The 60,958-nt window shown below is 43.2% G+C and overlaps 2 protein-coding genes and 1 long non-coding RNA gene across 5 annotated transcripts in view; 2 read left to right on the plus strand and 1 right to left on the minus strand.

The window, feature by feature from the left end:
• Positions 1–25,058, plus strand: part of IFNGR2 (interferon gamma receptor 2) — a 35,243-nt gene extending 10,185 nt beyond the window's left edge. For 2 of the 3 annotated variants that reach the window (XM_034751988.1, XM_034751980.1), the window contains exons 2-7: positions 3,943–4,069; positions 6,373–6,548; positions 10,878–11,014; positions 14,148–14,298; positions 17,354–17,511; positions 23,203–25,058. In XM_034751988.1, the coding sequence (XP_034607879.1) occupies positions 6,374–6,548; positions 10,878–11,014; positions 14,148–14,298; positions 17,354–17,511; positions 23,203–23,370 (789 nt within the window). In that variant the 5' untranslated portion in view covers positions 3,943–4,069; position 6,373 and the 3' untranslated portion in view covers positions 23,371–25,058. Of the gene's footprint in view, positions 1–3,942; positions 4,070–4,896; positions 4,960–6,372; positions 6,549–10,877; positions 11,015–14,147; positions 14,299–17,353; positions 17,512–23,202 lie in introns of all 3 variants that reach the window. The other variant, XM_034751972.1, reaches the window with a different exon arrangement.
• A 4,225-nt stretch (positions 25,059–29,283) lies between these two features.
• Positions 29,284–50,828, minus strand: TMEM50B (transmembrane protein 50B). The gene is made up of 7 exons (XM_034751999.1): positions 50,750–50,828; positions 38,573–38,739; positions 36,984–37,096; positions 35,931–35,998; positions 34,481–34,573; positions 33,392–33,449; positions 29,284–30,947 (listed from the first exon to the last, which is right to left on the minus strand). Exons 2-7 carry the CDS (start codon positions 38,669–38,671, stop codon positions 30,902–30,904), a joined length of 477 nt encoding a protein of 158 aa, XP_034607890.1. The 5' UTR covers positions 38,672–38,739; positions 50,750–50,828; the 3' UTR covers positions 29,284–30,901.
• A 209-nt stretch (positions 50,829–51,037) lies between these two features.
• Positions 51,038–56,786, plus strand: LOC117867180. The gene is made up of 3 exons (XR_004643324.1): positions 51,038–51,123; positions 52,494–52,669; positions 55,431–56,786. It is a non-coding gene; the product is annotated as an uncharacterized LOC117867180 (long non-coding RNA).
• The last annotated feature ends 4,172 nt before the right edge of the window (positions 56,787–60,958 follow it).

Here is a 60,958-nt window from a genome sequence, read left to right on the forward strand (position 1 = left end):
CCCCCCCCCCCCCCCCCCCCCCCCCCCCCCCCCCCCCCCCCCCCCCCCCCGGCTGCTGCTGCGCTGGGGAAGTTGCTTCAGATACTGCCACAGTGGAGAGCGGCGGGAGCCGGGAAAGTTGCAGCCCGGGGAGGAGGCGGTCCCCTTACCACGCCTCCCTATTTTCTCGGACACATTCGGCTTTTTGGAAATTCTTCCCGGACGGGGATTTGAGGACCAAAAAGCCGGACATGTCTGGGGAAAATCCGGAAGTATGGTAACCCCACCTCTGACACTCACCTCTGCCTCCACTGAAGGGACTCCCCTGTCCATACCTGTCCCGGGGCCTTCCTTTAAAGGGGCATCCCCATATCAGCGGGTCTACTTGGAAAAGATAATATTTACTCCCTTGTGTGGCTGAGCTGGGCTGTGACAATCCAACCCATCATGCGTACTGTGAGATATGGGGCACAACACTAACCAAGGCAGTGTCATTTCAGGGACTGTATGGGCCTCGAAGTTCAAACAGACAAGCTATATAAAGTCCTTTTCTTTACTGGGAAGCCAAATGGAAGTTTTTCTAGAAGGGTATTTTTAGAAATCTCAGTATAATGACAAATTTCAAACTCAATTAATTAACTTTTTTGTGAAATGATGCAGAGCACAATTAGTAGAGACATGAATAGTGAGAGATCCAAGCTGGTTTGCCTGATATTGTGTAAAAATGTGTGTAACTTTGATATAGAAGGCCTTGCCAAACTAATTATCGAAGCATATGCAACCATCATCGTAGACGATGACTTGTTTATACTGCTGTATATACTATATCAGTGTTTCTCAATCTGGGAGTTGTGATTTATTTGATAATTTATATGGTAAAAATGAGAAAATAAGCAATTTTTCAGTAATACTGTGCTGTGATATTTGTATTTTTATGTCTGATTTTGTAAGCAAGTAGTTTTTAAGTGAGGGGTACTCAAGACAAATCAGCCTCCTGAAGGAGGTACAGTAGTCTGGAAACATTGACAACCACTGCTCTAATTGACCTGGATCAAGAATGTCTTTGTTTGTTTTACTTTCTATTTCTATCGTAAGGCTATTGGGATCTCAGCATTAAAATACAATCTCAGAAGGATTTTTTGAATCATGTTTTAAAGAAATTTCATAAATGGACCACTGCACTTCCCCCAAATTAATGAGTCTGATGTTTCATTTTTTAAGACCATAGGTCCCTGCATCTTCCAAGTATTAGAGTGAGTTGTTTTCCAGAAACCCAAAGGCGGAAGTTCATTAGCAATCTATTTGTGTGTAATACATTTTATAGTAACAAATAAAAAGGAAGTCACAACTGGTCTAGTCAAATTTGCTTCCTGCCCTCTAGTCAGGACACATCTCCCTGCTGTCAACAATTCTCTCTGGAAACAGCAAAAGAAAGATCCCAGATCAATCTATGAAACTGAAAAGGGTATTCCCAGAAATACTGAGAAAATGAATGCCAAGGGCATTTTGTTACACGTTACCAGGTAGATCAGGAGTGAATGCACCAAACCGAAAACTCACTGCTGCGGAAATAAACACTCAGGGCTAGACTCTGCTTGGAGACAGCAGAACCTGCTACCATTTGCTGCTCTGAGGTGTACAGTGCCTCACAGAGCTGGGGAAAGGAGGCAAGACCGTGGCTGGCAGTGCAGGAGAGAGTAAGGTGCATCACTGGCCTCCCCTCTGCGCTGCTATGGGGCCGAGCACCCCCCTCGCTGGGTCCCCCAGACGGGGGGTGAGGTGACACCCCCACGTGCCCCAGGCCGGGCCAACCCAAGGTAGGGTCCCTGTCCCTTTAAGAGCAGAGCTGGGCTGAGCCGAGCTGGCAGGGGGTGGCTCCGCTCCCGGCTGCAGGCTGATGCCGGAGCCTGTGCTGAGAGCCCCGCTCGTCTCCTGCACCAGCTCCGGGTGAGGCTTTGCTGCGACTCCCCCAGTCCCCCCAGCCGGGCTGCTGCACGGTAGGGGCGGGTTGCATGAGGCAGGGCAGGACCCGGTGGGGCTGAGGGCTGAACAGGCCTGGCAGGGGGCTGCTGGAGGGGGGAAGCTGGGGAAGGGGTGGCATGGCCTCAACCCCCTGGGGCTGCCTGCCCCGCGGAGGAGGCAGAGGGGCGCAAGCCGCAGCAGGATCCCAGCCCCCTGGGGGAGGGGATCTGGGCCAGCCCAGGGAGGCAGGAGCAGCCCCGGGGGTGCTGGGCACGTGCAGGGCAGAGCCCTGGGAGAGCCCTAGCCCCGCGGCGGGCAGTGCTGCAGAGGAGGAGCCCGCGCCCCCCCGGTGGGCGAGGGGAACCCCAGGCAGGGGGAGCCGGGCCGCCCGCACCCACCTCTTGCGGCCGCTCCATGCTGCTCCCAGTACCGCTTTCCGCCGGCGGAGTACTTGGTGTCCAAAGCACTTCACCCACTGACATCAGTTCGCAGCTGTGAGTGCTCAGCACTTTTGCAGCTCAGACCCTAGTCTCAAGTTGGGCACCCAGAAAAGGAGCAACACACAATTAGTGACCACCTGTGAAAAGTTTAGATGAAGTGATTTGCCCAGCATCACTCGGGAACTCAGAGGCAGGGACAAAATCCTGTTCTCCAGAGCACCATTCAACTGCCTTAACTATGAAACTGCCCTTTCTCCTCCTCCCAATCCCGTGCCTCATTTATCACACTTTCAACTTCTGCAGCAAATGAAGAAAGGGTTCCACAGATAATAGCCACCTTCACTACACAACCCTGATTCATCCATTGAGCAGGTCTATCTTGTGCACTGAATGAGGGTGACCTGCCTGGTGCATGGGCACTGACTGAGGCAGGGTCCTTTGGAAAATGTGATCATATAATTAAATACTGTATTGTAAATGCACAAGGGATTGCACAAGCAACCTTATGTCTGCCATTTTCTAACTTTTGAATGCTTGAGTTTACAACCTTAATGTTCTTTTAATGTTAGGGTGGTGGTTATTTTTCTTTCGTGTAACATCCAGTTTTTTTTTTTTAAAAGCAAACTGAAAAAACAAATTAAGCATTGGAATAAATTGCCTTGGGAGATTGTGGAATCTCCATCCTTGGAGATTTTTAAAAGCAGGTTAGACAACCACCTGTCAGGAATGGTCTAGATAATATTTAGTTCTGCCATGAGTGCAGGGGACTGACCTCTCAAGGTCCATTCCAGTCCTATGATTCTGTGATTTTTAGCTCCAGAACTCTAATAGGTCTGCTGAGCATGTGGACACTGAGGTGGTTCAAAGGGTCGTAATTTAGCTAAATTTGGGCATTTTTTTCATGAGAATGGCAAAAGAACATCACCTGTCAAATTTCAAGTTCCTCTGCTCCAAAGCATGGAGGTACTCGAGCTTCTCAATAAAATGGCTGCATGAATTTTTCCTAACTTGTTTTTGAAAATGGCTGAACCATTTTGCCTGAAACTTTCCAACAGATTCAGCTTGAGCCAGACACCCAGCATGGAAAATTTCAGCCCAAACAATTAAAATTTGGCAAAGTTATAAACAACTGGTTCAGGGTTCTATAACTGGAAGTGTTGGGTAACCTGTGTATCAGAGTGGTGCTGTCAGTTAAATCACTTAATTTTTATTATAGGTGAAATTTTTTCCCCTATAGTTTCCTCTCCCAAATCCTTCCTTCAGGATATTGGATTTATTGCAAACTGTAGTTTGTATCTACTATTAAGCAATAGTGCAGAAAACAATAATAGTGGGTAATAGAGATGTAAGGGCATTGGTGCATAGTACACTTGGAAACAGAGGGTGGGGAGGTCTCTTGTTCTACAGAGTTGGGGGAAAAAGGGGCAAGTTTGTGGCAAAGCTATATAAATACGTGTCCATGAATTTTGGAGACGAGGAAAGGTGATTTCAAATCTGTAGTTACTGTGTGTTGAAAGTTTTATTTACTGTTTTGTTGTTTTTCTCTCTCTCTCTATTTTAGAATCTCCACTCCAGTTACCAGCACCACAGAATGTGACAATTTACTCATATGATTATCAGAATTTATTGAGATGGGCTCCTGTTAAAGTGGACAATGGCTCAGTGTTATATACGGTCCAGTATAGTACGTAAGTAAATAGTTGCAGTATACTAAATTGGCTTCATTCTAATAGAGAAGTATAAGCTTATATGTACAAAGTGAAGTTTTTAATAGAAAGGTTTTCAGGTACATGTGAAAACAATAGGGAAAGCAAAGTTCTTGGACTGAATTATTTCCACTAAACAAGGAAAAGAATGAAATCCTTCGTTTTTCCCAATTTTTTTTTTTCACTCTTGTTCCAAACCAGCTTTGCTAATATTCTTCTTGAATCCCATGGTTATTTATACTCAGGACGTTCTTATTTTAAACATCAGTATAGATAATAAGACAGAAAATATCATATTGTCTCTATATAAATGCATGGTACGCTCACATCTTGAATACTGTGTGCAGCTATGGTCGCCCCTATCTAAAAAAAATATATATTGGAATTGGAAAAGGTATAGAAAGGGGCAACAAAAATGATTAGGGGTATGGAACAGCTTCCATATGAGGAGAGATTAATAAGACTGGGACTTTTCAGCTCGGAAAAGAGACGACTAAGGGGGGATATGATAGAGGTCTATAAAGTCATGACTGGTGTGGAGAAAGTAAATAAGGAAATGTTATTTATCCCTTCACTTACACAAGAACTAGGGGGTCACCAAGTGAAATTAATAGGCAGCAGGTTTAAAACAAACAAAAGGAAGTATTTCTTCGTACAACGCAGTCAACCTGTGGAACTTTGTCGGAGGATGTTGTGAAGGCCAAGACTAGAACAGGGTTTAAAAAAGATAAATTCAAAGAGGCTAGGTCAAGGAATGGGTGACAAGATGGATCACTCAATGATTATCTGTTCTGTTCATTCCCATCTAGCCCAGTATCCTGTCTTTCGACAGTGACCAATGTCCGGTGTCCCAGAGGGAATGAAGAGAACAGGTAATCATCAAGTGATCCATCCCCTGTTGCCCATTCCCAGTTTCTGGCAAACAGAGGCGAAGGGACACCATCCCTGTCCATCCTGGCTAATAGCAATTGATGGACCTATCCTCCATGAATTTATCTAGTTCTTTTTTTGAACGCTGTTATAGTCTTGGCCTTCACAACATCCTCTGGCAAGGAGTTCCACGGGTTGACTGTGCGTTTTATGAAAAAAATACTTCCTTTTCTTTGTTTTAAATCTTCTGCCTATTAATTTCATTTGGTGATCCCTAGGTCTTGTGTTATGAGAAGGAGTAAATAACACTTCCTTATTTACTTTCTCCATACCAGTCATGATTTTATAGACCTCTATCATATCCCCCCTTAGTTGTCTCTTTTCCAAGCTGAAAAGTCAATGTTATTAATCTCTCCTCATACGGAAGCTGTTGCATACCCCTAATCATTTTTGTTGCCCTTTTCCAATTCCAATATATCTTTTTTGATATGGGGTGACCACATCTGCACGGAGTGTTCAAGATCTGGGCGTACCAGGATTTATATAGAGGCAATATGATATTTTCTGTCTTATTATCTATTCTTTTCTTAATGTTTCCCAACATTCTGTTTGCTTTTTTGACTGCTGCTGCACATTTGAGTGGATGTTTTCAGAGAACTATCCACAATGACTCCCAAGGTCTCTTTCTTGAGTGGTAACAGCTAATTTAGACTCCCATCATTTTATATTTGGGATTATGTTTGCCAATGTGCCTTACTTTGCTTTTATCAACATTGAATTTCATCTGCCATTTTGTTGGCTAGTCACCTAGTTTTGAGAGATACTTTTGTACCTCTTAACAGTCTGCTTGGAACTTAACTACCTTGAGTAGTTTTGTATCATCTGCAAATTTTGCCACCTCGCTGTTTACCCCTTTTTCCAGATCATGTATGAATATGTTGAATATGACCAGTCCCAGTACAAATCCCTAGGGGACACCACTATTTACCTCTCTCCATTCTGAAAACTGACCATTTATCCCTACCCTTTGTTTCCTATCTTTTAATCAGTTAGTTGTTTCCCATCTTTTAACCAATTAGTGATCCCATGACAGTTTGCCCGGTACTGAAGTCAGGCTTACCGGCCTGTAATAGTTGAAGGTATTCAGCCTCTGGGCTTACAGAATGTCCCCTGCCTATCTCATTAAATTTTTAATTGGTTACATTTTGAAAAGAGTTTCAGATGCTTTGAGAGAAGGCGTTGCATGGTTATAGAGTAAAACTGCTTGAAAGTTGTACTTTTATATCAAATGTTGATTCTTTAGAAACTGGCTAGGTGTAAAGAAAGAAAACTCTCTCTGAAATATCAATCAGTTGTGCTAGATGCAGCAGCGAGGTGATTCCACTGACTTATTCTTTCTTTATTTTGTATTGCAGAATGTCCTGTGAGTGTTGGGAAGAAATTAACTGCACAAACATTACAAAGACTGAATGCAATTTCACACATCCAAAGATCAAAAGCTTTTGGACAATTACTTTACGTGTTAGGGCTGAGCTAGGACAAGTGAAATCTGACTGGGTGGAAACAAATAAATTTTTTGCAGACCAAAACAGTAAGTCTTTTATGATCTCAACCTCTCACCCCCTTACAGAAAATATTTCTGGTAATTGTTATTATATTGTGTCTTAGTTTTCTTCACTTTGTATAATATATGAGAGGACTCATAAGAGAGGTGATGGGACCTGCTGTGTTAAGAATCTGTTTTTAAAGTCTATTTCAGTTTACATTGCTATGCCAGTGGTATAGATGCAGAGACCTAGTAGAAACTGGTATCTGTCAACTTTTCTGTAATGATATTAAAACAAGTTTCTCATCTACACTTAGCACCTGAGCTCTTTTCAGCACCAGTTGATGGGGGAATCTGTGGATGACAACTAATTTTCCTAGATTGAACAGAGCCCAGGAGAGCAATAACTTAACTTTTTTATTTTCCTGTAGATTTCGGGCTTTTTTGCGCACCTAATTTTGTGATGACTCCTAAACACATTGTAGCACCAAACACACACAATTTCAAAAGTACCTACATTATGCTCTAGTTCTGTAGTATAAAGGGGTCAGGGATATACAGGGAGTACTAATACACTATACTCCCGTTTTATCCAAAACCCTATTAGCTGAACTTCCGCGTTATCCGAATCCCTTTCTTGTCCCCCAGCATGAGATGCCTGACCTCTGCAGCCTGTATCTCATGCTGGGGGACAAGGCAGAGATTCAGATAATAGAGCAGACATCCCCTGCCAGGGCTGTGAGGAGGAGGACGAGCCCCTGGCCATGGCTCCTGCCCTTTTAATTATCTAAACAAAATCAGTGTCCCCTGTGCTAGTCAGATAACGGGGAGTATACCATACTGACAAAATAGAGCTTAATGTGGTGGCTGTGTGAACACATTTAATGTTAACTTTTAGAAGTATCCACGAGTTCCCTTGTTATGGTTGGTTTCTGGGCTAGGAGGAGGCTCAGTTGTGGGTTTTCTTTGTTCAAAAGTTAAGTCTGAAATAATGTTTAGAGCAGAAGAGGTTCATTCATTATTCCCTCTTATTTCCCAACCCGGGGAATGGATCCTGTGGGTGTGGGCCTCTGGCTAGCTTAAAGGGAGCGCAAAGCGAAGGGGCGGGGACTGCATGATTCCACACCTATCCCTTCCCTGCTGGTGTATCCAGTGCTCTGAGTAGTTTCAATTGGCCCCTTGAAAGCCAGCAGCCTTCTCTGCCTTCTCATGTGGCACCTCCATGTAGCCAATCCTAAAATCAATTCCTGTAAACTTAGATGTTAGCCTTCTAGCTTGTGTGTATTTTTCCCTATGACATTCAAATCAGCCATGTAGATCACACCCCAGATCATGTTTCACACTCTGAGCGATGAGAGAGAGAATGTACGAGGGGAGAGAGTTACCTGCCAAGTGAAACTTACAAGCAAAATGTACAGAAGAGAGGACACATTAAAGGAGAGACAGCAGTTGCAACTGTAGTAGGGCATGATGCAAGAAGAAACTAAAAAGTTCATGATCCAAGGTATTAACAAGAGGGCCAACTTTCCCCAAAATAATTTTGAGCAGAGCAGAACCATTTGAATGAAGCAGGGTAAAGTTTATTATTTTTGTTTGTCTGTTACCATAGCATGGATGACGTTTATATTCATTATGTTGCAACATGTCCTGCCATTATAAGTTAAAATAATAAGCAGAGGTTACAGGAAAGGATCAGATTTCTCTTGTGTTATGCTAGGCTTTCTGACTTTTTTTTCTGGTCTTTTAACATTTGTTTTTTATATATTTGTAAAATGACAGTGTGTAGAGCTTAGAACCCCAGTGTATTAGGCACTGTAATACAAATTAAGAGTCCAGGGCAACTCACCTTTTTTTCTTTATGCCATGCTATAACAATAATTAGGGATAAACTAATTGCTTGGTAGTCTTGTATTTATACTGGAAGGTACGTTTTAGCAGTTCACTTCCAAACTTTGGTGACCAACAAAATGTTCAATGGGAAGATTAAAATATAACATATGAGCATAAGTGTGACGGGTTCGGTCACTGGGACCCCCTTGGGACTGCAACCTGATGTGCTGAGACTACCTCTGAGCCTGGCAGCTTGGGACTTCAGTACTCTGTCTTGTTGAGCCAGACACGCTAGCCTGCTACAAACACAGACGCCGCTCTGAACCATGTCCCCCACAAGCTGCAGACTTAACTGAAAACAGCTTAAGAAGTGCTCCTGTCTCTAGCACCGAGACACCCAGTTTCCAATGGGATCCAAACTCCAAATAGATCCATTTTACTCTGTATAAAGTTTATACAGGGTAAACTCATAACTTGTTCGCCCTCTATAACACTGATAGAGATGCACAGCTGTTTGCTCCCCCAGGTATTAATTACTTGCTCTGGGTTAATTAATAAGTAAAAAGTGATTTTATTAAATATAAAATGTAGGATTTAAGTGGTTCCAAGTAATAACAGACAGAACAAAGTAAGTTACCAAGCAAAATAAAACAAAAATACCCAAGTCTAAGCCTAATACAGTAAGAAACTGATTACAGATGAAACCTCACCCTCAGAGACATTCCAATAAGCTTCTTTCACAGACTAGACTCCTCTCTAGTCTGGGCCCAATCCTTTCCTGGGTATAGTCCTTGTTCCAGCTCAGGTGGTAGCTAGCAGATTTCTCATGACTGCAGCCCCCTTTGTTCTGTTCCAACCCCATATATACCTTTGGCACAAGGCAGGAATCTTTTGTCTCTTTGGGTTCCCACCCCTACTTCTAAATGGAAAAACACCCGGTTTAAGATGGATTCCAGTACCAGGTGACATGTTCACATATCCTGTGAGACCCAAACTGTCATTCTTCCTGGCCTCACTCACAGGAAGGCTTGCAAGTAAACAGAACCATCTACAGGCAATTGTTCTAATTGATGGGAACCATCAAGATTCTAAACCACCATTAATGGCCCACACTTTGCATAAGTATATAGAACTGCAGAGTTATATTTTATATTTCTAGTTTCAGATACAAGAATTATACATTTATACAAACTGGATGACCACACTCAAAAGATTATGACCTTTGTAATGATACCTTACAAGAGACCTTTTGCATGAAGCATATTCCAGTTACATTATATTCACACTCATTAGAATATTTTCATAAAATCATATGGAGTGCAACGTCACAATAAGATCCACTTCTTTTCCTTTTCTTTAAGCCTTGGCTACACTGAGAGTTTGCTCCAATCCCAGCCATTGGAGACTAGTCACTGATGTAGCTGGAGCAGTGCAAACTCCTAATGTAGGCAGGCATAGCTGCTATTCACACTGGTGGGGCCTAGCCTTGCTTGAAATAAAGGTAACCAGCGGTAGTGCAAATAGCAGCTTTGCCTGCCTATACCAGAGGTGGTACCAATGTAGCTACACCTGTGGCTAGAAACAGGATAGATCTCTAGCAGTAGACAAAGCCTTGATTCTCCTTTCACCATGTTGCATGCATATAACTTCTCCTTGCTTGCATCAGTCTTCTCATCCTTCTTCCTCTAGAATCTTTTGCTTTCTTTTTCTCTTCTTAGCAACTGCAGCATATAACAGTAGTGCCATGATTAAAATACAGGAGCACTTCACAGATGCAGCTGGCTGTGAATTGAAACTGAAACCCCCCAAACACCTTCACCCCCCTTCCTGGGGAGGCTTGAGAATAATATACTAACCAATTGCCTTAGCAATGTGAGCACCGATCAGACCCTTTGTCTTCAGGACACTGAAATCAGTCAGGTTCTTAAAAGAAGAACTTTATTTATAAAGAAAAAAAATAAGAATCACACCTGCAAAATCAGGATGGAAGGTACTTTACAGGGTAATAAAAAGATTTAAAACACAGATGATTCCCCTCTGGGCTCAGCTTCATAGTTACAAAAACAGGAATAAAACTACCTCTGTAGCATAGGAAAAGTCACAAGCCAAAACAAAAGATAACCTAACGCATAACCAATCTCTGTGGTTTTAGATGGATTATTCCAGGTATATTTTCAGGAAATGTTGTACCTGGTTGACTTCTCCCCCCATCCAGAGAGGGAACAACAAAAGAGAACAACAAACAAATCCTTCCCCCCCCATATTTGAAAGGATCTTCTTTTCTCATTGGTCCTTCTGGTCAGGTGCTAACTAAGTTATTTGAACTGCTTAACCCTTTCCTCTATATTCATGACACAGCCAATATTTAGTGCTATGAAGCTATTTGAAATAATTAAGGAGTAAATGTATTTGAACACTTTATATCTCTTCCAGATAACAGGCTGTTGTATTGTAGTTTATTTTGTATCAGATCAAAACTAGTAGGAAATGTGCTCATTTTTTCAAATTCCAAATGTTCATCTATTTTTTTTTGTTCATTTTCAGCTACTATAGGGCCTCCTGTTATAGTAAATGTGGATTCAACACCTGATTCACTTTTCCTTAACTTCTCGCCCAATGTAAAAGAAGATAATTTACAATATCTTGTGCGCTACTGGGAGAAATCAACAAATGAACGACATGTAAGCATTCTTCTTATCTCCCATTTTTAAAAGTGATTTGGGCTCCTAAACACCTTCGTCACTTCTGAAAATTTTACCTAGGACCTCTGAGACTTTTCTCTCTATCTCAGGTCTTGTTTGCACTGGGAATTTCAGCCACTTGTGTCCAGTTACTGGAGTAGCTATGCTGGTTCAAATCAAAGCCTTAATGTAGACAGGTGCAAAACTGCTACAAGACCTGATTTGTGCATTATCAAATAAGGTGAGCTGTGCCAGTTCACATCATGGCCTATAGATAGGGCCCTACCAAATTCACAGTCCATTTTGGTCAATTTCATGGCCATAGGATTTTAAAAATTGTAAATTTCATGATTTCAGCTATTTAAATCTGAAATGTCATGGTGTTGTAATTATAAGGGTCCTGACCCAAAACGGAGTTGTGGGGGGATCGCAAGGTTATTGTGTGTGGGGAGGAGGGAGACGGGGAGTGGAGGGGGAGATGGTTTGTGGTACTGCTACCCTTACTTCTGCGCTCTGTTGATGGCGGCATAGGAGCCCAGCTCTGAAGGCAGCAGTGCAGAAGTAAGGGTGGCAATACCGCGACCCCCTAAAATAACCTTGTGACCCCCTCCCCATTCCTTTTTTTGGTTAGGACCACCAATTTGAGAAACACTGGTGTCTTCTGTTAAATCTGTATAGTATAAGGTAAAAGCACACAAAAAAACAGATTTCACGGGAGAGACCATATTTCATGGTCCTTGATGCTTTTTCATGGCCATGAATTTGGTAGGGCTCTACCTATAAAAGTTTTGCAAACATATGGTGTACTCCAAGTTACTAGTGTAGTTATACTTTTGTTTGGACTACCATTGGCTATAAGCAGGGCAAATTCACAGTCTAGACAGGTTGGCTTTGGGGTGAATAAACTGCCCACAAATGAGGAATCTTTGTTTTAAAGACATAGACTGACCCATTTTTTTTCATTTAAGAAATTATCTGCCTCTGGCCAGAGCCATCCCATCCACAGCGCAGACCAGGGCAACTGCCCCGGACCGCGTGCTTCAGGGGAATGGGGGGGGGGGGGGAGGGGCGCCTGGTGCTGGCAGCAGAGATCAGGCCCATGCCCCGCACTCACCGGCCGAGGTGTTTGTTTCTTTTTCTTTCCTGCTGCCCCCTGGGCTCAGTTTCTGTGGCAGCAGCGAGTGACCCTGCCTCAGCCCGCTCCGCCGGCTCCCGGTGTCACCTGCTGCCGCAGGGTCCTAGCGTCCCCACCACTAGTGCCTGGCAGGCTGACTCTGACCCTTCCCTTTTCCAGCGGGATCCTCACCAGCGCAGGGGGTTCCCTAGCACAGGTGAGTGCCAGCCAGTAGTCTCCATCGTCTATCACCAAGCACAGGTGTCCACCCAGTGCCCCACACTTCCCCCCCTTCCACTGCCCTTTCTCCCCTCTCCCAGCACTGTGTGGGGTCCGCCAGGGCCAGCCTTTATCACTCCCCTGCCTCAGGGTCCTCCTTGCCTTTCATCTCTCCAGCTTTGGGGTTCCCCTCCCTGCAGTACCAGGACCTGGGGTCCCACAACTCTGCGCTCTCCACCACCACCCAGGACTGGGCTCCTCCATCCATCTGCCTTTCCATCTCCCCTCCCAGCCCTCAGAGAAAACAGATCTTAGAGCCCCTCCTCCATGCTAGAGCATCCTGAGGTCCCCCAGCACCAGGGCATATATAGGCCCTCCAAGAGCCACCCAGTTCCCGAGACATGAGCTCTCAGTGTTGCGAATGCATAATTACATTTAAAAAAAAAAAATCCACCGAGGGTAGCAAGACCATATGCACTTTGCTGTGAGGAAGTCAGGGAAGGTGGATTTCAGAATGTAAGTGGCATGATGCCGATCGTGATCAGTGAGGTACGTTTGTTTTTTAATTATATGAACTTCATTATAATTATATTGTAGTTCTTTTTTATAACAACATTATAATTATACAGCTGGGCGCTATCAATATTTAACCTGCGGCCAGCAGCTGCCCTTGAAGTTCACTGTAACTAGATTACATCTGTATAAAAAATGTTAAGGTGACCCCAGACATGCTGATTTGCCCTGGGCCCTGCACCCCTCTAGGGACGGCCCTGCCTCTGGCTTTCCAACTACTTACCTGTTTCATTTCAGTTAAACTTCGCTGAGCATTTAAAAAAAAAAAAAAGACAGTGCCGAGGTTAATGCACCTCCTTCCTTTCCCAGAAAAATTGAGTTTTCTGACACACTTTTAACATACTCCTCTTCCTCTAGCTGACATACAGATGAAACAGAACCCAGACCCTCATGTCATAGCTTTTAGCTTTGACATTAAGAATTAATCAAGTTCTTAACTGAGCTACCCAGCACTGAAAAAGGCAAACTGCTAGCTTTGTTAGGACTGTGGACATAAAAATGCATCTAGCGTTGCCCTACAGTTCTCCCTGCTAGCTCCATTCTTGTGAGTAGGCAAAGAGATAAATTGAAAGTCATGATCTTCACTGGACAGAACTTCGTCTAATTCAGTTCTTGCTGTCTGGGGCCAGTGGCTCTAGTGTCAAGAGTAGAGGGTTGATGCAAAACTTGAACACCATACTTGCATCTGTCTTTAATCCCTAGATAATGGTTCTGGGCATCCTAGCCTAGAAGCTGGTATTTTAAAGCAGCAGATTTGTTTTTGACGATATTTTTGTTTTGTTGTTTCTCCAACTCCTCCTCCTTCTGCCAAATCACCTTTAACTGCAGGAATTGACACACAAATACTGCAGACTTTCAGAGGTTCTAAAGGTGTTTTGTGTACAGTGAAATTTTACATTAACCTACATGCATTCACAAAATAATCATGTCCATGGTAGATGGGGAGCGTAAATAGCCAGATTTTGTTTCATTGAAGCAGAACACCTCTATTTAATAAAATTTGCATTTAAAATGCACTGCAATAAGAAGCTCATACTGTTACACTACTTCTTTTGCATACTGTATAAATGTTAGTTATGCAAAATAATGTTGTGAAGCTTTTGAATGGAAACTCATGATTTCAAGTTGACTGTATTGAAGAAAACTCTTAATAGAAATCTGTTTTTTGTAATATTACTTGCACTAACAAAGAACTTAATTTTTTTTTTTTTTTTTTTTTTTAAACAGGAAACAGAATGGACCAAGAATACCCGAATCGGACTTCTGAATCTAAAGCAACTGACAGTGTATTGTTTTCAAATACAAGCAAAACTCCACTTATTAAATGACAACATTGGACCATTCAGCAAAACATATTGTCACAAAACTGCAGCTAGTGGTATAAATCTTATTTCATGAACACCTGTTTTATCTCTTGTGTAATGAAACTGGTATAAAACTTGAGTCTCAAATGGCTGGCTGTTTGAATTTACTGCATCACACAACCAGTACCTGTCTTCAGTTCTAAAGGGCAGTGTTTTTAGTAGTTCAAGGGCATATTCTCGTTCATTTTCACATAATGAGTTTTTCAGCAGCTCAATAAATCAGAGAAAGTAAAACAGAGCATCTGCCTCCCTTTCCTCACCCCTCCTAGATAGATTTTTTTTTTTTTTTTTTTTGACGGCGCTATTAAGGTACAAGTACAAATATATATTGGTATTCTAAGGGAAAATTACTTACTGGTAATTCCTTTTCTCACCTGGGGTCAAATTTGTTTGAGGGAAAATGATGGTACTCTCCCAAATTCACCATGTCCCTCTCTGCCCTATCCCATTCACCTGATCACCTGCTCTGCCATTGTGTGGAGAACCGGGGCAGGAGAGAGAGAGATCGGAGGGGAGGGGTGAGACAAGGTTGGGGAGGGCAAGGACAATTCAGAAACTGGTAAAGTTTGGTCCCATCTATACTGTTGGCCAAAATGTTAGAATCCGGTCTGTCTATATCTGAGCTTAAGCCTGGTTTTAAACTCTGTTGTAAGGCCTGTGTAGACTTAGGCCCTCATGTTACGTCTCATACTCTAACCTGGAGGAATTACCTCTAGGCATGAGAAGGCAGTATAGGCTCCATGCTCACGTACTCCTTTTTCTCTCCTCTCCTTACACAAATGTGTCAAACAAGGTGCCGCTTTAGGGCGTGATCCTGCAAAATGCTGAGCACTCTGTCTCTAACCTAGCAAAGCTCTTAAAATACAGTAACTCCTCACTTAACATCGTCCCGATTAACGTTGTTTTCGTTGCTGATCAATTAGAGAACGTGCTTGTTTAAAGTTGCCCAATGCTCCCTTAGAACATTGTTTGGCAGCTGCCTGCTTTGTCCACTGCTTGCAGAAAGAGCAGCCCATTGGAGCTAACTGGTGGGGGCTTGGAACCAGGGTGGACCAGCAGCCCCCCATCAGCTCCCCTAAGTCCCCTGTGTGGCAGCCGCCCAGCAGGCTATCAGTTGCCGACAGTTCAGCTGTCCCTTCCCCACTGCCATGTGCTGCTCCAAGGCAGAGGGCAGGAGCTGCTCCCGGGAGCCTCCTGCTTGCTGGGGGGGGGCGGTTGCGGAAGAGGGGTGCTAATGTCAGGGTGTCCCCCTCTCCCCGCTACTGTACCCCATCTCCTTAAGGCAGGGGGGACATGACAGGGCTCAGGACAGAGGAAGCTTGCTGGCAGCAGCTGCTGTCTGAACTTGCTGATCTACTTAAAAGGGCAGCTTACTTGGAGTGGGGTCAGCATGCTTAAAGGTGCAATGCGCATCTCTCTCTCTCACACACGCACGCACGCATGTTGTGTCTGTCTCTCTCTGCCATGCTGTCTCCCCTCCCTCCATTTGTGCTGCCTTGTAGAGTGTGTGGCTACATTAACAACAGGGATCAGCTGAATGCTAGTTCAGCATTTAGCAATAAGGCATTCTCTGGGAAATATCCCACCCTCTTCCACCCACTGACTTCACCATCTCAACCAAGCTTCACAATCATCATTGCAGTGTACAGTATTAAATTGTTTGTTTAAAACTTATACTGTGTGTGTGTGTGTGTGTGTGTATATATATATATATGTGTGTGTATATATATATTTTGTCTGGCAAAAAAAATTTCCCTGGAACCTAACCCCCCCATTTACATTAATTCTTACAGGGAAATTGGATTTGCTTAACATCATTTCGCTTAAAGTAGCATTTTTCAGGAACATCACTACAGCATTAAGCGAGGAGTTACAGTATGTCCTTAATCTTAAGCACATATGCACACCACTGGAACTTCTCATATGTTAAGTACATGCTTCAGTGTGAGAGTGCATTAGGAGGGCAAGGTGGATCAATTTAAATAAGAGTTAAGCCTCTGGGTCTGCCATTCTGGTACCTCACACTGAATCATTGTTTAATAGAACAATGCAAATTATCCAGGGCAAATACACTAATATTAATATTTCTTCTGCTTAATGGGATTTGGATCTTAGCCTGTGAATTTCTACGTTGTTTGGTTTAAGATTGCAGTGTTCATTTTAAACAAAATTTTGAGAAGTATGTGTATGTCTACACTATGAAATTACTCCGATTTTACAGAAGTTGATTTTTGAGAATAGATTGTATAAAGTCGAGTGCATGCATCCACACTAAGCACATTAATTTGGTGGTGTGCATCCATAGTACCGTGGCAAGCGTCGACATTCTGAGCGATGCACTGTGGTAGCTTTCCCGCAGTCCCCGCTGCCCATTGGAATTCTGGGTTGAGCTCCCAATGCCTGATGGGGCCAAAAATTTGTTGCGGGTGGTTATGGGTAAATGTTGTCAGTCAACCCTCCCTCTCTGAAAGCAATGGCAGATGATCATTTTGCACCCTTTTCCCTGGATTGCCCGAGCAGACGCCATAGCACGGCAAGCATGGAGCCTGTTGAGCTCACCGCAGCAGTTATGAGCATTGTAAACACCTCGCGCATTATGTACTTGCTATTGATGTATTTCTCCTCCTTTTCCCAACAATTTTGGATAAAGTTTGTGTTTCCCATAGCTCTTTTACTCCCGTGTTAAAGCTGGAGAGTATCATTTTGTCTTGTGTTTTGATAGTGTCCGTCACTGTCATGTCTAAGCCTTGATTCTAGGAAAAGAGTTACATGTGCCTTAAATACACTTTTACCAACTCTGGCAGAAGCTACGTATGACATAAGTTATGCAGTTATAATGCAATGCACAATAGGTGAGGCTTCTGTATCATTGTTTTTAAACAAAGGAAGTCTGTAAAAGCCTCCTGCTTATTATGATGCAATTTAAATTCTTATTCAAGACAATTGATTAGTTTTCACATTAAAGTTATCAAGACATGTTGATAAACTTGACACTAGTGGAGTAAAAAGAAAAAGCTTTTGATATATATTACATAGTGATGCTACTTTTTTTTTTTTTTCTCTTTTCAGATGCAACCAGAGCTGGATTTGTAGTAATAATATTTGTTGCAGCCACAGTTACTGTGGTGATCTTAGCAATTGTCTGTTTCCTTTTTATTCAGAAATTTCATCAAGTCATTAAATATTGGTTTCAACCGCCTTTTAAAATTCCACTGCATATTGAAGAGGTATGTATTTTTTATCTTTCTGTTTAGCAAAAGAGGTGGTGGTGTGACTGGAATGAACTGGTTAGGTTAGTTGAGGTCACGTAGAAGCTACAAAATATTAAACTCTCTTGCCTTTCTGAGTTTACATCCAAATTCCATTAATGAGTATAGCTTGTTGTTTTTTATAGGTAGTGTGGCTGTAATGTTACTCCAATTTATGCCATTTTACTTAGCTGGAATCCCTTGCTCACTCTGTACTTAAGTACAGATATTGTGGTGTTCCTTTGTGTGAAACTGTCGTAATATGAAAAAAGACTCAATTTTTTGTTTTAAAATAAAAATAATATTGATTAATCAGGGTTGACGCAGACCAATTCTTCACTACAGAACTGAGACCAAATTGCAGGTGGTACTGTATTAATAGTTTCTTTGGGGGTTAAGTAGACTTTTTAAGGATCAGTTACTGAATTACAGGTGAGCACTTGCCATTGTGGAGACCAAATATCAGAATCTCTGAGGGCCTGGGGAGATGGAAGGTATTGGGTGTGGGGGTTTGGTCTTTTTTTTTCTTTATGGTTTCTTGCAATTCACAGATGAATGATGAAAGATGCATGTAACTTTTTTTTCTGGCAGGTCATGTGTCTCTGTACTGAAGAACATTTCGGCTCTGTTCATCTTCCTCTTTTTATGTTTTAAACAGGAAATGTTTTTCCATTGATCATGAATTAAAAGTTATGGCTTGAGACATCTTCCACATCATGGGCGGCGCTTGGGGTGGGGGCAGCGTAGAAACATTTCTACTATCAAACACAATCCTTTGAGCTAGAGTGCTTTTGTGATTAAGGAACTGGATCAGGACTTCAGGATCTGGGTTCAGTTTCCAAGTCTGCTATAGATTTTCTGCATGACCTTGAGCAAGTCACTTAATCTGTGTCTGCCTCAGTTCCTATCTGTAAAATGAAGATGATGATTTCCCACCTCAAAAGGGTTTTGTGAGGATAAGTTTAATAATTTTATGCAATTAGATATTATTATGATGGGCGGAGGGGCACATAAGTACCTAAATATGTTCACTTTTTAAAAATACACAGTATATTATGGAAAGGACGGTAAGAGTTAATCTGTTTTCTAATGCTTACTCTCCATCAGAATTTATAACCCTCAGTTGGCGTGGAGGTCATTAAGATTTCAACTGGATAGTAAGCAGCAGAAATCAGGCGAATGCTTCAGCAACAGTGAACCTGTTTTCAGGCAAATAACACTGATAATGATACATATTTAGAAATGATTCTGCTTGTATTATTTGTTTTCCAAGAGGGTTTAGCTGGCCTAGTGGTTTTCTTCTTCTTACAGCAGGGGTGGGCAAACTACGGCCCAGGGGCCGCATCCAGCCTTCCAGACGTTTTAATCTGGCCCTCGAGCTCCCGCCAGGGAGCAGGGCCCAGGGCTTGCCCTGCTCTAGCCAGGGAGTGGGGTCGGGGGCTTGCCCCGTTACGTGCGGCTCCTGGAAGCAGCAACATGTCCCTCCTCTGGCTCCTACGCATAGGGGCCGCCAGGGGGCTCTGCAGGCTGCCTCCACCCCAAGCGCTGCCCCCGCAGCTCCCATTGGCCGGGAACTGCGGCCAATGGGAGCTGCAGGGGTGGTGCCTACAGATGGGGCAGCGCACAGAGGTGTCTGGCTGTGCTGCCGCATAGGAGCTGGATGGGGGACATGCTGCTACTTCTGGGAGCTACTTGAGGTAAGTGCCACCCGGAACCTGCCCCAGCCCTGATCCCCCTCGCATCCTTCAAACCCCTCGGTCCCAGCCCGCACCCCCTGCTGGAGCCCTAATCCCGTGCCGCATCCCAACCCCCAATTTTGTGAGCATTCATGGCCCACCATACAATTTCCATACCCAGATGTGGCCCTCGGGCCAAAAAGTTTGCCCACACCTGTCTTACAGCTATGGATATGTGAAAAGATTGTCATTAGAACAAGTTACCATAGTTAATATTTGGCAGTGGCTTCTGTTTCATATGTATTTTTTTAGCATTTCAGAAAGTGTCACAGTTCCTCCTTTAGAGCAAATTTCAGGCTTTCAACATCTGAGTTACAGGAAACAGATTTGATATTGTCCCACTCCTCAGGTGTAGCAAAAAAAAATCAAAAACTGATTATTTCTTGAATTCATTAAAATGTACTTATTTGCTCTGTCTTTAAAATCTACCTATAAAAAATAATTTGAATCCGATTAATGCCAGAGATAAGTGTCATGATAAAATAACTTTAAATTGTTCCTTGTCCCTGCCCTGTCACCTGTATCTATAATTAAAACTATGTTAATATAGAAGCCAACTAAAATGCTATGCCATGTTGTAGCTTGTAACATTATGAAAGTTTTCGGCTTCTAGGCTTTCTTACTAGCCCTGCAATAACTCCTCAACAATAACAATTTTTGTATTCAGCTGTCTGAGGTGCTGAGCGTCCTCTGTTTGCACTGAAATGTATTCAAAGACACAGGATCAGATTTCTAAGGGAAAAAAGATCTTTCTCAGATCTAATTAATTAATCAGTGTAAAGCAGTGGTGTAGCCATGGATGGGCCTGAGTGGGCCGCAGCCAACCCACTTAGCTTCCAGGCCCATCCACGGAGCCCCCCGAATCCACAGGTTGGGACTCCCGATCCCAGCTCGGTGTCCGACTGCATCCCTCTCCTGCCGGCGCCATGCACTGCCGCCCTGGTCTACAGTCCCAGAGTTAGCCCTGTGGGGGGGGAGGAGTGAGGGTGCCTTGTGTGTGGAGGTAGGGGCGGGGGGGGGGGGCCTAGTGCTGGGGCCAAGACCTGGGCAGCAGTGTGCGTCGCCAGCAGGTAGGGGATGCAGCCCGTCTGACAGACACCAACCCAGGTTGGGAGGGGTGGATGGAGCTCGAGCCCCATGGGTGTGCCCTGCAGCCTGTGTGCCCCAGGTGCCGGCTAAGTGGTAAGGGGTGATGTGGGGGAGGTGGGCCCCCCATTCCTCCTGCTCCCCCTCTGCAGGGCCCCCATCCTTCCTGCTCCCCCACCCCCTGTCTGGGCATTGCCTGCCTACATGCCCAAAAGCTAGGACCCAGCCAGTTTTCCTGTCCTAGCTATACCACTGATGTAAAGTGCATGAAACTTTTGTTTGCTCCACATCCAGAAGTGAATTTCTGGTGGCAGGCACGCAGCCTGATGGCAGTTCTATAGTGCTTTATACTGTGTATAAAATATAGTAGGTATATTACAGCCCAGTTCCTGTACTTGACCACCCAGTCTTAACATTTGAGATGTCAGCCAACTTGAACACCTACCTGTGAAATTAGATAACTCTAGCTAATAGAATGCTGTGATTAATCAACATGTAATGTACTCTATTGACTTGCATTATATTGATGAAGAATGTATCACTGGATACTTTGACTAATTCAGCAACTAAAAGTTTCCAACTTAGAGCTGTAACACTTAAATTTTGTTGGTAATGTCAGAGCTCTATTTGTAGGTGACAGGCTATCAAATGGTTAATTTGTGGTGTGTTTTGCTTTTAAAAGATAGTTGGAGTAGGTCATGTTTGAAAGTTGTTTCATGACAAGTGTCTCTAAGATGGGAAATAGGCTTTTAAAACATTTAATGCTGTGTATTGATGAAACTGGTTGTCATAATGGAAACCTTTTAAACCAATTAGAACACTGTGTTTTGTGGAAAATGACTTAACAGTCAAGTCTGAGCTAATCAGGTTAGGAAAAAAACACGTTAGTTTGCTGTACTGTTAGTTTAAAACCTATTTGACCTTTGATTTAGGGTTGTCTTTTTTTTTTTTTTTTTTTTTTTTTTTTTTATTTTTAAAGCTCTTTGCATTTATTTCAACATTGCACTAGTACTGTGTTTCTATCAAGTGAGTCACAGGTGTGCACCTATGCTCACAAGTGCAGAGTCTGATTACTGTGTACATGTGATTATGCAGCCTCAAGTTCTGTGTGATGGACACATTTTTGAAAGGACTATTGATAGTAGCTTTGGTTTTTGTAATGTGACCTCTAAATACAGCCAACTTTTAAGATCACCCTCTCCAAATTATTGCACTAAAAATTGCTCCATAGATACTGTAAACACAGTACAGTTGTGAAATGTATGTTAACTATGTAGGTAGAGTGAAAGTAAGTTCGGATGCTTCTATATTAAAGTGATATTTTAACATGGAGAAATTCCTACTCTGGGTAGATAAAGTGGTAAGAAACTACAGAATGCTCCTGATGCATACGTGGCTAAAATTACGAAGTAGTTAGAGGCTGGAAAATCCCTACTAAATTTACTTTCATTTTGCCTTGCCAAGTTTTCTCAGCTGATATCAACAGATGATAAGAAATAGAATGGAAATTCCCCAGTTCAGTATGAAATGAAAGATGCTTCAGGTTTTTTCTGCTGTCTTCCAGTAACCAACAGAATCCCAGTAAATTTAACAGAAAAGTACATTGGGACATTTGTGGTCATTTAAAAATGATTAATCGTATATCAGATTAACTTCTCAGAGTTATTCCTGTCATCAAAAGTAGGAATGATTCTAACACGAAAATACTTGAAGGCCAAATTCTGCAGTCCTAATTCAGGCAAAATTCTTAGTGACTTCAGTGGAAAGTCAGTGACTAAGGACTGCAGGGTTTGCTCTTTAGTTTGTGGGGATTTGTTTGCATAAAAAAAAATCTACATTGCAAAAAACATTATTAATATTGCAAAGTCAAGCACTTAGAATTTGGGAACTACCCAAAATAAGGTTGCTGCTGCAACTTTAATTAAACTCCCATGTATGTATGATCAAACATGACTTTTTCCACAGAATCTCTCTCATTCAATGAGTGGGTTATTCAATATTTCTTTTTATCCCCCTCATTCTGTGTGTGGCCCCACGCACTTCATTTACTGCACACCCTTCAAACTCTGCTTTCCCCATACCATCTTTAGTGCTTCACAAATGTCAATGAATTTATCTTCACAACACACCTGAGATGGGTGGGTAATATCCCCATTTTATGGCTGGAGAGCTGAGGTACAGAGAGAGTAAGGCCAAAATTACCAAGTATCCACTAATTTTGGGTGCCTAACTGAAGACATCTGGGGGCCTGATTTTGATATTTTTATAGCATGTTATGTGTTGGAAGTCAATGGGAGCTGTGCTCTCAATTGCTGGTGTGAATGCTTAGCGCTTCTGCACATCTGGTGCCAAGTGGCTCATTTCAGGCATCCAGAACAGGAACACAGAGGCTTGGTCTCCATTACCAACTTATGTTGGTATAACTGTTACACCTGGGGGAATTCTGTGCATGCGCAGTGGCACAGAATTCCCCCAGGTGTAACAGTTATACCAACATGTCTCCCACAGATTTCTTTGCTTCCCTGCAGAAAAATGACTTTCTGACAGGGAAGCAAAGGATTGCTTTTGTTGCTTTCAAGTGACCCTCCCCAGTAGTTACATTTTGGGTGCCCAGGGCAGCCGACAGAGAGGTAAATCACTGTGAGGCAGAAGGAGAGACTGGGGAAGACCCAGCTGGTGGCTCCTACCCCGCGCCAGGCTCAGCTGCTAGTCCCAGCAGAGTTGGGTGGCATATCAGCTCCTCAGATAATTACACATGTTCCTAAACCATATAGCATGAGGTTGATCTGTTATAGCATTTGTTCTGCAGAGTGAATTATAACTAATTACTGTTTTTTGCTTTTTTTAGTATTTAAAGGATCCTGAAATGCCTGGTTTAGAAGAATTGCAGAATAATTGTGCTGAGGAAGATCCCGGGGACTCCTTGTCAGTTGTTTCCAATGCAGAAGGAAGTCAAGCCCTTCTGAACACAAATGTTCAGTCAGACAGCAGATCCATTGAAAGTGAAAAAACTTAATTACATTGTGGTAGAAATACCTGTACCAGTGGTATTGCCTTGATGCTCTAGAAAGATGATAGTGTCACTGTCGACAAACCAAGTTGTGGGAGTCTTGACTTCCTGAGAACATTGTGTAACCTTGAGTGAGGTTTTTTAATGGTTTCTACTGCACTTCACCATATGAAGTGCCTTCTCCAGGAGAGACTTTTTAAAAACAGATTTGAATGTGAACTGGAAATGAACACTAAAAGAGCAAGAAAAGGACAACAACATGATTGGAGTTAAATGGCTGCATTTGAACATCTTTGCAGAAATGACTGCACTATTACTATGAACATTGTTGTTGGTTATTAGGTTTGTCTAGGTTCTAACAAATCTTAGTGGACCGTAGCACTTTATGGTAGGATATGGTACTAGAAAAGATTTAATTTAGTGGATTATTGCACCATGAATGACTATTGGTCTTGGCCCATCAGTATGTTTATATAAAGTCTGTCCCTTAACACACAGCAAGTTAGCACTCAGAAAATGACACTTAAACTTTTACATATGTGAAAAATTGCTCTGTGTCTGGTGCTCTATATCTGAAGGAAATAGTATGTTTTCAGGAGTCCATTTTAAGTGTGCGCCCCCCCCCCTTTTTTTACAAAAAAGTTGTTCCAGTAAAAAATGAGATTTATATGAGCTGAAGAGAAACCAGGACATAATCACTCCCAGTTAGGGAACCATCATGGAAGGAGTACTTGCAGGGACAGACCGGTTGGATCGCTTCTCCCCTGAGCCTTCTGATGCTTGCACAACAATGGCATTAATTTCTTCTAGGACTGCTGTTTGGAGACCCTCTTTCTGTAGGCATCACATCCTTTACGATGAAATGAAATCCTAAAGCTTGTATCAGACACTAAAATATAGTATGTTTGGCTACCTGGAGAGCCCTTTCTAAAGTCATTCAACTGAACTTGTCAGGTTTTGATGCACATGAACCAAACCTTCCTGTGTATTCAGAGTACACATGGGCAAGATGTGTCAAAGATAGGGTTTACCCACAACTAGTAGACACTAAGAACAAAGCCATGGGTCCCTCACCTGCTCAAGCAAGTTGTGACTGCTAGTGAAGACAAGACCCGGGATGTGGAGTGTGGCTGTTTGGGAAATGAAGCATCCGGAAATTCTTTACACGACTTTATTGTATACGTGAAAATCTTGCTGTTAAAAATCCTACAGTGTGTATTGGAATATTATTTGGATTGATAATTAATAGAAATAATTTAAATATGGAAAAAGTAGTTTAATGTGTTTTGTTTCCATATGATTTTTTTGCTTCAAATTCCATGTGGTCATTTGTGTTCATTTAGAATCTAATCAGTGCCTAAATTAGGAAGAAAGGACTTCTTTTATCTGACTGTTATGAAGAGCAGAGCTTTATGGGCGGAGATGTGGTAAATTAGCATTATAGAATGCCCTTTCAGTGCCTCTCTTCTTCATTTTCCAGATTGACCCTTTATTCCTATGAAAATAAGCTTCAGTTCTGGTTCTTGACAGAATTTAAAAATAAGCACAGTGGCAGTCTGCTCCTGGCTGGGAGGGGGAGAAGTGCTTCTGGGGCTCCAAACTAAAATTCCGTTCACTTTAAACAATGTATATGATCAAATGTGACTCATCACTTTCAAATTCAGTTACTTCATAAAACATTTTCCAAATATTCACCTCATGTGTTTTAACTTATTGCTTTCAACAAGATAGTGTTTTTTTCCAGTTCTGGTAATGTGGTCTATGTTAAAGTTATCCACATGATTAAGGCTAAGATTTAGTCAGGGGTATTTTTGGTCATGTCAGGTCACGGGCAATAAATAAAAATTCACGGCCGTGACCTGTCCATGACTTTTCTCAAAAATACGCCTGGCTAAATCTCTACTTCTGAGGCCTTGATTTTCAGGGGGGGACCTGGCTGGGGGGAGGGGCTGCTCCAGTGCTGGGGGTTGACTGCCCCCCAGCTGCCACTCTCCAAACACCCTCCAGGCGCCCCTGGGGCTGCTGCTCCAGCCGCCCTGAGACTGCTGCTGCTCGGGCGGTCACCAAGGCACTCCTCAGAGCCAGCCACACCGGCCGCTGTTCTGGCGTCCCTGGAACCAGCTGCTTGGGGCCGCCCAAGCAGCGGCCAGTGCAGCTGGCCCCGGGGCAGCCTCTGGGACTACCTGGGGCCGCCCCCAGAACTGCTGCTTGGGCAGTCCCCGGGACCAGCTGCTGCTCACGTGGTCCCTGTAGCCAGTTGCCCAGAGCCTCCTGAGCAACAGCCAGTGTGGCTGGGGCCAGCTGCTTGGGAGGCCTTGAAGTCAGCTGCACCAGCAGTCATGGAAAGTCATGGGATCCGTGCCGTCTGCGACCTTGTGTAAGAATCACAGCCTTAGTCATGATCCTTATTAATAGCTGATCATGTTAAGTTTCTTAATGAATTGGGTGGAGAGGAGCTCAGCTATTTTATTTATAAAACCATCCAGCTGTGGTAGTACTGGTAATTCATAGTTCATTACAGTACTAAAAGGGAAATGTAAACAACCCTACACAATCCAAACATTTCACCTAAATACATTCAATTCTATATAGGTTTTTAAACCACACTCACCACTGTATTCTCTCAGCACCTACCAATCATGCATTAAGCAATGTGACTACACATCCGTCACAGACTGGTTGGTCTCTTGTCCTTTTCCCAGAGGAAGAAGCATGTGCAGTAATATCTTGTTCTGCTGGGATTTTTTGTTTTTAAAGTATCTTATGTGCTTGAGAGAAGATTAAGGCAAAGAAATGCACTTTGCATGTGAGCAGAAAGGTTTGTGATGATCCTTTGCAGGGAATTTATTCCAGGGTGTTGGACCAGCCTCTGAGAAAGTTCTGTCACCCACACAGACAAGGTTTAGTCTTAATGTAGATGTAGAGAGTTCTGTTGTGCAAAAGAACATAGTTGTCCAAGATCTTTGTCTCAGAGCTTTCAGTGGTCTTGTATATTGTGGGAGCATGCTATGAAGCACTTTGAGGATAAGGACCAAGATCTTGAACTTGCTTTGAAATTCTATGGGAAGCCAGTGCAGAGGACAGTTGTAATGAAAGGAGAATATGACAAGGTGAAGATGAAACTGACTGATAAGCATAATGTAAGTTACATGGTTTTGTTAATGTTGTTTAGTGATATGCTGTTTGGTTCATTGCTCTGATTTCCTCAGCTTTTCATTTCTATCAGCAGTCTTGCTGAACCACTATTTGTATTACCAGAGTGCCCTGGAACCACCAGTCATGGACCAGGACCCCATGAAGGTATGTGCTATACAAAAACAGATGAATCCATCCCCGAGGAGCTTACAAGCTAAGTAAAAAGACAAGGAATGGATACAGACAGCTGTCCAGTACCATGCCCATGCCACAGTGAACTTGGAGTATTAAGGAACAGCCAAGCTGTACACAAGTTTCCCTCTTATATTAAAATGTAGTACAGCCACCTGAAAGAGAGAGAGAATGCTAAAATCATGTTAAATATTAAACTAATGGCTAGTTTCTTGGGGGATAATACCTGACAACTAGCTATTTAAAAGCATGGGGACTGCTCAGCCAGGTTTTGGGTGGTAGACAGGGTTGTCCAAGTGAAACCTGTTTTGCACCACCTCCTTACTACCAAATGTTTCTGTAATTCTCAGGATTTACTCTGCAGCCTGCCTACCTTCCCCTGCAACCAGGAGTGGGGAAAAGGAGTAGAAGAACAGTTTAGGTTGGTAAGCTAGAGAAAGGGCACGTCAAAGTGTGACGGGTTACATGAGGAAATGTACTGAAGCTCGACAACACTGCATTTCCACAGTGCCACACTTCATCCGAGAACCTTGAAGCGTTTCACACACAGGAACCCTCCCATCACCTCTGAAATAAGTTACTTCTCCAATTGTTTTCTGAAGCTGCCGTAAAGCCACATCAGTCTGTCAGATCAATGGGCATGTACCTGGGAGTAAATGGTATTAAGCTGCTGGTCTTCTCTTAAGTGAAGGGTAGATAGGTATCTATTCCCCCCTGCGAGGGGCTTGTCTACACTGTTTTTATAATATGGTAGAATCTATAGTCAAAACAGTTCAATCAAGCTGTAGACTACCTCCATTAGTCAGCCCTGGGGATGGGCACATGTGTTTTTGTAGTACTTTGTATATGTTTAGAAGCTGGCAGTTAAAGCAGTACAGCCCCCTCCTCTGGGCACAATTTTATCAATATAAGATGTCTATAGCAGGATAGCTTATTTCTGTTACTGGTATAAAGGCACTTTATAATGATAGAATTGTGTCCACAGGAGGGGGTTGTACAGCCTTAACAGTCAGTTTCTAAGCATATACCAAGTGTTACAGAAACAGAGGGTAGGTCAGCCCTGGGGCTACCAGTTTTGACTGGTGTATCCTGCATTGTCTTTAAAAACAGTCTTCCAAGGGGAACAGTGAGAGCAAAAATATTATATGGCTTCAAGACTGAACTTAGTAAGTTTATGGAGGGGACGGTATGAGGAGACTGCCTACAATGGCATGTAGCTGATCTCCAACAGCCAGTGATGGGACACTAGATGGGGAGGGCTCTGAGTTACTACAGAGAATTCTTTCCCAGGGGTTGGTCGGTCTTGCCCAGATGCTTAGGGTTTAACTGATCACCATATTTTGGGTCAGGAAGGAATTTTCCCTTGGCTCAAATTGGCAGAAAGACTGCGGGTTTTCACCGTCTGCGGCATGCGTCACTTGAAGGTTTAAACTAGGGTAAATGGTGGATTCTCTGTAACTTATCTACAGAGACTCCAAGATCTCCTTCTTGAGTGGTAACAGCTAATTCCAAGCCAACATTTTGTATGTGTATTGTAGTTGGGATTATAACTTCCACTGTGCATTTATCAATATTGAATTTCATCTGCCCTTTTGTTGCCCAGTCACCTAGTTTAGTGAGATCCCTTTCTAACTCTTCCCGCTATACTTTGCACTAACTATCCTTAGTAATTTTGCAACTTCAGTATCTACACTTTTCCAGATCCTTTATGAATATGTTGAACAACACTCATCCCAGCCAGTGCAGACTCCTGGGGGATACCACTCTTTACCTTTCTTCATCAATCTTAAAAAAAGGCAAAAAAACCCCCAAACAAACAAAAAACAAGCTAATCCAGTGACCTTTTAAACCAGTCTTATAATGCTTAGAATTATGAGGCTAAAAGCCCTAGTGAGGATGGTATGTAAAGGAGGGATACATTCATCTTGATACTCCCACTGCAGGGCTGCTCCTGTGATATGGGAGTGTGGAAAGAAGTAAAGGAGATCACCCACTGGTGGGAGAGGACTAAACCTAAAAGCAAGACAACATTAGTGGAGTTAGAAACAGCTACACAACATAGCTAGCTTTTATTTAGGCCCCTCCATTGCTGGTGCTCCTTCTTCCTAAGCGCCAGTTGCTGCCTGGAGGTAGCAGCAGTCGCAGCTCTATTCAAGACAGCACTGCCCCAGGTGGGAACCTGAGCTTAAGCAGGATCAGGGCAACATTCCCTTCTGTGCCCCCCAAGCTAGGATGCACATAGACTGTTCAAAGTGGCACATAAATAGAGCTAACCGCACTGTCTTGCAGATGAAATATAATTGAGAATTTAAAGCATACAAAAGCATTAATAGGCTAGATGTTTTCACTTTGCAAGAAAATCACCAGCTATAGCCACAGCTCATGGAAGGCTTCAGTTCTGGCATGCTACAATTACTTGCTCTGATAAGCTTGAAGCCAAGAGGTCTGGAAAATAAACTTGTTTTAATATTGGCTGACTTGTGCAAAGTCACTCTGCCATACTTACTTTTCAGTCATGAAACAGGATACTACATTTTTAAATAATGTATAGTGGTGTTTAGCAATTTTTATGTAAGATCTGTACAAACAAGATTAGTCTCATTCGGAAGCCTTTATTGTATTTCAGTGAAGTTATAAGTGAGCAAATATAAGCTATGTACAATTCACACAGTTTAACATCATCAAATGTAACCGATTCAGAATGAACTTGCAGTTTGGTGGACAAATCAGGTCGGAAGTAACAGTCAAGGCAATGGCACAACTCAGCTATGGCATTTGCTTCATAATATGCCCACTAGAAAGATCCCCAGAAAGGAGTGGGATGGGAAGAAATCAAATTAGCAGGAAAATTAGTTGCCATACATGTGGAATATTTTTCATGCTGTCAAAGTTATGTTAATACTATGTGTGGCGCAAGCTTATGGTATATGAAAAAAATTATAAAAGCTGGGAGTGAGAATGCTAAATGAACTTTATGCTAAATGTTTTAGATATAGGTAGAACTGATAAGAGAAGGATGTCAAACGTGTAACCAAAACTGTAGAACATGTACAAGGTCATCCAATACAGATATAAAAACATCAAATTCTCCCTTTTTGTCTTCTCTGGTTAGAACACACTGGACTCCAATAATAATGGAACCATTTCAACTCAATTCTTTCCTAAGTGTGTGCTCATTAGATCTAAGAAATATACATGAAAAATTTTTTCATAAAAATGAGAAAAAGTCATCCTGCCACACATATTTCATCAGCAAAATGATCCCCGAAGAAAAGCTGCATTAATGTAACTTTAAAAAGTTAATGTCTTTCATGTATTCGTCATATTCAAATATATCAGTTTCAGATGAATTTAGGTTTTTCTTGAATGTAATGGTAAATATAGCTAATGGTAATAAGTTACTGAACACTAGACATGAGTGTGTCATTTTACAAGAATCATGTCATTAAATTGTGTTTGTGCTATAATAATGACAGGATTAAAAATAAAACTGGTCACTCAAATTGTCCCTTTATTATGGGACCTTGTTAAAAAGTCTTTACCTTTTAAAAATAGTTCAAAAGCTATTCTGTATTTGACTTTTTCAAACCTTTATATAAAATTTTTCTTAAAATCTCACTCTGAGCCCAGTATCTAATCAAGATTTTTTCCTCTTAGCTATCCAGAAGTTTAGCTGAGACACTTTGAAGGACTCACTTCTACTTTGAGGTATCCAACTAGGCATTGCTGCATAGCTTGTAAAATCAGCTATAACCCACCAGTGCATAAAAGTAATAGTTGATTTGATACAGTGTGGGCTTGATACTGCAAAGTCTTCCTTGCTTGAGTAGTTCCATTGAAGTTTGTCTCATGTGTGAGGGTTTGCAGATCAGATCCTACATGGTGTTGCAACTTCATGTATGAGAGCAGAAATAAAGACTTCAGAAATAAAAAAATTTAACATTTGCTTTAAGATATATACATACACAGCCATCTAATGTACATATTCACAAATCTGTCCTATGAAAAAAGGGAACTAATTACAGAAAACTGTCAAACCATTTTTGAAAATCTCATAGTTCATTCAATTTAGAGAAAGCAAAAGAACATTAACAAAAATATTTAATGCAACATTTGAGTATTTGGCAAAATGTAAAAACAAACAAAACAAAGATGTCTAGATACTGAATACACTATAAAGGGTATGGAATTAATGCTAACTTTGATTATATTATCCCCATAACTCTTCTGTTCTTCCAAATTTGTAGATCAGAGTACTGTAAAAAAAACAGAAGTTTACATGTAATGTGGAAAAAGGTCACTTGACATAGGAACAGAGGATACTTTAAACTCAAGTTTTGCGCTTATAATTTGGGATGAAAGAAACGAAGTGTAAAATATGAATTCTTTAGCTACAGTACATTTAACTCCCTTTGCTAATCTTAGCTCAGTCCACTTTAACATCTTTAATTTGAAAATCTACTTTTACATAGATTTAATCCCCTTAAGCAATAACTCACCAGACTCAGAGGTTATATATCCAAGAGTTCTGGTGGTGTTTACTATGAAGTGGCTGAGCTAACAACACTATGCAATCTCTTTTAACAGCCACAGCTCTGAGGATTGGAGGGTAGTAGATGTACCAATTTTTAAAAAAAGTTCTAGGGGTGATCCACAGAACTCTAGAGCAGTTGACCTCACAGGTGTAACTGGCAAACTGCTTGAAAATTAAAAATAGAACAAAATATGTGAAATATCATGATATGATAGGGTCTAATCAGCAGTTTCTGCAAAGGAAAACAGTGCCTCTCCAATCTCTTAGCATTCTCCGAACACATCAATAGACAAGTCATAAAGGAGAACTGGCTGACCATTTATTTAGGTGTCCAAATATGCTTTTACAAGGTCCCTGCACAAGAGGCTACTAAAAAAAGCTAAACGTTCATGGAGCAAGAGGACGACAAGCATTGTCATGGCTCAAACAGGGCTAGGGCAGAGAAAACAGAATAGGAATAAATGTGAGTTTTCCACATGACAAAAAGTCGATAGCAGGGGCCTGAAGGTTCTGTACTAGGTCCCATGTTATTCAACATTTAACAATGACCTGGAAAGGGGTGAGCAATGAGGAAGACGACAAAAAGTTATTTAGGTTAGACAGGACCAGAGAAGACTGAGAGGAACTTCAGAAAGACCGAAACGAGCCAGATGAATGGGCAATATGATGATAAATGAAATTCGGTGTTGACAAATGCAAAGTAATGCACACTGAATGGAAAAAATTAAACTACTCATACTTTTGATAGGGCTCTAAATTAACTATTAACTCAGGAAAGGGACCTGAGTGTCACTGTAGACAGCTCAATGAGCAGCTGAAGTCCAAAAAGCAAACACGATATTAGGCTGTATAAGTAGTGGGATGGAGAATAATACAGCAATCACTATAATATTTACATAATATCAATGGTGCGGTACTGGTCATCCTATCTTAAAAAGATTACTGCAGAATTAGAGAGGTTCAGAAAGAGGCAATGAAAATGATCAAGGACCTGGGAAAAAACTTCCTATGATGAGAGAATGAAAAGACTAGGACTGTTGACTTTAGAAAAAAGATGACTATGGTCTAGAGAGGATAGATCAGGAACGTCTGTTTTCAATGTCTCATAACACAAATACAAGGCGGCTTTTACTGAAATTAAAAAGGTGAGAAATTAAAAATTGATAAAATACTTTTTCACATAGTATATAGTTAGACTTTGGAACTCATTGCCACAGGAAGACATTGAGGCCAAGAAATTAGGAAGATTCAAAAAGGAACTAGGACATATTGATAACAAGAATAGCCAGAGTTATCATAATTAATGATGCACTTTTGGAAGGGATATTAAACCCCATGCCTCAGGGCTTAAGCCTAATTATCTATTCAAGACCAGGATGAGATCTGGGGGGGGGGGGGGGGCAGATTACCCCCACATCTGCCTATTGTGGGTTCTCACACTTTCGTCTGAAGCTTCTGGTACTGACCATGGTTGGAAAGAGGATTCAGGACTTGAATGGCCCAGATTCAGTAATCAGTTACAGTTGGGCCAGCTCTAGGTTTGCAAGACTCTGTTGAAGAAGAGAGAGAGGAGACCTTATACTGACTTTCATAACCTGCATATTTGAGAATAGGAGGATTTGGCACATAAATTCCATTTTAGAGATGTTTTCATTAACAAAGGTGTCAGAAGGGTTTCACCAGCTAGAATGTGAAGAGACCAGGTTTAAAAAAAACTAGGAAAGACCTCCACATTTCATTTTTCAAGTATGGAAGGGGTAAGGATGGGCCACAGGGTGAGGGATGGGCCAGGGTAAACATTGGTTGTGGATGTTGACAGAGTAGTAGCTTACACTAAGGTCAAAGGGAGTGGCTCAACCTTCTTAAAAATCAGGCCACTTATTATAGTCCTTAAATATGGATGTGGGAGCCCAACTTTAGGCTTCTTAAAAAACTTTAGCTTCTGCCTTTAACATTTGTTTACTAACAGCATTTAATTGTATGCAAACAAACAAGCTTTGTATTCCTGTGAGTAGAGAGAAACATGTTTAATGAGTAAAACAGAAATGGACTTCAGTCTGGCATAAAAACATGTAGGTTACCTGCTTCATAACATGACTGTGGGTAGAATAAGATAGATGCCAGCAATGGTTTGAAATACTTAGGCATAAGAGAAAAATAACTTACCTAAAAAATATCAATGCATTTTGAAAAAACACAGCTAATCCTGGGTACACATTCGTGTCTACAAAATAAAAGTGCAAGATATATTAAGTTTAGTAGCTTCATATTGGAAAAGTGTATTTGAGACTATTCATGGAGTCACCATCTTGACACAAATCAAGCATACATTGCTCTGAAGGGAAATGGACAGTGAAAGACAGCACTGCCCTATCTCACAGGGGTGTTGTGAGGATAAAACATTAAAGACAGTGAAGCATCCAGAGGCTATGGTAATGAAGCCACATAAGTACCAAAGGTAGATAGCAACTGTCACTTCTAGTACTTACACAAGTGATTGTAAATTAGAACATAGCCATTGCAATTCAATGTTACATGGATGACCATGTAAGAGAACAAAATAAGGTCCCAACAAATAAATGGACATGTTAAAATTCTTATAAAAGTCTACAGTTAGAACCACAAAGGATTCCATGACTTGTTCTGTTCTGGGTTTCCCTTCTATTGGATAGAGAAAGTTTTATTCATATGCAAAATATAAGAGTTAGTCAGTGAACTTAAGTAATGACCATAAGTGTATTAGTTAAAAATGGAATTGGTTAATAAAGTTTCACAAAACCCTTAGAAATGGAGGCTTCACTAGAATACTTGAAAAGTAAATACTGGTTTTGTGTGCTTAAAAGACATTTGAAGTTCCACAGGAATAGGGAGTTTTATGTTAGTAGACAGACTAAAGTTGAAGCATCAAGACTATAGACTAGATAGCAACACATGTATATATAGTTTCTTCTTCAAAATAAGTCACTAAAATCAGTACAGGAAAGAGTTGAGAATTTCATTTACAGTTTCTCTTAATCTGAGCAGCACTATGGCTCCTTACTTTACTCACCAGATCTCTATTCTCTGAACTTGCAAAACTCTCAACAACAACATCAACGCAAGAGGTACATGTGTAATGGAGGTAGAATTTGCCATTGAGGTCAACAGTACAAACTGGAGCAGGTCACTTTGCACTGTATGTGTAGACCTTTTTTCACTGCCACTTTGGAAATGTTCCCTCCCCTCCATTAAAATGTAATAAGGAAGGAGCCTTACTTTGTGTAACATATGCTCCAAAAAGGATCCACATTGAAGCAATAAGTGAACCGAACATCAACATGAAACCAATAAAGAGCCAGACACGAGCACCTGCAAGAAATATACTAAAAGCATTAAAAATAATCTTCTGATCAGTAGGAGATAATGTATCATAAAAGAGAGTGGCCCAAATCATCCCATCCTGACCATGGGAGGAGGCTCTGGAGGGAAAAATCTCCACCAGGATACCCTTGCAGAATTTCTACCACAGCATCCCACCGGAGAGAAGTACGGCAGGATTTGCCTATCCTGATGTAATAGGTCGTAGGGTCTGTCACCAAATCTGGGGATCCCTCAGGTATTCACAGAAGTCCAGGGCCATCTGTGGACAGGCCCCATGGCTCCACAATGGCTCTGGCCCCAACAGCATTCCTCATCTCCTAGCAGTGCATCTCCAAGTGGAGCTATGTTGCCAGAGACTCCACTCGGCCACTGCAGTCCATGGAACTCCTGGAGTGAGAGAGGAATCCCAACAGAAAAGATAGCAGAACCCCTAAGCTGTGCTATCTTTTCCAGGGGGATCATGTGAAGCCCTCTGGCCACAGTCCCGTGCCCACTCAGTCTCCACCCCATGGGAACTCCAGACACAGAACAGCCTCTGGAAGTTCTGAAGGAGGGAGAACAGTACCTTGTGGAAGTGGGAGAAGGAATGGCTATATGCAAAGGATCTCCTCCATGCACAGATATATGGGTCACTCCAGGCCAATATTAATAGTCAGTGGGTACATGGACAGGTGATAGAAGGTTTGAGGGGGGCTGGATTGGTTTTAAAAAATCATGCCCTGTGTAAAAAAAAAAAAAAGGAATAGACGTGTACAAAGTGAAATTAAAACCTGTACACAGGAGTCCCATAGCAGCTCTACCTCCATGTAGAAGCCCTGAGCAAACAGATGATACACAATGACCAGGCCAGGGAGTTTCTACACTCTCCAAGGCCAATTAGATGGGCTTATGCTGGCTTGAAGTAGCCTAGCACTAATGGAAGTGTTTGGGGTGTAAGAGGAGAGAGGGCCATTAGATCCACAGAAACTCCCCACACAGCATGGAAGGGCAGCAGCCCCTGTTCCAACCCACAGGCTGGCATAAGATTCAGAGTGGCTGTGCTGCAGCCTCATCAACCAATCTCAGGTTGTGGATTGGGATTTTACTCCCTCAATGCTCACGCAGGATGCACAAATAAATGCTAGTTACTCAAGCTATATGTATGTCCTGAATCTCATCTTTAGTAGGAAATCCAGAATTCATGTTCTAAGGCTCAAAAATGGCAAAAAAAAAAAAAAAAAAAAAATTCAGAGGTTAATGAGCAAGGAACATTTTTTCTAAATTCTATGAGGTTATCATGAAATTCATTACAAACTGCAGTTGTTTTCATGTAGCTCTTTTAATGCTGATTAAATAAACCATTTACCTGTTCTTCCTAGACATCCATCGCTGTAACTATCTCCTCTCACCTGTGCATTTGATACAGCATTTATCCTGGGACAAAAAACAAACTCAAATACATAAGTTTATAAGTCTAAAGCTTTACTAGAAAAGCCATTTGAAAATTATGATGGTTAAAAACAAAATTAAAGTTTTTAAGAGATGTGAAAAATATTCAGAGAAAGTTACTACGCTGGTCGTTCCCTTCCAGTCACACAGTTTGTAAACTCTTTGTTTAGACCAGATCTTGCAACTGGATCCACAAGGGCAGATTTCTACACCCACACAGAGCTTCAGTGAAGTCCATAGTATCCTCTCAGGTGCAAGGTCTGCTCCAAGGCAACAAGCATCTGAGCCTTGTTTAAGTGTCCTTTTTTAAAAAATAATTGAAATATCTGTAATATATTCCTGGCTTAAGTTAAATGCATTTTTTTTAAAGTTAAAGACACACCAAATAGGTTTGTGGGATGATTGTGATGAAGACAGTAGCATGAATCACTCAACTACTCACTACTACTAATGGTCTAAATTCATCTCTGATGCTACCCTGAAAAAAAATGGTCATCAAAATAAGTTTTAGACCCAGAGAAAGAGCTGTAGGAATAGTTAGCTACACCATGGATCAATCTGGCCTAATATGCTTCATGTTATTATTATTGCATAATATATCAGAGGTTTTTCTATAGGAATATGAGCACTTGTTATAAAAGGAAAAGATGATGCCTTATATTAAGCCAAGATATATATAATTTTTAAAGATAAAACTTAAAGGCGTCAGAGAGAAGAAATAAATAACCGTGTAACGACCCAAGAGAAAAGGAAGCAGAGACCAAGAACTTTGCCTTCTTTTGTGTATTATGCAAAGGAGATACTGGTGGATTAGCGAAAAGTAATGATGCTGATGGTTCAAATTTAGACTAGAGAGAGAGAGAGAGCGAGAGAATGCTGGTTAAATTTTCCATTCTGTAAAATTATGCATCTATGCATTTACAGGAAGCAAGTACCTTTTTAAATATAGAATTATCATTAGCATACTTACATGAAAAAGGCTAATGTGGAAAACACTCCACAGGTGTGGAATGCGTGGTTCATTTGTTCTGGTTTAGGATAAACTACTGCAGCATCTATCATTATCCACCAGCCTGTGAAAAACTAGAGAAACAATGAGACCATCACACAGTATTATGAAGCTGGAGGGGTCTGAAGATAAACTCTCAGCGTGTTTTCTTTGTCTAACACTTCATGCATATTGCTAACTTAATTTCTTCTTTTCACAAATACGCTCTTAAAAAAGTTTGCTGACATGTATGTTCTGTAATCCAGTAAAGCTGGAAAAAAAACTTACTGCTGACATTTTCAAAGCAGTGTTTGGGATTTAGCCATACATCTTCTATTAAAATTAAAGAAAAAGGTATGGCTAGATTACCTTCATTGCCTTAAAAACTTGAACATATGTTCACAATATATGCATGATTTAGCCAGGTAAAATGTAAGTGCTGTAACATACCTTGTTATGCCAGACACACACACATATCACATAGGAGTCCTAGTCATGGACCAGGACCCTCTTATACTAGATCAGGGGTTGGCAACCTTTCAGAAGTGATGTGCCGAGTCTTCATTTAGTCACTCTAATTTAAGGTTTTGCGTGCCAATAATACATGTTAACGTTTTTAGAAGGTCTCTTTCTATAAGTCTATAATATATAACTAAACTATTGTTGTATGTAAAGTAAATAAGGTTTTTAAAATGTTTAAGAAGCTTCAATTAAATTAAAATGCAGAGCCCCCCGGACCGGTGGCCCAGGATCTGGGCAGCGTGAGTGCCACTGAAAATCAGCTCGCGTGATGCCTTTGGCACACGTGCCATAGGTTGCCTACCTCTGTACTAGATGACGTACTAACACAGAACAAAAAACAAGGCCTTGCCCCAACAAGCTTATGATGCTAAGTATAAGACAAGAGACAACAGATGGAGACAGACGGACCGACCAAAGGGGAAATACGAGGAAACAATACTGGTCAGTATGATGGGCTGTGCTCTCAGCACACAAACGGTCTAGCCGTTGTCAAGTATTTTGTAGGCCTCACAGCAAAGGAGAGTTTTATGGACAGATTTGGAGGAGGATAATGAGTTAGTTTTGCGGATGTTTATAGGGAGCTTCTCCCAAGTGTAAAGGACAAAATGGGAGAAAGCATGAAGGTGCTTGTTTGAAAAGTCAACAAGTAGGCGACGGCAGCTGGCATCATGGGCTGATCAGAGGCAGGAGTCTACCTTTCAATACTACATTAGATTTGATAGGTAGGGTGGGGATAGGGCCATGAAGGTCTCTGAAAGTGAATACATACCTTCCAACAATTTAACACTTTTTAAAAGAAAATCAATACCGGAAAAAGAAAAAGTAGTATCGGAACATCAAATTCAAACATAGTGTACACATCCAGGTGAACTGCAAAGGTTTTCCTAAACAAACTTGAAAAATATGAAGAAATATATTGGTTTAAGAATGCAGTTAGCACTGCAATTTAACAAAATTTGATTTAGGAACGTTTTATACTAAATGAAGTATTAATGCCACATTAAATAAGATGACAAATCTGGATTCATTTGTGTAGTTTGAATACTTACCAATACACCTGCAACCACTGAAGCAACTGCATTTCTTCTTTCACTCCAGTCAATACACTCACACTCTGGCCATCGGAAATTGTCTAGGAATCCTGCCATTTCTCTAATGGTTAGATTTTTCTTCTTTATCTGTACTCTTGCATGAATTTTTCATTAACTGTTGACTCCTAAATAATTTAACAAAACAGCCAGACAATTTAGAAATTTCATGATTTTTTTCCTAATATATATATATATATATATTTTGACAAGTTTGTTAAAGACAGAATCTATTTAATAAAAGCATTTTTTCTCAAATCAAATTTGGGCTAACATTTTGGTTTTGTAAGAACAAGCTTTTACAAACTAAGTTTAACAGCAACATATCCACAATTAAAAAAAAAAATCTATCACCTACAACCCAAACAATGAAGGGTTATGTTAGCATGAGAACTTAAAAATTATTAGAAATTGAATACTCTATTTTCATCATCCAAGCTGACAGAAATGCAAAAATAAAAAAGCAAGCAAAACAACATAAGGGGTAAAAACTAAATATGATTTTTAACCTGAGAGTGTCACTTCAAAGGCACAACCATCTTTCAGCCACTACAGATACTCTTGTAGACCAAAATAGAAATATCACAGATGCAAGGGGATTTAAGAAGTTCTGGTAAACGCATAATAATTGGCCTTTATATCAGAGCAGCTATTAAGTTAGATTCCTGATACCAGTTGTATTCAGGGACTAAAGATGCTTGGGGAGTACCGCACTCACACCAGAGAGAGAAGGTAATAAACTTGTTGATTCAGCTAAGGAATAGTGTTAATAAAATTTGAAAGGTGTTTTATTTAGTCCTTCTAGACCAAGGAGGTAGGTGCATCACTGAAGAATCTTAAAAGTGAGAAGGCTAAAGCAGGGGTAATTAAAGAGAAAGCTGTAAATAAAAGTGAAATAATTGGGCCTCAAACGTTTTATTGGCTGATCACTAACTATAAAAGTTTCTTAACTACTATGTTATTGTTCATAGTCTATTACATTTTAATCTTTATAACATATCCTCCGTTTGCACATTTCTTACATTTGATATGGTATAGGCTTGTATACCTGGTTTTAGCTTTATTTATTTATTTGTTTGTTTTTGGTGTTAAGACTTCAAATATTTACAAGATTTACATTGCATATTAGCAATTCACAGCAAGCATTCCTGATATCTAATTCTGTTTTAATATTGTAGTTAATCATTTCCCTAATCTATACAGAATAATCTACAAATATTGTTTAACTGTACATTATGATTAACAATTAACTATCTTAATCAAAGTACAGGAAAGATTGCTGTGGAGGTTTTTAAATTCCAGTGTTATCAAGAAAAATCCTCCATTGAAGGTCAAAGGAAAATTAAATCAAATACTCAGTATCAGCCTACACATGAATAAAGGGCACTTCTTGTAGTTTAGATTTTTATAGAAGAAACAAGCAATTCTGAATCTAGCACTATGATCTCATCAATGGTTATGGTGACATCTTAAACCACTAAAGCAATCCTGGAACAACTGGGTAGTCAACCATAACTTCCAAATGAATGTATTGCACAAATCAAAAAAAAATTTTTTAAACAGCAGTAATGGATACGAGTCCAAGATCCATCTCTTACCTAGAAGATTCTAAAAGACTCACATTCCTTCCAACTCTTCCACTAGTTCCCTCTGTGCTTCCCCCCTGTATCACAACTCTACGTTGGCTCCTACTGTGCTTCCTTCTCCACCCCATCTTTAAATTGCTGATTGTTCCTCCTGTCATTTCTTCATTTCCTTTCAACTCCCTCCTGTTTCCTTCCCCCTCCTCCACTGACCTCCCTATCAGAAGGTCTGGTCCATCTCTGATCATCTCATTACCACTTTCTCCATGAACTACAGGTTCCTTTGTGTATGGTATTGCAGCCATTAATTACAACAGAATGGCACATGCAGAAACATGAAACATTTTAAAAAACATTTTATTATGGCAAAGTTACAATAAAACGTTAATATTCTACATCATACGTTACTTATTCAGGCTCCAGTTAATATTCAAAGATCCTGGATAAAGATTCTGGCCTGCTGACGGGAAGCCTCCCTCCTGAGTGCACTAGAAAGGGTGACCAAATTTCTAGACACCTATCCCATTTTTGGCACTTGTGTACATACTTGGTGTGAAAGCTTTTTCATTAGAAGACTGTCCATATTTTTCTATACTACTGTTCCCAAGAGAATGGGTCACATTTCCAATAATGTGCAATACAGAGTCTAGCTGCTAACAAAAAAGATCTCTAACAAGCTAGAATTTTGTTATAAGATGAATCTCTAATAATTCCCTGCCCAAACCATCTAATTCCCTGACAAGCACTACATGTGCAAGTATGTTATGCTTTCCCCATAATCACTCCATCAGAGTGCCACCCTAGTAGCAAAAATATGATGGATCTTCACTGGAGCTAAACGCCACCTTTATAGTAATTTATTTTTAAAAAATTATGAGCTATGCAATTTGAAGAGGTATATCCCCTTTCCCAAATAGAGATCTTTGCCCTAATCCCTCTCCCATTTTTTCATCTGGGTTGTTTTCTTCACATCTTTTTAAAATCAAAATTGTATATATCTTGGATATTTAAACCTTTTCCAACTTTCTCCTGGGTCAACTCCACAAATGTGGATAAAGGTCTAGATAGAGCCCCCTCATATCCAGGCTTCACAGTAAAAATGACTTGTAAATACCTAATCTTTATATTATTTACATTATTACATATCCATTGGTATGTAATCAGGACCCAGAAACAGCTGTCTGAGTTGAATAATCTCAGATTTTACCCACAATAGTCATGTTGATATTTTCTAGGAATAATTTCCTAATTATTAATTAAAGTAGCTAAGGGAGAGGGTCTTGGTGACAGGAATTTAGAAAATTTGTCCAAAGCTGCTAATGTGGGCTGGATGAGTGAGTGACATTTTATTTATGGTGACCTAAATTTCTTTTTAACCCAACAATTTCTGTGAATAGCTATATTTGAGCTCCAGTCTTGATTGAATTTTATCCAGTGTTAGGATGGTCTATTGTGAACCCAACTCATCACATCTTTTAATTGTCATGTATATAATAATAATAAACCGAATTAGGGAACACTACGCCACCCCACTTAGTAGACTTGTATAGTATTTTAGAATTGAACCTCTGCAATGTGACTTTTTCCACCACATAACAGATTTGACATTATTTTAATTGTATTAGCTCAGGGGTTCCCAAACTTGGTTCGTGGCTTGTTCAGGGAAGCCCTGGCGGGCCACAAGACGCTTTGTTTACCTAAGCGTCCGCAGGTACGGCCGCTCGCAGCTCCCATTGGTTGGGAACGGCGAACTGCGTCCACTGGGAGCTATGAGCGGCCGTACCTGCGGACACTCAGGTAAACAAAGTGTCTCGTGGCCCCCAGGGCTTACCCTGAACAAGCCACGAACCAAGTTTGGGAACCCCTATATTAGCTGTTGGGTGTAAATGATCATCTTTTAAAAATCATGACTAGATGACATTAATAAAACGGCAGGTTTTGAATATGTACATATCTGAATTCTCTCTCAGTTACTCTGAGTACCGAGACACTAGTCACTCTCCTTGAGGTGAGCGTGGTGTGTAAAGTACCATTGCCTATCACTGGATCTTTGTGGTGAAGCTCATTAATCTATGAAATACTGGGAAACAGAACAATTTCTGTATAAATACTTTGCAAAGCCTGCAGTGTAAATTCATACAATTTGCAACACATTTCAACTAGCACCATGGTATGTGCTAAAATTAAGAATATATTGTGCTACTGCACAAATACAGAAAGGAAAGAAGAACTTTAGGCTGATCCATCAGGCATGTATGAAAAGGACTGCAACATTAGTAACTCACATACATTTACTTTTCAACCAGATCATCTTTAGGGGAGGACTAAGAATTATGGCATGAATGGTTAGGACAAAGCCACAGACAACTGAAAGCATCACTGAGTGGTTGTGCTTGAGAAACAAACAATAACATAGTGAGGCAATACATAGAGACTGCAATATATTTAGTCTAGTGATATAAACCTTTGTACTATATTTGCCCAGAAATCGCATGCAAGAGCTTAACAGAATAGCTATCATTCAACAAAAAAGGAGAATGAAAATATACCAATTGTAGAATCCACACAACTGTTCGTAACACAGTACATAAAGATTAAAGGCAGAGTTATGTGGCTGTCAATAATTCCCCCCCGAGTTTTGCCCACACTCCAATAGATAAAGTTAAACCTATATTCTTCTCTCCCTGCCAGATTTGCTTTATTTTCTTTGAGGTTTGTAGGTTTTACATTTGTATGTTAATACGTTTATAGATTTTAGGTGGGTGGTATGAATTATTCATATTTATGATGCAAGAATGTCTTTGCCAGTGGCATTTTGCACATATAATACAGATCTCCTGCTATAATCTCTCACCTGCTTAAATTTGAAAGCTAGGAAATAATATAATTGTTACTTAAATTAAACTTCAGCAAAGGTTTGTAGTGCATGATCCAACATCTCTCCAGTAATGTTAATGCCTTATAAAAATGTCAGGTTTTCCCAAATGGAAGACTTTTAAATTCATTCTGATACTGAGATTACTTTAAATGGGTTTCATGGAATTGGTTTGCATATGAATATTTTTCTTCTTTCCTGAGCAGTAACAGCAGTTATTATTAGTCAGGGCATGACAATTTACCAGACAGCTGCTTGTCAGAGGAGTAAGTCTACCTGCCATAGGTTGGTACTAAAGATGAACCCACTAGTAAGCTCCATGATTACTGTTCTGGTAAGAATCACAGCAATTACCCCCAAGCTGCTGAAAAATAGGGTACTGAGATTCTTACCAAGATTTTGGTACCAGAACTTGCTCCCCCTCTTGTTAATGGATTTAGTGCCTGATAAATGTGAAGCCCCTCCTATACCCATCTGACACCTGGAAGGGAGAAGGAGATTCATCTTCAACCGGACCCCAAGTCCAGAGCCTCCTGGTTGTACAGGTGTCTGCTACTTTAGTCTTTTCCCAATCAACTGGTTACTACAAGAGCTGGGTCACCACAACTCTATTCCTCACCCAGTTTTCTTAACTCCTCCTCATAAATATTCCAGTGCCTCCTTCCACTGCACCTCACATCCTGCCCAAACAGCAGGAGAGAAATTGACATGATTGTCAGTTTCACATTGCCCAGCACTGTAAATATCATCAGTGAAACTGACTAGACTTATTAGTTTCATATTTACTTTCACAGAGAAAGGATATTGGGGAATATTTAGGAAATAAACTCAAATACTCTATGGGGTTTCACAATTATGTATAGATAAAGTAATCATTCTGATCATATTTACACTTTCAGTAATTGTCAAATATAAAATAAGTAGTCACGTTCTAAACAGGTCACATTTGCTTAATTTTCATGAACTTCTAGTATTTTAAAGTAATCTTTTCACCAAGAACGCTAGAAGCACAGCATTTAGCTAATAGCCACAGCCAGTCATTTTCTTCAAAGAAAACTACCTTCCCAAAGGTTATTTATTAATTTTTAAAAAGAGTTCTAAAAACAAGAGAAAATAAGAATGCTACCTGATATTTTCTCCCTGATCCCAATATTACTCAGACATTTCAGAGAGAAGTAATATTATTGATATCGTGCTATAGTGGACATGTTAAGGGAAATAGCATACAACTCAGTATACAAACAAAATTACTGCTTTAGAGACAGATATGTCAGAGTTACAGACACAGTATAACTTAAAATAGCAATAACTTTACCCAATTTATTAATCTGATCTGCCTCCCACTAAGAAGGATCAATGTTTCCTCTCTGTTCTGGTTTGCTAAGAGGTCACCCTCTCATTGAAAGAATGCCTGCTAGATTTTCAGATGACTACAACATCCAATTCTTAAGAAGATTCATATGGTTAAATAATTTTTTTCCTTTAAAAAAAATTCTTTAGTCAAAAGGGCAATGTGAAATACAAAAATTCTCTCTTTCCTAGGACTTAGGTGGAAATGTAGTCTGCATTTTTCTCATCCTGAGATATTAGGAAAATGAGTAACTATGCAGATTTGTAATTTCAAAACAACATGTGTCATTAACCCTAGTAAAACTTGTCAGAACTCAAGTAATTTGGTGGTGATAGAAATATGTATATACAGTCTACACTTGCAAAAAAAGATATTTAAATTTTTTAACATTCAAAAAGTTGAACACCAAATTAGGGATGTTTGGCTCACTTGGGAAATCTGAAAGCTCACACGGGAAATCTGAAAGCTCACACAAAACTTCTCTCAGCATTTCAGTAACTATCCACACACATCAGATTCTATTTTTAATACTAACATTATGGCCAAAAATAGTGAAATCAGGGAAGCTGTTGCCTCCTTGCCCTTGCAAATCTAATAGGTTTTTTTAGAAGACCTGCTAGTTGAAATGCAAAACAATCTGCTGCCAATGCATATTATTTTCTTTATTACAGAGTGCATTCCTGATACCCAGAACTGGCCCTGAAACATGAGTTTTGTTTGAACTTGACTTTTCAGGCACTTTAAAAAACACACCCCAACGAGAGGCATAGAGCTTTCTGCGATGGGGCTACAGTGCTGCGGTGCCAGTATAGACACCGTGGCGATTATAGCACTGTGTTTGGCCTCCGGGAGGTGTCTCACAATGCCTGTTCTCACCTTGGGGGGGAGGGATAGCTCAGTGGTTTGAGCATTGGCCTGCTAAACCCAAGGTTGTGAGTTCAATCCTTGAGGGGGCCATTTAGGGATCTGGGGCAAAAATCTGTCTGGGGATTAGCCCCGCTTTGGGCAGGGGGTTGGACTAGATGACCTCCTGAGGTCCCTTCCAACCCTGATATTCTATGATTCTCTCTGGTCATCAGTTTGAACTCTACTGCCCTGCCTTCAGGTGACCAACCGTCATCCTCATCCCATAAATTCCTTTGGAAATTGGAAAGTCCCCTTCCTGTTTGCTCAGTAATGCATGCAGTGGTCTCAGCGCATCTTTCCAGGTGGCCATGCCTGCTCCACGCACAAGGCGATCCCCCACTTGGAGCAATGCTGAGCTGCTGGACCTCATCAGCATTTGCAGGGGGGAGGCTGTCCAGTCCGAGTTGCTCTCCATCCATAGGAATTATGATACCTACGGACAGATTTCACGATGCATGACAGAAAGGGGCCATGACTGGGACACATTGCAGTGCAGGGTCAAAGTGAAGAAGCTGCAGAACGCCTACCACAAGGCGCGGGAGGGAAACCACCATTCTGGTGCTGCACCCACAGGCTGCCAGCTCTACAAAGAGCTGGACGTGATACTCGGCAGCAACCCCACCTCCACTGTGAAGACCACTATGGATACGTCAGTGGCTCATGTGCCAGTCAAGAGTGGACCAAGCCAGGAGGAGGAAATCTGGGTCGAGGATGTGGAGGGGGTGGGGGACCCAGAGGCAGAGGATGACTCGGAGGCCAGAGATGCATGCAGCCAGGAGCTCTTTTCTACCCCGGAGGAGGGCAGGCAGTCACAGCTGTCAGAGCTTGGCAAAGCACAAACAGGAGAGGAGGCACCCGATAAGTGGATCTGATTTTGGGAATCACTGAAGCGAGTTGTTGGGGTCAGGAGGGTTGCAGAAAGCAGGCTTGTCTCCCACCGCATGCCTAGTCTGAGCAGTAGAACAGGCTGTTGATTGATTCCCTCACTTCACGGGAATCTCCCTCAGAGATCTCCAGGAAACTCTCATGGAGATACTGGACAATCCGCTGCTGCAGGTTCTTGGGCAGAGGTGCTTTGGTTTTTGCCCCATTAATAGTAACTTTCCCGCGCTACTGTGCTGTCACGGGGGTGGGAGACCACACAGGCGAGCCACATAGAGGCCAGGGCGGAAGCTGCAGGCTTGGAGAAGACCCTCCCTTGATTCCCTGCTCATCCTCAACAGTGAGATATGTTCCGTAATGATCATATCCTGTGGAAAGTATGGGGACAGGAATGATTATCAGCCCCCCCCTTACAGTGCTGGCTCTCTCCAAGAGCCATGTGCCCAGTGTACAGCAGGGTCCGGGAAGAGTGATACCCTTCCCCTGCGGCTACCCACCATTTTGGAAGTCTTGTGGCTCATGTGTGCTTGCCTGGGGTCACCCAGTTAGTGAGAGGTGTGAGAGTATTGGCTGTGTTTTAAATCACTGAATCAGTATTCTCTGTGTTGCAAACAATACTGCTTCTGTAGAATGTTGCATTTAAACTTCACAGAGGTGACCTTGGGAGCCCAGCTGCTCTCTTTGTTATCAGCAGCTGAACGGCTGCGCAGAATTAGAAAGCGGCCAAGAAGAACTAAGGAGGACTTTCTGCATAATGTTATGATGTACTCCGCCGCTGAGAAACAGGAATTGAAGGAGTGGCAGGACAGTGAGAAGAGGGACCAAAAGGAGAATACGACATGCCAGAATGAAGCCACAGAGCGGCTCTTAAAGGTTACGGAGCACCAAGCAGACACGCTCCAGGTGATACTAGCTCTTCAAATGAAGCAGCTCCACGCCCTCCCTCCCCTGTAGCCGCTGTCACAAAACTCTTTCCCATGCGCCCCTGAGACACCGCCAATACACTCTTATCAACCTCCTGGCTCCAGTCTATACCCGAGGCATTCCACTCCTCCCTCCTCACAGTCCAGCACTGTGGACTCCAACTGCACTCAACACCCATCCCTCTGCAGTTGGCCCTGCTGAAGTACAGTACCCTCTGCATTGTACTCCAAAGGAGAAGGCTGGACATACATAAATCTTTAGCTGTCCTGGGACCCCTCCTCCTCCTGGGACCTACCCTTATCCCTCTCATTGCTGATGGGTTTTTTTGTTTGACTCTCTCCTCCGGTTGTTGTCTTTTAATAAAAGAATTTTGTTGGTTTGAAAACAATCTTTATTCTATTAATTGAAAGCAAAAAGAGCACTGCAAAGCAACATACAATTATATTACACCCACTTATTGCATCATGTGCACCAATCCCCTCCTAGCACAGGGGTAGGCAACCTATGGCATGCGTGCCAAAGGCGGCACACGAGCTGATTTTCAGTGGCACTCACACTGACCGGGTCCTGGCCACCGGTCCCGGGAGCTCTGCATTTTAATTTAATTTTAAATGAAGCTTCTTAAACATTTTAAAAACTTTATTTACTTTACATATAACAATAGTTTAGTTATATGTTATAGACTTATAGAAAGAGGCCTTCTAAAAACATTAAAATGTATTACTGGCAAGCGAAACCTTAAATTAGAGTGAATAAATGAAGATTCGGCACACCACTTCTGAAAGGTTGCCAACCCCTGTCTTAGCATTACAAGCACTGCACTCCCGAGCATAGCAACAAATATTAGTGGCTTTCAGCTTCAAATTGCTGCCTCAAGGCATCCCTGATCCTTATGGCCCTGCACTATGCCCCTCTAATAGCCCTGGTCTCTGGCTGTTCAAACTCAGCCTCCAGGCACTGAGCCTCTGCAGTCCAACCCTGAGTGAAGCTTTAATCCTTCCTTTCACAAATATTATGGAGCGTACAGCATGCAGCTATAAGCATAGAAATATTGTCATTGGCCAGGTCCAGCTTCCCATAGAGGCAGCATCAGCGGGCTTTTAAATGGCCAAGAGTACACTCAACGGTCATTCTGCACTTGCTCAGCCTGTTGTTGAACTGCTCCTTGCTGCTGTCAAGTTGCCTCGTGGCTTCATAAGCCACGGCATTAAGGGATAGACGGGGTCTCCCAGGATCACAATGGACATTTTGACTTCCCCTACAGTGATCTTCTGGTCTGGGAAGAAAGTCCCTGCTTGCAGCTTCCTGAACAGGCCAGTGTTCCGAAAGATGCGTGTGTCATGCACCTTTCCGGACCAGCCTGCGTTAATGTCTGTGAAATGCCCAAGGTGATCCACAAGCGCCTGGAGAACCATTGAGAAATACCCCTTGTGATTAATGTACTTGGTGGCTAGGTGGTCTGGTGCCAGAATTGGAATATGCGTGCCATCTATCGCCCCTCGGCAGTTAGGGAAGCCCATTTGTGCAAAGCCATCCACAATGTCACGCATGTTGCCCAGAGTCACGGTCTTTAGGAGCAGGATGCGATTAATGGCCCTGAACACTTCCGTCAACACGAGTCCAACGGTAGACTTTCCCACTCTGAACTGATTAGCGACCGATCAGTAGCAGTATGGAGTAGCCAGTTTCCACAGTGCAATTGCCACGCGCTTCTCTAATGGCAGGACAGCTCTCGTGCTCATGTCCTTGCGCCTCAGGGCTGGGGCGAGCTCATCATCCAGTCCCATGGATGTGGCTTTCCTCATCTGAAAGTTCTGCAGCCACTGCTCATCATCCCAGACGTGCATGACGATGTGAGCCCATCACCAGTACTTGTTTCCTGAGCCCAAAAGCGGCGTTCCACTGTGGTCAGCACCTCCGTGAATGCCACAAGCAATCTTGTGTCATAGCTACTATGTGTGGCGAGATCAATATCACACTTCTCTTTCCTTTGTAATTTAAGGAATAACTCTACTGCCACTCGTGATGGGTTGGTCAGAGCGAGCAGCCAGAAGAGGTAGGGCGCTCAGTACACAAACTGTTGAAAGATGGTGCCAAATGCAGATGGAAGCACAGGGATTGCTGGGATGCGAAGCAATTTATCATGGGTCATTGGAACAGGACCCAGGATGCCCCGTAACCCCCTCCGCCTTCCCACAAGTGTTAATGGCAGAAAAGAAAGAGGTGTTCTGTGGGATAGCTGCCCAGAGTGCACCACTCCAAATACCGCTGCAAGTGCCACAAGTGTGAACACGCTATTGCGCAGGCAGCTGACAGTGTGAACACACAACAACAGTTTCCCTTCAGCGCTCTCTGAGTAGCGCTGTAAGTGCCAGCACTGTAACTTTTTCAGTGTAGACGTGCCCTTACTGCAGAACAAGAGAGTCACTGGAGGTAATGCTAAATAGGAATAAGGCACGCTTGTTCTGGAATAAGAGCATACACACATGGAGTTGGTTGGGAACAGCACTTTAAATTCACACCTTACCTTAATTGGCATTAATTTTGAAGTATAGACAAGCCCTAAAATGGAACTAGAACTCAGGAGTTCCATCTGAAATCCAGTGCAAAAGGCTACAGTCTCCCATGAAAACACGGAATGGGAAAAAGTTTACCTATTATGCTTTTCATTTATTTTTGCATTTCCTAAAGTTTGTACAATGAAAATCCAGTATAGGTGGTCTCTGCACTTTCTGGTGTCTCTGCGGAGTGCTGCCTCTCCTCGTTTTCAGATGAGAAAGAACGGATAGGAGGGGGAAGAAATTAAAACCAAAATTTCTTTCAAAAAGGATAAAACATCACTCTAAAGACAGTTAAAAATACACCTATTTTATAAAAGAGTTTGAGAATCCTTGAACTAGCCCATTATAATCACTTGTTTTACATGGAGTTTCACTTTCAGGTTTTCACCCACTGTGACACACTGCTACAAGGTATGGGCTGTGACGCAGAAAGAGGGGCAAAGAGGCGTGAGGGGGGGGATAGGCTTGGGGGAAGGGGCAGGGCCGCATTTTGGGTGCCGATGCCCCACTTTTAGGGAGTATCCATTCCCCAGCACCGGGAGCAGGGGGAAGGAGGTGAAGGGGCAGCCCCCCCCCGGGTGACCAGATGTCCCGATTTTATAAGGACAGTCCCAATTTTGGGGTCTTTTTCTTATATAGGCTCCTATTACGCCCCCATCCCTGTCCCGATTTTTCACACTTGCTGTCTGGTCACCCTACCCCCAGCACCGAGAGTGGGGGGGGAAATAGGTCAGCCCCCCAGTGCAGAGAGCACGAGAGATTTTCACCCTCACCCCCGCGCGCAGAGAGCCGTTGGCCTGCGGCCGTTAGGAGGGGCTCCCGTGGAGCGCGTGGGGTCTCCTGCCACACGTGGAGCAGGCGGGGGGAGGGGGGTTAGAACGGGCGGGGGGAGGGAGCGCTCTCTCAGGAACAGCCCCTGCCCCAGCGGGAGGCGGCAGCCGTCAAGCTGCTCTCCGCCTCCCTTCGCGAGGGGCTCGCTTCGCCCGCCTTTCCCGCGCGCTCGCCCCCTCCCCGCGCGCTGGGCCCGTCCTAGGGGGACGCAGGCACCGAACCTACCGCGTCCTGCGTGAGACACTTCCTGCTGCCACAGCCCGGCCGGCCGGGGAGGTGGGGCAGGGAGGAGACTGACAGGCGCCTCTGCCCAATCAGCAGCCGCAGCGAGGCATCACAATGGGCTGGGCAGGGAGGAAGGAAGCACAGCGCTGTGCTTAACCCGACCCGGGCGTGAGGCTCGAGCCCAGTCCAGGCCCTTCCCCGGCTGGGAGGCCCCAAAGCAGCCCCTGCCCCTCCCCCTCCCCTCGGAGCTGCAGCATCATCACCATCGGGACCCTGAGTCACTCTGTTCCCCCGCCCCTGTCGCACCAGGCAGCCGTGGCATGGCCCGTGCCCCTCTGGCAGCACCAGGCGGAATCCAGCCTGCATCACAATGGGTCAGTGATGTGGCTACAACACGCATAACCCAAACCTTGGGAAGGAAGGACAGCGGCCGTACAGATGCGCTGGGAGCTCAGTCCTGTGGGGCAGTGACACAGAAAAAGACGTGGGGTTGGTGGTGGATAATCAGCTGGACATGAACTCACCCTGCGATGCTGTGGCCAAAGGGGCTAATGCGATCCTAGAAGGCATAAGTTGGGGAATCACAAAGAGGTTATTTTATCATTTGGCACTGGTGCGACCACTGCTGGAATCCGACCTGTGGCCAGTCCTGGTGCCCACAGTTCAAGGAGGATGTTGATAAATTGGAGATTGTTCAGAGAAGAGCCATGAAAATGACTAAAGGATTTGAAAACATGCTTTATATTGACAGACGCAAGGAGCACACTCTATTTAGTTTAACAAAGAGAAGGTTAAGGAGTGACTTGATTACAGTCTGTAAATACCTACTTGGGGAACAAATATTGAATAAAGGCTCTTCAGTCTGGAAGAGAAAGGTATAACATAGGGGTGGGGCCACACACAGCTCACCCAGGGAGGGGTAAGCATAGAAACTCAGGGCTTCCCTTAGGCTCTGGGATTGAGGCCAGAAATGTGGGGTTAAGAGTGCAGGGGGGGCTCCGGACTGGGGCAGGGGGTTGGGGTGCGGGAGGAGGTGAGGGCTCCTGCTGGGGATGTGGGCTCTGGGGTGGGGCTGGGGATTTGGGATGCAGGAGGGGGCTCCAGACTGGGGCCAAGGGGGTTGGGTGCAGGAGCGTGCTCAGGGTTGGGGTATGGGAGGAGGTTCATGGTGCAGACTCCGGAAGGAAGTTTGGGTGCAGGAGGGCACTCAGGACTGGGCCAGGGGGCTGGGGTGCAGGCTCTGGCCAGGTGGTGTTTACCTCAGGCAACTCCTGCTTGGCAGCACAGCTGGGCTAAGGAAGGCTCCCTGCCTGCCCTGGCTCCGCACAGCTCCTGGAAGCAGCCACCATGTCTGGTCCCTAGGCGGAGGGGCCAAGGGGCTGTGTGCGCTGCCCTCAGGTGCCGCACCCGGAGTTCCCATTGGCCATATTTCCCGGCCAATGGGAGTTGCACAGCCGGTGCTGGGGGCAGGGGCAGCAAGCAGAGCTTCCCTGATCGCCCCTGCTCCTAGGGGCTACAGGGACATGCTGGTCGCTTTCAAAAACTGGAGCCAACCCTAGCTTCCCCCCGCAGTGGGCCAAGCCAGCGCTCACAGCTCTCATTTGGCACTGGTGCGACCACTGCTGGAATTCTGTGGCCAGTTCTGGTGCATACAGTTCAAGAAGGATGTTGATAAATGGGAGAGGGTTCAGAGAAGAGCCACGAAAATGATTAAAGGATTTAAAAACATGTTTTATATTGACAGATGGAAGGAGCACAATCTATTTAGTTTAACAAAGAGAAGGTTAAGGAGTGACTCTCCCCCCACAGTGCAAAGACTTGCCTAGGGCCGTATGAAATGAAGCAGCGGGCCGGATCTGACCCGCAGGCCGTAGGTTCCCCACCCCTGGTGTAACATGATCCAATGGCTGGAAGTTGAAGGTAGGCAAATTCAGACTGAAAATAAGGCGTAAATTTTTAACAGCATCAACCATGGAACAATAAAAAGCCCGTAAGGGTGGGTTTTAAAAAAAAAAATCCCTAGCTTCCCTTTTTTTAACCTTTGAATATCAGGAATATCAAGTCTGGTTCGGAGGACTCAGAGGACTGGGAATTTCCTCTTTACCAACAAGAACTTTTATACCATTTGTAGGATATTGAAGTTAAATAAAATTAACTTTTAAAAACAGTAAATAAAATTTATTTCCTTTCACATTTAAGCAGGTTTGATACTTTTGATGTCATAATCATACTAATTGTCCAGTCAGCCATTCAGTCTTCTAAGGAAAACACAGCAGCCAAGACCTGAATTTATTGTTAAAAAAAGAGGGGGAAAATAAAAGTAAAAAAAAAAAAAAAAAGGTGTCAGGCCTTCTTTATATACTGTAAAGAAGAAAAGAGGGGAATATTCTTTTTTGTTCCTTTGTAGGTTGCTTTTAATAACTGTAGATTCATAGGTTTCAGAGTAGCAGCCGTGTTAGTCTGTATCCGCAAAAAGAACAGAAGTACTTGTGGCACCTTAGAGACTAACAAATTTATTAGAGCATAAGCTTTCGTGGACTACAGCCCACTTCTTCGGATGCATACAGAGTGGAATAAATATTGAAGAGATATATATACACACATACAGAGAGCATAAACAGGTGGGAGTTGTCTTACCAATTCTGAGAGACCAATTAAGTAAGAGAAAAAAAACTTTTGAAGTGATAATCAAGATAGCCCAGTACAGACAGTTTGATAAGAAGTGTGAGAATACTTACAAGGGAGATAGATTCAATGTTTGTAATGGCTCAGCCATTCCCAGTCCTTATTCAATCCTTTGTTGATTGTGTCTAGTTTGCATATCAATTCCAGCTCAGCAGTCTCTCCTTGGAGTCTGTTTTTGAAGTTTTTCTGTTGTAATATAGCCACCCGCAGGTCTGTCATTGAATGACCAGACAGGTTAAAGTGTTCTCCCACTGGTTTTTGAGTATTATGATTCCTGATGTCAGATTTGTGTCCATTAATTCTTTTGCGGAGAGACTGTCCGGTTTGGCCAATGTACATGGCAGAGGGGCATTGCTGGCACATGATGGCATATATCACATTGGTAGATGTGCAGGTGAACGAGCCCCTGATGGTATGGCTGATGTGATTAGGTCCTATGATGATGTCACTTGAATAGATATGTGGACAGAGTTGGCATCGGGCTTTGTTACAAGGATAGGTTCCTGGCTCAGTGGTTTTGTTCAGTGATGTGTGGTTGCTGGTGAGTATTTGCTTTAGGTTGGGGGGTTGTCTGTAAGCGAGGACAGGTCTGTCTCCCAAGATCTGTGAGAGTAAAGGATCATCTTTCAGGATAGGTTGTAGATCTCTGATGATGCGCTGGAGAGGTTTTAGTTGGGGGCTGAAGGTGACAGCTAGTGGTGTTCTGTTATTTTCTTTGTTGGGCCTGTCTTGTAGGAGGTGACTTCTGGGTACTCGTCTGGCTCTGTCAATCTGTTTTTTCACTTCAGCAGGTGGGTATTGTAGTTTTAAGAATGCTTGATAGAGATCTTGTAGGTGCTTGTCTCTATCTGAGGGATTGGAGCAAATGCGGTTATATCCTAGAGCTTGGCTGTAGACAATGGATCGTGTGGTGTGTCCTGGATGGAAGCTGGAGGCATGTAGGTAAGTGTAGCGGTCAGTAGGTTTCCGGTACAGGGTGGTATTTATGTGACCATCGCTTATTAGCACAGTAGTGTCCAGGAAATGGACCGCTTGTGTGGATTGATCTAGGCTGAGGTTGATGGTGGGATGGAAATTATTGAAATCATGGTGAAATTCCTCAAGGGCTTCTTTTCCATGAGTCCAGATGATGAAGATGTCATCAATGTAGCGCAAGTAGAGTAGGGGCGTTAGGGGACGAGAGCTAAGGAAGCGTTGTTCTAAGTCAGCCATAAAAATGTTGGCATAGTGTGGGGCCATGCGGGTACCCATAGCAGTGCCGCTGACTTGAAGGTATATATTGTCCCCAAATGTGAAATAGTTGTGGGTGAGGACAAAATCACAAAGTTCAGCCACCAGGTTAGCTGTGACATTATCGGGGATACTGTTCCTGATAGCTTGTAGTCCATCTTTGTGTGGAATATTGGTGTAGATCTACCCAACCCCCTTGGCCCCAGTCTGGAGCCCCCTCCTGCATTGGTGTATTCTCTTGTATCAGGGCTTCAGTCTGGCAGCCATCAGGCTGGAGCTCCCTCTTGCTCCCCTGACCCTGCCAAGCACTGCTCTATCTGTGGTGCTGTCGTTCTCAACCCTCCTACAGGGCAGCCAGTCCTCCTCCCTTGGCTTCCAGGGAGAGACTGCCTCTGTTCTGCTCAGCAGCCCTTCTTATATGGGCCAGCCTGGCCCTTACTGGCTGCTCCACTAAGCCGTCTCCCTATTGGCTGGCTCAATAAGGCCTCTTCTAATTGGCTGGGTTCTGCGCACCCTCCCCAAGGCTGCCTTAACCCTTCTTCTGCCTGTGTGGGGCAGCCGCCCCACTACACACCTTTTGCAACATTTTCATCACTTTCTCACTGACCCTAGTCAGGCACAAATCTCTGCGAACACCCAAAGCATGGTGAGTGTTGGCGGGGGCGGGGGGCACTCTACATGGGGAAAAGAGCACACACTCTTTGCAAGGGTCGTGGTGCAGCATTCTAGGGAACAAATTCTAAAATTCTCCCACACTTTTCCACAGGTGGAGGTAATTCTAGCAGACATCTCACTGCTAAGGGTAAGCAGGGAAACGAGGATACAGCTACTCCATGCTTGTGGCTTCTGCCCTTCTCCCTATACTGCTCACCTATGTGCCGCTTTGGTCCCTGCACAAGTAATTGCCGAATGGCATGGGAAAGCTTCCTACAATGGGGGGGAAGGAACAAATCTGCTCTGCCATAGAACCTTCGGCAGAGGATTACTGAGTACCGCCAGGAAACTTTCCTGGAGATCTCTCTGGAGGATTCCCGTGAGATCTCAGCGTGCATAACACTCTGTTCCGCCGTACTGATTAGCTACACAGGGAAACGTCCAGCTTACAGAAACCCAGACAGCTTCCCACATTTGTATGCCCTGAACCCACCTCTGCACTACACAAGCCACAGCCACTTACCAGAAGTCTCATCTCCTGCTTCTTGCTCGACGGAGAGCAACTGCTGAGCCTGGCTAGGCACCGCTGGAGTGGAGAACAGTTCCTGGCTGCCTGCTCCGTCGGGCGACCCCACTGGGAGCTGCACATCCTCATCTAACTCCACCTCTTCATCAATAACTTTGTCCTCCATGTTATGTCTTCTTTCAGTCGCCACCGTGCCCTCCGAAGTATCCACGGGGCTCTGGGTGATGGAGGTGGGGTTGCCACCAAGGATAGTGTCCAGCTCCTTATAGAACTGGCAGGTCTTAGGTGAAGCACCAGAGCGATGGTTTGCCTACCTTGCCTTATGGTAGGCCTGCCTCAGCTCATTTATCTTTGCTCTGCACTGCAGAGTGTCCCGATCATAGAGCCCGTAGGTATCCCAATTCCTGCGGCTCAAGCACAGCTAGGACTGCACAGCCTCCTTTTCCCATATACTGAGCAGATCCAACAGCTCTGCTGTGGTCCAGGTGAGAGAGTATTTGCTGTGGTAACCAGTCACCTGGGAAGATTCAATGAGACCTCTCCAACCGAGCACACAGGAAATGGAATTTCAAAAATTCCCAGGGCTTCTAAAGGGGAGGGGCGGATGGTTGTTTTCTTGGCTGCAAGCAGTGGAGTTCAAATAGCTGACCAGAGCAGTCAGGATGGGCACTGTGGGACACCTCCTGGAGGCCATTAAAGTGATGAAATGAAGTGTGGTGTCTACACTTGCACTTTGTCGACAAAAACATAGAGGAAAAAGATGTAAATCTCTCATGAGGATGGATGTATTTTGTCGCAAAAACCAGGCATTCTCCCTGACAAAAATCGCCTGTCAGTGTGTATGCACTCATGGTTTGGGTCGACAAACGGCAGTTTTGGCGACAAAACTTGGTAGTGTAGACAAGGTCTTAATGAATGCCAGTGAAAATGAGGTAGGATCAGAGGCTAAAATAGGAAAAGAACAAGTTAAAAATTACTTAGACAAGTTAGATATCTTCAAGTCATCAGGGCCTGCCATGAGGACGGGACTGGACTCGATGACCTCTCGGGGTCCCTTCCTGTCCTAGAATCTATGAATCTACGAAATACATCCTAGAATACTCAAGGAGCTGACTGTGGAGATATCTGAGCCATTAGTGATTATCTTCAAAAAGTCATGGAAGATGGGAGTGATTCCAGAGGATTGGGCAAATATAGTATCAATCTATAAAAAGAGGAATGACAACCCAGGGAATTACAGACCAGTCAGCTTAACTTCAAGTACCTGGAAAGATAATGGAGTAAATAATTAAGCAATCAATTTGCAAACACCTAGAAGATAATAAGGTGATAAGTAACAGTCAGCATGGATATGTCAAGAACAAATCATGTCAAACCAACCTAACAGCTTTCTTTGACAGGGTAAGAAGCCTTGTGGATAGGGGGGAAGTGGTAAATGTGGTATATCTTGACTTTAGTAAGGCTTTTGATACTGTCTCGCATGACCTTCTCATAAACAAACTAGGGAAATGCAACCTAGATGGTTTGAGACTTGCTGGTTTGATACACGCAGCTGTAGTCCACCCGTTGAATAAATTTTCCTCCCAAACAGATCCAGTTTCTTTAAGTCTTTCTGTTTGGGGGTAGCTCTTGCTTAGCTCTGTCTGTCCCTCTCATTGGCTGCCGATACAAGTAGGGACCCAGGAGGAGGGTGAGAGTATAAGTATTCATACCCCTTGGCTGGCATGTCGTATTTCTTCTCTGCCCTCTTCGAAGTGGGAGGGAGAGAAGATGGGGTCTGCCACAGGGACTGGACCCATTACCGCCTCGTTAATGGATAGGGCCACCTTACATGGTGCTGCTGCAGCCAGAATGTTAATGAAGCTGTGGGATGATTCCTTGAGCTCCTCAACCTCTAGCGCCAGGTTGGCCGCTATCCTCTTTAGGAGTTCCTGGTGGGCTCTAAAGTCATCTTGGGGCAGCGAGCCACTCGGTCCCGATGCAGCCTCACCTGGGGAGGAGGAAGAGGCCTGTACCGGAGGGGGAGCTTCCTCCTCTTCTTCTGCCTCTAGTATCTCTATTGGGTCCACATCCTGTATATTGGTACCGGGTTTGGTACAGGAATCGGGGTCCGGTGCTGAGCAGAGCAGTGCGGGAGCACACCACTTGGATGCAACCAAGTGGGACCAGTGGGATGACGAACCTGGTACGGGGGGAAAACCCCATAAGTTCCAGAATGGCCATTGCATAGGCCACTGTCCACCTAGCCAGGTACTGGCAGGGGGACCTGCACCAGGGTCTGGCAGGATGTAAGACCTGTACCGGAGGCGGCTCTTAGGGTGGGCTTAGGGCTCCATCTCAGACTCCAATGAAGAGTCTTTCCAAAGTGACCATGGTGGAGTGGTTCCCCTCACTTCCACTCTGCGGTGCTGAAGATCTGAGGACCAGTGCCGGACTAGAGATGACCTCGCCAAAAAAAGCAAGGTCGGCTTGCTCCTGTAGGGTACCAAAGATTCCGGTGCCGGAAAGAAGCTTAGAGCACCATGTTCTCTCCTGCTCATGCCCATCAGCACCGGTGGTTGTCCCATCCAGGTCAGCAGTACCAGAAGGGATAACAAGGCCCTGGCCGATGCAAAAGCCGCCGGAGTAGAAGGCACTGTGATTCTTCCTGGCATCAGCAGGGAGTCCCGCACCAGACTCAACATCCCTCTGGGCAGAGTTGATGGTGCCACCATGGGACCGGGGGTTGAGGAGTGGTCCAATGTGGGTTGCACTCCATTGTCTTCCCCATTTGCCCTTCTTCGGCACTGGAGAGTGCCCTCTCTTGGAGCGCTGCTTTTTATGTTTCTTCCCTGGCACCAGAGATGGAGAACAGTGCCAGCATGGTCGGTGGGTATCGTAGGCAGGGGTAGGCTGTGCCTTCCCAAACAGCCTAGTGTGGCCCCGCCCACACTCTGCCCCCAGGCCAGACCCCCTCTTGCAGTTCCCAGAGCGCTCTGCCTTGGTTGGCCCAGGCTGGCTGGCCTGCATCCCGCAGAGAGTTAGGTCGGCTGGTGCTGGGGCTGGGGCTGTGTCGTGATACCAGTCAGCTCTGTGTTCTTGGGGAACCAGGGTGCAGTATCCAGCCTGTCTGACTCATGAAAGGACACCGCCCTCCCCCCCCCCCAGCCTTTGCTTGAACCAAAACCGATCAGAAAAGAGACTTACAAAAAGCAATGAAAAGGCAGTGGGAGACACACCTAAACCCCTCCAGACAAGGGTGACAGGATTAAGGAAACTCCCCTAGCCTCATTTGCATCGGAGATGGGACAGGGAGGCATCTCCATTAGCATACAGAATGGAGAACAGAGATTCCAAGGCAAGAACCGCACTGAACTCTGGGACCAGAAAAGCAGGGAAGCACTACATCCTGGGGATCTCTGCTCCAGATGTTAACAAACCTATGCCTGCACACACCCAGCTCAGCAGTTATCAAACCAATTCTAGTAATGAATCCTTGATTGATATCCAAAATACTGAAGCAGCCTAACTGTATTGTGAGCTCCCTGGAGGGAACACCACCCATAACTAGGAGTGATCAGCCCCTATTGTCTTGCCTAAAGAAAATCCTTGAGTCATCAGTTTACCCATAAACAAATCTAGTGTTCTCCCTTGAACCATTGTTTCTCTACAAAAACCCCTACCTGTGTTCAAGTAAGTGCCCTGATGCATGGATCCAAACTATGCATCAGTTCCACTGGGATTTCATCTTCTCCTGACTGATTGTCCTGGGGGCTCTGCCTGTCTCCAGCACTCAGAACCCTGAGCTACCACTATCACCTGGGAACCCCGACCAGTTCAAGCTTCACGGACTGGTGAAATCCCGCTCTCTGTCAGTTTTCTTTCCTACCTCAGGAAGCTCTAACCCTGACTTGTTTGATCAGGTATAGTTTTCTATATATCACTTTTGTAACCTTTAATAATGTAACTTATGTTGGTTTAGGCTCTCCTTGTGTAGTTATCACTATTATTCAATAAATAACTTTTATGGTTAAGCTGGTTGCTTCCCTCTCTCTCTCTTTGAACTTTACTCTTTTGTGTTTTTAGCTTCCCCATTTACTCTGCAGCAACGCTTCTCTTACCTAAGCTAAAGATCCCTGTAGCACCCAAAAATACTATGGGGTTTGCTCATCAAGTGGGTTACTACCAGTACAATTGTAACGTGAAAGCGGGGATAGGGACGTGCTGAACCTGTGACATACGAAGGTGGCAGCTTGGAAGTGCTGCTTGACCCAGACTACTGAGTCCAGGGGCATATAAGGGTGGCAGTTTGAAAATGCTGTTTGATCCAGCCTGCTTAGACTTACTCTATTCCGGTGTGGTACCTGTAGCATATAAGGGTTGCAGCTTGAAAGTGCTGCTTGACCTGATCCATTCAGAGGGAGGTATGTGTGTGTGTTCATCTGGTTCTGGAGGAACCCAGCCCTGGGGAATCTAGGTCCTGCAGGATAGCTCCATTGGGACAGGACTTGCAGAAGGGAGAAGTAGAGCTCTATATGAAACACAAGTGACACAAGCAGTACATTAATAGAATTACAGAACCCCCTCCTCGCAAGAGTAACCCTAATAAATGAGCATACCCAAAAGTAACAGGCAAATCTGGTAACAAATCGGTGGAGAAACACGGGCCGCACGTGACCCTAATCACATGGTAATTGTTGAGTAGTTGCTGTGGAGTAGGGAAACTGAGGCACGGACCTGAGCAAACTTTCTTTTCCTTTTTTAGACCAAGCTCCTTTAGCAAGGACTCTCTCTCTCATAGAATATTTGGTAACCTTCTGTTAAGAATTGTGCTTAGAATACCTGTAGAACTGTGCAATATTGTAGAACTGTGCAGGTTACGAGTTGTGCCTTAAAAAGAAAGGTTTTAGAGCAATACTGTGACTAGTGAAAGAGCTGTTGGTGGGGATCAGTAGTGAGATAAGGAAGTAGAGATGGCTGAAAAAGACCTTTTGGCTGGTCGCTTGAGACAGGAGAAAACTAACAGGTTAGCGAGATAGGTAATGAAGAAGGGGAAATGCCCCTGGGAAAGGGGGTGCTTTAACCAGGGCCGACTCCAGGATTTTTGGCGCCCCAAGCGAAAACAATTTTGGCCG

The sequence above is a fragment of the Trachemys scripta genome, chromosome 1 (genome assembly GCF_013100865.1).
Source record: "Trachemys scripta elegans isolate TJP31775 chromosome 1, CAS_Tse_1.0, whole genome shotgun sequence".
Taxonomy (NCBI): Eukaryota; Metazoa; Chordata; order Testudines; family Emydidae; genus Trachemys; species Trachemys scripta.

What these genes read in the sequence shown, in the direction of transcription:
- TMEM50B (XM_034751999.1), bottom strand. Translation starts at nt 38,671, where the DNA reads ATGGCAGGATTCCTAGACAATTTCCGATGGCCAGAGTGTGAGTGTATT. An exon ending in CAGTGGTTGCAGGTGTATTG is followed by an intron (nt 37,097 to 38,572) that starts GTAAGTATTCAA and finishes TTGTTTCTCTAG; the next exon opens with TTTTTCACAGGCTGGTGGAT. An exon ending in TGGAGCATATGTTACACAAA is followed by an intron (nt 33,450 to 34,480) that starts GTAAGGCTCCTT and finishes TTTATTTTGTAG; the next exon opens with ACACGAATGTGTACCCAGGA.